Source organism: Trematomus bernacchii, unplaced genomic scaffold, assembly GCF_902827165.1.
Source record: "Trematomus bernacchii unplaced genomic scaffold, fTreBer1.1, whole genome shotgun sequence".
Taxonomy (NCBI): Eukaryota; Metazoa; Chordata; class Actinopteri; order Perciformes; family Nototheniidae; genus Trematomus; species Trematomus bernacchii.
In genome coordinates, this window is record NW_022988043.1 from 23,331,170 (window position 1) to 23,403,258 (window position 72,089).

General features: G+C 42.8%; 2 protein-coding genes across 3 annotated transcripts; both read right to left on the reverse strand.

The window, feature by feature from the left end:
* Positions 1-14,967: 14,967 nt before the first annotated feature.
* Positions 14,968-38,704, reverse strand: LOC117472809 (TNF receptor-associated factor 2-like). The gene is made up of 11 exons (XM_034118220.1): positions 38,517-38,704; positions 30,740-30,818; positions 23,210-23,308; positions 22,251-22,412; positions 21,460-21,534; positions 21,268-21,342; positions 20,551-20,637; positions 20,143-20,337; positions 17,543-17,720; positions 16,193-16,341; positions 14,968-15,287 (listed from the first exon to the last, which is right to left on the reverse strand). The coding sequence occupies exons 1-11, from the start codon at positions 38,702-38,704 to the stop codon at positions 15,069-15,071; spliced, it is 1,506 nt and encodes a 501-aa protein (XP_033974111.1). The 3' UTR covers positions 14,968-15,068.
* Positions 38,705-43,922: 5,218 nt separating this feature from the next.
* Positions 43,923-60,179, reverse strand: LOC117472815 (macrophage mannose receptor 1-like). 2 transcript variants are annotated; one of them, XM_034118234.1, is made up of 6 exons: positions 60,106-60,179; positions 49,750-49,919; positions 49,163-49,379; positions 47,802-48,137; positions 44,683-44,783; positions 43,923-44,236 (listed from the first exon to the last, which is right to left on the reverse strand). In XM_034118234.1, the coding sequence occupies exons 1-6, from the start codon at positions 60,140-60,142 to the stop codon at positions 44,141-44,143; spliced, it is 957 nt and encodes a 318-aa protein (XP_033974125.1). In that variant the 5' UTR covers positions 60,143-60,179; the 3' UTR covers positions 43,923-44,140. The 2 variants fall into 2 exon arrangements, with proteins under 2 accessions (XP_033974125.1, XP_033974124.1); XM_034118233.1 differs by lacking the exon at positions 60,106-60,179 and adding an exon at positions 50,063-50,209.
* Positions 60,180-72,089: the final 11,910 nt, after the last annotated feature.

The following is a 72,089-nucleotide window of genomic DNA, read 5'->3' on the forward strand; positions in this document are numbered from 1 at the left end:
CTAATGATTTAAATTATTCAATACATCCTTTGTACTGAAGTATTCAAAAGTAAAAATTACATGTTTAATATCAATTATTTGCTGTGGCCAATTGTTTTCATTGCATTTACAGACCCTTGTATCTCTCTGATACCACCCAATGAATGCACAGACTTGTTTGTAGAACCACGCTACACAAAGCAGATAGCAACACAAAAACTTAAGCATAGACATTTAAAAAAAGGGGCTACTGTATCGACATTTTAAAATTATATTTAAAGAAAGGGCCCTGACAAAACAGCAGGGCTCTATTTCAGTATTAACTATAGAAAAAAAGACAGCAACAGCTGACATCAAATCTTTGCTGAGCCCAAGGATAATCATAAATAAATAACATAGTGAAAATAAATATATTGCAATGCTCAGTACAGCAGCATCCAACCGTCTCTAATCATAAAAAAACATAATAAAAATAAATGTATTGCAATGCTCAAAACAGCAGCATCCAACAGTCTCTAATCCTTGGATATTACATGTCACTGCATGCATGCACGGAGCAGCTGTAGCGCGGAGATCATATCATTCTGTCTTGTATTACTTAAAAAAAAAAAAAAAAAAAACGGCTCGTTCGCGGGCGCGAGCCGGCTCCCGTCGTTCACTTAAAAGAGCCGGCTCTTTGAGCCGGCTCGTTCGCGACCGACACATCACTAACAAGATGGCTACTCACCTTCATTGATGAATTCCAAATAGGTGAAACCCAGATTTAACCTGATGTACTTTTTGGTACTCTGGTATTTTACCTTCAGCAACATCTTCAACGTCTTCTTAAAGAAACCACAATGGAGATAATGTTAGCAGTTAACTTTTTTTAGCTGCCACATCTAAAAATCTAAAAGATTCTGTCTGGAACAATATAGTTTCTTTCTTTTTTTTTTTTTAAATACGCAACCACTCAATTAAGTAGGCTTAGCCTCTTCATGCAGATTTTTGTAATCCATCTGTACATTCATTTACTGATATAAACGTGTTAAGCCACCTCCTGTCCTCACCACGTGTCTAACTACAGCTAGCTAACGTACGTTAGCTAAACAGCTATGGCTTGATTAGCCTCTCAAATCAGTCTTCTTCTCATTCAGAAGCAGTTTTGGCACTTAATAAAATGGGACATGTTGGTTAGCTAATTGCCATAGCCAGTGAGCAAGTTAACAAGCTAGTTAAACGGGGCGTTAGCATAGAGCTAGCGATAGCATCGAGCTAGCGTTAGCATAGAGCTAGCTAGCAGCTAGACCATGAGTGGTAAGAACAAGAGAAGACAACGTAAAACGAATATTATTGAAAATTGTAATAACCGTTCCAACATCAGTAGCTATCTATCTTTACCTTAGTCACTCGTGCTGACTGAACTCAATGGCGTTTTTGGAACGTTTTGGCTAACACAGCTGCAACTCATCTCCACCTGATTTCCCGCTTATGGTCATGGCTGCATGCAAATTACACATGACTTTGCGCAATGTAATACTAGTGAGAGTCATACCAGCAAAAGCCTCCACACCAGCCTTGACACATTTGAGTCACACCCTACGTGACGTTTATACATACTTTTAATACAAAAATGAGCAGCATAAATGATTGAATATACCTGGTCCTTACCTTTTTGAAATAATGTAGGCTCCCCTTCCAGACACAGGTTGTTCTCCGCCATGAGATGAAGAAAAAAGGCGCACTAAAACCGGAAGTGTAATTAACTCCAACTAGAGTGCATGCAATCAACTCCCTTAAAGAACACCGGCCTTAGAGCTTTTTCAGCACTGCAAGTGTTAAAAGAACACCCAAATCAACACTTATCAACTCGAAATAATTGACACTGAAAAATCTACACTATTTCACACCACAGAATTTGCTGTGTACAGTTATGTGTGTTCGCTACAATAATTGACATGTCTGTTAAACAGTACCACGTTGAAGTTAGACGGAAGCCGCCCTCCCGCCTGACGGAGTCTCAGGAAGAGCCTGCAGCGGAGCTGATTAAAGAGAACCAGGTAAATGTTCTGCTTGATTTGTGTTAAAATGTTTCTGCTGTTCTGTTTGCACATGAATATCTCTATTCTCTAAAGCAGGGGTTCCCAACCCCCGGTCCGCAGAGGTGTTACTGCCGGGCCGCGAAATAGCTGTGAGTTTATCGTAATATTTGCAGAATTATAAATATATAAAAATATTTTATCATAATATTTTTTTCAAAAAGTGTTTAATTTTCGCACCTATGCCACCAGTCATATTATTTCATCCAGTAGCTAGTTAATCTTTCACCAGAAAACGGTTGAAAATGGCTTTTATGATGTTCCGAGGGATTCGGCGGCTCAGCCTATGGTCTCAGCCTCTTGTGCGCACAAGCATGTTACCGGTGCGCCAAGTAGGAAGAGGAGCGCACAGGAGACAACCGTTTGATTGCAGACTGTTATGTTTATGTGGGGAAATGGTGGTGCATACATTATTTTAGATATATTTCAAACTCGGACTTCATTTTAAGGACATGTCGGCCAGGGGTGTAGAGCTATTTGATTGGCAAAACAGGAGAGTAATCCAGTCTGCCTTGATCTATGAATTAATGTCCGGGACCCTCACGGTATCTGCTGCCCGCAGCTGTTTTATAGAAGGAAACCCTCCTTCACTTCATGAAATGGCTGCAGCATCAGGAGGCAGCGGGACGTATACTCGGTAAAGAGCTGTGCCTTTTTACGCACCGCCTTCGCTGTGTTTAATTTAATCAGAACAGCTTAAGAGTGACTGCAGGCTGCTACGTGTTAACCACACACACATCTACACACATCGAACTGCCCGATTACTCCCCCTTTTATTCGTTTTATGAAGGAGATGTCCAGTCAGTCACCAAGGCGCATGGTGTGTGTGTGTATGTGCTCTGCTCAGCTCAGCTCTGTGTGTTTGTGTCTGTCCGACACCGGCATATATGCGGCTGTTCCCAAAATAAATTAGTTTAATCTTAATCTCGATGTAGTGCTAAATGCTGTCGGAGTGCACCGGAACGAACGACACTATCATAATATCTTCTGAAAACAAATGCCAGTGTCACACACACACACACACACACACACACACACACACACACACACACACACACACACACACACACACACACACACACACACACACACACCCTGGCGACCGGACATCTCCTTCATAATGCGCCTTCTCCTCATTTTCCCAGCATTCACTGGATTATCCGTAAATCATACAAACAAAACCAAAACGTTGATTTATCTGTTTTCCCGTTTTGGTTTAAAAACTGAATAACGTCGGTTTTTTGGTTTTCCGAAAAACCAAAAAACAACACCGGTTCTTTTTTAAACTTTGTTAATATGTTTTGGATGCATATTGTTCTAGTATTTGTTCAGGCTGTTACATACAATTAGCCTCTGTTGCTACCTGCTGGTGGTGAGTAAATATTAAAATCAGTTAAAATTGACAACCGGTCCTTGGCACAATAAAGGTTGGGAACCCCTGCTCTAAAGGTAAGTACATCTTGCCATTATGTGAAAAACCTCTTCAGTCTCCAGTTTTTAAGTTAAAGGTGGGGTATGTAATTTATTTCAGAAACAGTTTTTGTTATATTCCATGGAATGCTCTTAACATCCCGATAGCAATGAATATATTAAATGCTTTGACAATAAATACATAAAAAAATGTCATCTGTGGAAGTCGTAGCGCTGTAAAAAGCACGACCAATAATTTTAGCCGGCCCGGCTAAAATAACTGGATGGCCTACCTGCCTGCCTGTCAGCATTCCATCTGTGCACAAACTTATCTCGTGCCCTCATTGGTCATGTGCGCGTTCGTGTGTGTTGGAGGAGGGGCTCTGTAAGGAAGTCTGAAGGAAGAGGCAGATTTTTTCCTTTCAAATTCTAGCGCACTCGAGCTGGTTTCTCCAAAATTACATACCCCACCTTTAACATTTAGATAAAGTACTTGGGAATCTAATTTGACTGTATAATATTTATATATATTTTCAAACTTACTCAATTTCAATGTTTAATATTCTGATTCAAAATAGGTTTTTCAGGAGAATTGATAGTTTGAGCCTGTAGAACCCAATTATTTAATCAGGTTTACTTCCTGTTGGGAACAAAGCAAACATTTAATAAACTGAGCTTCCTTACTTGTAGTCATACTTTGACCGTAACAAATAAGAGTTAATATAAATTCCCATATCCACACTGTAGCTACTGTGCATATGATAATAAAGCCCTTTCAACCTTTTGAAGCTTACCCCATCCCCTCTGCTTAAAAAGAACATGTAAAATCAGTGGCTACTTAAATACTAAATTAAATAGCGAACTCAACCCAATCAGTCTTAGTAAATTCACAGAAAAGTTTACAGTACTGTATGTTAACACTGATTTACATGTTTTGACAGAATGGAGGCAAAGATATTGTGGGAAAAGGACTATGCTGAGTGTCATGAAGATCCATGTCCCCCATGAAGTTCAGCAAAAAAAGACGCCACACCTCCCAACGTGTCCATCTCCATCGAGGGATCGGCGGTGCTTGATGAGGGTGAGCGCTTGCCTTCTGCTCACAGACATCATCCATGCAATGAACTTAAGTAACACATCAAAGTTGAAATACGCTTCTGTCGTTTGCAAAAATCTTTCTTGAACTTAATTTCCTCAAGATTTCTCTTGAAAGTCCACATTTTTGCATAAGCAGTCGTGGAATGTTGAGGTACTTGAGAATTTTCTTTTCGTTGCACTTTATACTCCACTACAAATCAAAGGGAAATATTGTACTTTGTGCTTCACTATCTTACATAGAGTTTATAAAGTATAAGGTTCTGTTTTTTAATTTACAATTTTTTTTAAATATTGTTAGAAATCCTTGAGCTATTACGTTTTTGTTTGTTAATATTGGATTTTTTACTACAGGGTACTTTTTACGTGTAATACTCAAACAGCATTTAGCTAATTATACTTTTACTTAAAGGGCCCATGTCATGGCCATTTCCACTGATCATAATTACATTGTTGAGGTATACTAAAATAGATTTATACTGTGCAATTTTCCAAACTCACATTGGTTTCGCATACAGCATCTCTGTCAAGCATGTGTATTCAGCAGTATTCACTCTCTCCACTAAACGACTCGTTGGAGCTCTTGCCCCCCCCTCCCTGTGAGCCTAGTGTGCTCCGATTGGTCAGCTCGGCCACTCTGTTCTGATTAGTCAACCACCAGAGAGGCTCCGCCCGCTTTTTTCGGGGAACATCAGTGTAATAATGGCGTCGGTACAGCTGATATTTTATACGCTAACTAACCGAACTGAACCTACAACTGTTGTTATAGAAGAGTGTGAGGGCCCCAGGGCCTTTGTGCAGGTGTGTTGCAGGTCTTACGGTGCCTTTTAGCACGAGGCCTCAGTAGTAGTAGTAGAAGTCCCGTCCCCGTCATGGATTGTCCGCCAGGATCTGGCTGGACGAAATCAAATGCAAATCACAAAATATTAGAGAAACTTAGTTGTTTTAGATTCGTTAGTAGTAGTTGTGGTAGGAGTGTAATGAACAGCTTGCCTGCTAATATGCTAACCTAGCTTTGTTTACCTTGGTAGCTAACACGATATGAACGTTAGCTTGGAGGAACGGCAACTATAATGCAGTGTAATAAAACTACTATGAACAAAAGCTAGTGGTTCATATTAGGCTAGCAATAACGTGTTTATAATTGCAATCGTATACGGGTATTCTGCTACGTTCGGTCATACAATGTAACTTGCATGAATACATTGTTTTGCGCTAGCATACAGCTAGCCTCGTTAGCTATACATGCAGTATATGTACTGTCACAATGTACGGTAAATCACCCGGAGTATACTGTATGAGTATTCCGTGTGTGTGACTGCAGACATTCTCCTGCCATGACAAACATGTAAGGCCATCTGCTGACATTGTAGTTGATATATTTAAACGCTAGCAACGTAGCATAACAAAAATGTTTTTCCGACCTAGGTCTAGCTCCGTGGGTTAGATCGGTAGCATACACGCTACGCCAGCTATAATGTAATTACGTTTCGCGACTGACCGCACGGCAAATCACCCGGAGTATACTGTCAATAGGTATTTTGTGTGTGAATGCAGACATTCTCCTGCTATGAGATACATGTATGCAAGGCCATCTGCTGATATTAGAGTTGATATATGGAAACGCTAGCAACTTAGTTAGCACAGTTAGCACTGTGTCAATGGCTTAGCAGTCCAACACAGTTTACACATTTAAACAGTCTTGTTTGATAAATACACAAATAACAATGCAAACTTACAGGTTGTGTACCCGGATCTTCCCCTGCTCCAAACGGTCCAAACAAGCTGTGCATATCCGGCCTCAAACTGGGCAATGTTTTGGAAGCTTTCGTCTGTGAAATGCCGGTTCTTCGAACCTCTGAAGGAACAGTGTTAAAAAGAAATTTCAACCACTGACTTCGTCGAGGTTCTTCCGTCGGTAGGACAAACAGCTCAGATTTCTCCTCACATTTCAGGAAACAGGTCCTTGGCAGTGGCATGACTGGATGATTGTGAACTGAACCAGAGCTTCCAACAGTAAATGTTAGGCTGGCAGAGGGTGCGGCCAGCGCCGCTGGGTGTGACCATAGCTCTTCGGGATTGGTCCATTTCGTTCCGGGTACCGCATGACATCAGGCCGTACCCAGAACTAAATGGAAGACTCAAATGGGCAGTGACGTATCTCCAACGAGGCGTTTTGGGGAGGTATTTTCTGTGTTAGAGTTTTACTCGCTACAGGGTGTACTTTGAGGGTTTTGACTCTGCACACCGTTTACATGCATAAAAACCTTCATAACACACAAGGGGACGGGTAATAACCGGAAAAGCATGACATGGGAGCTTTAAGTAACATTTTCATTACCAGACTTTCACTTGTAATAGAGTATTCTTACAGTGTGGTATGAATATTTTTACTTAGGGTTAGGGTTAGAAAAGGGCCGAATACTCCTTCGACCTCTGAGTGACAGTATATCAATGTGTTTATGTTCATGCTTTGTTTAATTTAACGGATGTATTTGTTAAAATCATTGTAAACTGTAGATTAATCATGGCTTGTATCAGACAACAGAACAAAAATAAATGTGTTTGTGTTGCCCTGTTGTTTAGGTTAAAAGGACACCTAGTGGGTAAAAATGGTAATTACAGTGCTTTGAGTTATGTATTGTACTTTCAGTGTTGCCGTAGTTATGCAGAACTCGTACATAGACGCACGTTTCTACTCTGTATTGTTGTCTAAGAAAACATATGCCTGTAATGCGGCTTTCACACCAGCGCTTTTCCCTTTCTAGCTCCTAGCGAGAGCTTTTCTGGTTCAGCTCCGGTTTCCCTTTTCAGCTCCCGCTCTGTTCACACCGCCCAGAGCGACAACAACGGAGGGGGACTGCGTCGGGTCGACGATCGTGTTGCTTTTAATCATACGAAGCCAGATTAAATTAAATAACGACTTCTCCAACCTTATACTTTTCTCCAGAGTGCCGTGGTTCATTGTTTATTAATGTGTTTCAGCGGCATTTACCGACCGCTACAGTGCTGGCTGCTCTTCAACGGGAGTTTATTCTCCCGTTAGCTCCGGGTTAGCTCACACGGCTCTAAAGTATTCACTGTCTGACTGTCACACAAGCAGCTGATACATATCCCCAGTTCCCCTTAAGTGAATGTGTGTCAGTCTGAATTGACGCTGTTTGGCATCACAACGCTGTTATGAAAGTTTCTCTGGTATAACATGGGTGATGTTAGCATAGCAACCGAAGTTAAACTGACTACTTGCTAAGCCGTTTTCTCCAGGCACTTTTTACCGGCGTATTTTTCATTATGATTCTACTTGTGATAGTCGGACATGACAACCTGTGCAGCCCATGTATTAATTCCATCCGATAGCTGCTATAATAACAAATAAAACATCTGCCTGCTCTCCACAATGATCAATAACAGCGAACGGATGGTCAAAGTAAGGTTTCCTGCACGCCTCGACGTAAGCGACGCCGCGTCATAGCTCCAAAGCTCTTGCCTCTGGACCGACAACTTTTTGGAGCTGGAAGTGAACCGCATTCCGGAGCTATGACGCGCCGCCGCTGCGGTGCGAACAGGAAAAAACGGCGCTTTTCAGGCTCTAGCTCCCAGCAGGAGCTGGAAAAGCGCCGGTGTGAAAGGGGCATAAGTGTTTCTATGCTCTGTTGTTTCAACATTGTTTATGAAGAGTATCTGTGAGGGATACATTGTTAAATGGTGGAAATATTGCTGTGAATTCATAGTTGCAACGATGTATGCTAACCGCTAGCCTTTCAATGTAATTTCCCATAGGGGTGAGCATGAAGCTAACGCATCATTTATTATATGGTTGTTAACACACGCGGGAAATGTATGATATGTTAAAGGTGGGGTATGTAATTAAACCAGCTTGAGTGCGCTAGAATTTGAAAATACACAGCCAGAAAAAATCTGCCACTTCCTTACAGAGCCCCTCCTCCAACACACACGAACGCGCACATGACCAATGAGGGCACGAGATAAGTTTGTGCACAGGTGGAAGGCTGACAGGCAGGTAGGCCATCCAGTTATTTTAGCCGGCTCGGCTAAAATTATTGGTCGTGCTTTTTACAGTACTACGGCTTCCACAGATGACATTTTTGTATGGATTTGTTGTCAAAGCACTTAAGATATTCATTGCTATCGGGATGTTAAGAGCATTCCATGGAATATAACAAAAAGTGTATCTCGAGCCGGTTTCTCAAACTTACCTACCCCACCTTTAAATGATTGCTATACTTGAAATGAATGTACATTTTCTTGTGTGTCCAGTTTTACAGTGCTTTCTGAGTAAAACTTTAAAACGGAACTTCTGAAGCACTTTTTTTAAGTGTAGGAACATTATTTGAAATAATAAACATCCTCAAAAGGTTCTTTGAACATCAAATTAAAACGTTTCTTTAAAACATTATTAGAACCTGTAGGTAACGTTAGCCAAAGTTGGGAGAACGTTCCCTGCTAGCTGGGCTTCCAGCAGAGGGCCCTACATTTCCCTTTCCCTGGACACATCAACCAGCTCTGACTGGGGGATTCCAGGGGGCTCCCAGGCCAGCGTGGAGATCCACCTGGTCCTGGGTATGCCCCTCTGTCTCCTCCCAGCTGGACGTGCCTGGAACACCTCCCTAGGGAGGCGCCCAGGTGGCATCCTTTCTGCCCAACAACCTCAACTGGCTCCTTCCCAAGCAAAGGAGCAGCGGCTCTACTCCGAGTCCATCCACCTGACTGAAATTCTCAGCTTATCCCTGAGGGAGATGCCACCCTCCAGAGGAAACCCATTTTGGCCGCTTGTATCTGCGACCTCGATCTTTCAGTCTTGATTATTTGCTCGATTGATCTCTAAATGACAGCCATTTAGAATGTTAAACCTCCCAAGAATACATTTAAATTTAAACTGGATCACATTTTTAATTGAAGCTTAAAGTTTTAGTTCCACAGTATAACATTTGATCTATGTCAAAAACTAAACTGTTGTTCTAAGAGAGTTCAAAATTCAAGGTTTGGTGCAAAATGAATTTTTTTTGGTACAACCTTGCCTGAGGATAGTAGTAGTCTGAAGACTTGGATATGTTTGATGCACACTAGTTTATATGATATTACTTCTGAGGACCAAACAGTTTACACACATTTTGTATGGAAAAACTCACAGCCAGTCATTAAGCCTGCCATCACAGTCATGGGTCGTAGAATCCAATGAATGTTCACATGGCAATAACGGACATACTTTTATGCAATCTTTGTTTTTTTTGGTCTCTGGTGAAAGTGAATCTCTATTCCAGAAAGCCACTTTATCCTCTTTCAGCAACTCTACATATTTTATTTTATTGCAGGCCCTGAGACTTTCCATTCTCTTTCCAGCATGCATGGTTGAGGGCAACACATTAACCTGGATCAGAGGAGATCCAACACAGAGCCGCCTGTAGACAACCATAGGCTCATTCATAGAAATGGCAGGTAATGTTTCCTCTTGGTTTAGACGAACTCACGGTATTCCCAAGTGCCTGTCACTGGTCATTTCCTCTATCCTAGCAGTGATGGCTACTCCACATGATCTCTTTGAAGCTATACGCTATCCACCACTGTTTCCGGCCTGCACATGATACACATTGTGCTTTTGTACATTAAAGTACTACATTTTAAGACAATGTTTTTTTGAGCTAAGTCAGGTTAGTGGCTGTTTGTTACGATATAAGCATGCAGCAACAAATAATTACCATTTAACAGAGATAACAACCAAATATATAAATGTGTACATCATTCTACATGCTCACTGCCACAGGATGATTTACTGCCTGATGTTCCAGTAATCCCACAGGAGGAAGTCTGTCAGTGGGACAGATATGTGGGAAAGTCGGCCTGTCTAAGCGCAGGATGACGTGATGTAGAGTCAGGGAGGCTTCGAGATCACTAACTGACCCTTAATCAAGAATGGCTTCTTTGAACGTGAATATGTCGGTTCCTATCATTGATATTTTGTTGAGTAATCAGCAATAAAACTATTTTATAGTGCTAAGTGTAATGCATCCCATGTGTTTTCCATGACTTTAACAATTAGAAAAGCTTAAAAAGGTGAACTGAGTTTAGGTGAGTTGATTTGAGCTGGAAATCAACAAAACAAAGAAATATGATTTGAGGTCTGTGAAGAGGTCCATCAGTTTCAATTATTTTAAACGTGTGCAATGCTCTCAGGAGATAGAATGTAACTAAGTACAATTGAAGATCTGTACTCAGAACGGTATTCCCTTACAGTTATATTAAAAAACGGACGTCATCAGATTACCGTTACATGTCTAAAAATAGGCTACATTTATTTTATGTTTGAATCCTCAGATTAGGTTACTGATTATTTATTTTGTACAGGTATCAAGAAATTGTAACCAATTATATTTCCAAGTAACCCTCCCAACCCTGACTTTAAATCAAACACTGACATGCTGCAGCTTTGTGTGTATGTGTAGCATGTGCGCCCCCTTGTGGTAAAACTGTGTTAATCTACGCACCAATGAGCTGTAGTAGTTTGTCACTTTACACTTTACAAACTTGATTAACATCACACGTCTTTGCATAGAGGGCACCTTAAAACCTTTAATAAAAGAAAACTAAATACAAATATGGAACACATTTCTGGTAGTACAAAGAGTTCACTAACACACAAGTTACGATCCACACAACGTAGCAGAGAGAACAACAAGCAGATTGATGCCATTGCTACAGATGAAAGCATTTCATCTTAATCTCAACACAGGCCATAAACAGAGAAATAGATATGTAAAGAAAAGCTTTAAGTCAGACTGAAATACATACATCACATTGACATATTGTTAATTCTGTTGCAATAACAGTGAGGCAGTGTGGCATTTCCAATGAGTCAATATCGCTGATACAGCATAACAACCACTCAGATGGGACACGGTTCCCCGGCTGGAGTCTGAAGATTCAATAAATAAAAGAATACAATCTATATAATAATCAGATATGTTACATTTCACAGCAGCACAAATCTCAAAAATCAGCACAATCAATGTTAGTCCCAAAATGATATCACAATTCTAGTATGCTCTATATATTGATCATAAAAATAATTTAAATCTGTTCTTTTTTCTACTGAAACATCTCATGCACTGGGAGCTTCAGGTTTGAAGGCATGCTGAATGTGTTTGGATGAATATGCTATGAGAATCATCTGTGAAAATCACTACATTCTTAGTCACTTCATCACATCAATGGGTTCAGATAAAGGGGGAGGTTCACACATGACAATAATAAAAAAATACAAATGAAAAATACACTGAACAAAATTAAAGTGTCACATTTTGGTAAGTTTAAACTCACAGGACAGCACAGGGAACATAATAAAGGTACAGGCACTTGTTTTCTGTAATAGGTAGGTCAGTTTGAATCTGTCCAGAGAGCCAAAAATAGGAAAATATTACAATAATATCAACCGTTTCTTCTTTTTGATAGATCAGCTCTGCTTCCATCTTGAAGTCTCTACATGTTTGAGTTTAATGAATAGCCACAGGAAACACCCACATGGAAATATAAGTCAGTGTCTTCACAGAAGCTTCAACATCCTTTCTGCGGTTAGTAATAGTACACACAGCTTAACCAGAAGCAGCTAGGGCGGCAAGAGACCCACAAATGCTTCCAACTTAAAAAGCTACAGACCAGAATCAAATCTGCCATTTTAAAGTAAAGTTTTACATACATTTATTTTAAATTAGTTAAATGATTGTATTCATTCTAACAGTATTTTTGGAGAGTTCAAAATATCTGTGTATCAATATAGCACTGAAACAGCATTAGTTCAGATTTTAAATGATTGGCAAATCAAGCCCTCGGTTTAGCACTGCTCAACTTAAGCGCTGCTTTTGATACTGTACTATATATATATATATATTTAAGAAGATGACAATATTGTTTTTTTTTATTGGCCTAAGTCATAGATGGCCATCTTAGAGGCATAAAATGAAATGTGGTGTTGCCCAAGGCTCAATTGTAGGTCCTTCACTTTATTAATCTATACAAACTTCCACTTGGAAATGTCATCAGGAGACACGGCATACGTTTCTGTAGTTTTGCTGATGACACACAGCTCTACATTTCTGTTTCTCCAGATAACTCAGTACCAATAATGTCCTTTTGAACTGTACTTTAGATATTAAAGGTCCCCTATTATACTGTTTTTCATCAATATATTATAGGTCTCAGATATATACAAACATGTCTCTGAAGTGTTTGTCTGAAACACCAAACAGATCATTGCAGCATCCCATAATCCCCTCTGTTTCAGCCCTGTTTCCAAAGTGCTGATTCTCTGTCTGTTACTTTAGATGAACATAAGGAGCCCCTCCCCACGCCCCTCTGAGAGAGATTTGGTTAAAAAGAACACAATGGTGCTCTAGGAGGAGATTCAGGTGATAAGGTGTGTGGGGGGGGGGGGGGGGGGGGGGGGGGGGAGGTTACCTTGGTTGGTTATTGGCTAATGGTTACACAAGCCAAAAAATCGTTATGACATCATAAAGTGGCCAATATCTGATCAGCTCATTTTCAGACAGGTTTTTATATAAATGGATAATAATCTTTTTTCCTGAAAGTTTCAGAATCTCTTTACACTGATGGGACACATGTGTATGTATAAAAGTGAAAAGGTGGATTTTTCATAATAGGTGACCTTTAAGCTATGTATGGCTGACTATTTTCTTGAGCTCAATCAGGACAAAACTTGTTTGGTTTGTGAAGCATTTTGTGTTAACGTATCACCTCGCCACACAGCATTTGAGCAGCAGTGCTCAGTGTTTGAGCGCAGAACTGTTTGGGGAACTTCATTAGGCAACACAAATGAATCCTCTATGAAGACACATTTCTATACATCTCATGTAGGTACATACATTGCACACATCACTGCAAAGGTATCTCCAATACTTCATTTTGCCCATTTCAATATTTCAATATGTCCATGTTATTAAATATGCTAATCTGCTACAATTAAAATAAGAACATCCTTAAAATTGTCAAAGAAAGTGTCTTGTATATATTTTTTGAATTAATCAGCTAAACTAACATTGCTCAGCACACACACACACACACACACACACACACACACACACACACACACACACACACACTCTTGGCTCTTTATTCTACATACTGTCATTGATATAAGGCTCAATCTGAAAATATTGGTGTTGTGTCAAACTATAACAACAACACAAACTAACATATAACACTCCACATGAAAATTAGGTAACAAAAGCTGTTTGAACAATTTTTTTGTCTGATGAACCCACTGTACAAACGTACCTGCAGACAGATCAGATCAGAGACCTGCTGCAGAACATCTTACAAGCTCAAGAGCCATAAATGTCCCTCAGACGTGGCTGGCACTTAAAGCAGAGAATATTCAGGTGTTTAACCATCAGTTGCCAGAGACAGGAATTACTAATGCTACTCTGTATACAGTAGAGGGATGCAGAGATTTCCTATTTGTGAAGGCCGATCCGGAAGTTGGCATCGCAAGGGGTTCCTCGACTAACTGCAATGGGAGTTTTTGAATGGATTTTCAAATATTGCAGAAAATAAGATATTTGGCACACAAGTTTATGATACTAACAATTTAGTTCAGCAGGATCATCTCCACATAATAAAACCACTTTAATGATTTCTGAAGTGTATGCATTTGCCAGTAGTAAAATGGTAACGTTAGGCTATAAACGACCTACATGACTTGCGCATGGTTTTGCGTAATCACCGCTAAGCTAAAGGTGGCTAATGTTCGGCATGCTGACATTTAGTAGTGTCATTTAGACACTTGTTAGTAACTGCTGTTTTTATTACACATAGCTTCAGACACCAGTGTGGTATTTACTGACGTATGTATATCGTGGTACAAAACCTGAGAAAAACTTGTATTAACCCCAGGCGTTAGAAAAAAACAGAAGTGGTAAAATGCTTACTCATTCCTGCACCACACTACTGCATGTGAGAAGAGCATAGACTTTGCTAGCACATTAGCAAATTCAACTTCTAAAGGCCATATGTCGTGTCCTTTTAGCTTGTTGGGGCCAACAAAAACGTATTGGGATGGAATAGTTATTGAAGTGATGCTAGCTACTGGTTAAATCCTAACTATTTTGGAACAAAATTAGCAGCAATTATTGTTTGGACCTTATTTACTAGCAGCAGGAAACAACGTTTAAACGTGAATGGACAGCTTCTACAGTATCAGCTCATAAACATGAACACCTGTCCCCAGGCAGATATTGGCACACACTATACTGAGTTCACTTCTCCAGTCACTTTGGTAAGTAATCAATGTTTTAGATAAACAACAACGTATGAAGACCCACTGGTCAAAGTAAGGTCAGCTTCTTGTTGGGGTCTTGTATATTCCCTCCAACAATCCGTACTTTAACCAAAAAATAAGACGGTTCTCAAAGACAGATGGCAGTTACTGGGGAAATTAAAGTGGCGAGGAGCAACAGAATGGCCCCAGTCCTTTACCTAGAGCCCAGTGAGGTCGACGATGGCCTTGATGAAGATGGTGTCGTCACGTATGTAGGAGTTCTTGGAGTCCAGCTTGGAGAGTGGGCAGAAGAGCGGGCAGCCGCTGGCGATGTTCATACCGCTGACGGGCCTCTGGAAGGACGAGGAGGAGACGTCGGGCCGGAAGGCATCGATGATGTGCTCCCTGCTGTTCTGGTCCAGCAGCATGAGGGTGACCTGGACACATTGGGGATTTTCTGGATTTTAACATCATTTAAAAACAAAGGTAATCAAAAAAGTAGCTTAAATCTGTCGAGTTTGAAGCTGGAGTCAGGACGTGTTTAGCCTAGCTTAGCATAAAGACTGACAGATAGCTAACCACTAGCCAAAGTTAAACATAATGGAGCTCCCTCAATAACATATGCCTTGTTTTAAAAGAAAAAGCAATAAATACACATATATATATATATATATATATATATATATATATATATATATATATATATACATACAGTATCTATATAGTGTGATAGTATAAAGAGTTTGTGATACGTTTCTTCTTTTTTTCACATAGCTTATTCGGTTCCTATAGTTTTCAGTCTACTTTGTAAGACATCTAATAAGCATACCTAAATTAAGTTCTAGTGGACACTTAATTGAACAATAGTATTCTGTAAATGAACACAAACAGTATCCAATTTCATTATGAGTGAGCTTTAGAGCAATCGACGCAGCTTCCTGCTACAGAGCCATAGTAAGCGTTGGCAATGTGTCAGGAGCAAATTGGGGTTCAGCATCTTGCCAAAGGAAATGGTAAATAATGACTTTATATACTGTTGGGTATTTTTCATCTAAAGTAAGACATCAATTATTAGTTGATTATGTTTTCAATTATGAATCTCAATCTGTAAATGAACTAAAGTCATCCTGTGGTTGAAGCAGAAATTACTCTGGATATATGAACTTATATATTCATAAGTGCCTGGTGGTATTATGTTTATAAGGCTAATGACTGGGAGGGGGGTGTTGGTATTTTGTTTTTGTGATGCACTTTATGTTACCTTTAATTTATGAAAATTGCTATATTGATCAAGTTTGATGGATTGATTCATTATTTTTGTCAAGTAAAAAACAGTTTTCACCTTCTGGTTGAAAGGCCACTTGAGGAGTGGGTCACTGTTTCCTCTCATCACCACGAAGAAGAGTGAGAGGTGCGTCCCCCGACCCGTCCCGTCGCCGTTCAGGTAGATCCGCAGGCGCATCTTGTAGCCGTATTTACTGGTATAAAAAGCTGGAAAACATAATGATGGTCATTGATGATGGCCAGTGGTCTTCAGCCAGTGTAGCTTTTACAATTCTCTCCACTTTATTTGCCTTTTCACTGCCATGGAATTCATGGTAAACATATGCACTGGTATTACGGAGCAACTTTGGGTCAAACTTGGTCATGTGAATCATTTTTTTTTGTTAATAAAATGTTTCTTTAATGCGTTAAGGTTTCCAGATGAATTGAGAGTGTTAACGCGTTAATGTTGACATCAGGCTTGGGGAGTAATGGATTACATGTAACAGGATACAAAAAAAGGAACGATTTTCATTTCCCTGCTCCTTTCCATCATGGGCTACCAAAAAATGTGTATAGTGTTTTATAATAATTGCCATGAGTGGAATAAACTAATACATAAATAACTGTATTCCATTACAGTTACTTAAAAAATATGTAATCAGATTACTATTACATTCCTTAAATTGGGGATTAATAGCAGGATGACATTGTTAGTAAAACCTAAAAAGATCATAATGTTTGTTGTAAAGGATCAGAAGTGATCTCTTCTCTTAGAGCTGTACTGTTCTGTAGGCTAATACTTTAAGTGTGAATCTAATCTATACGCCTACTGCCTGAATCTGCTTTATGGTTTTCACTTTCTTTGCTTCATTTGTTCTGTTTTTAATTCAGTAGTTGAACCTATATGTGAATAAAATAGTGTGTGTGAGCTTAACTGTGTGTATTAAACTAAAACGGAGCATTTTCTGTCAGCTCAGATTTTATTTCTACTTTTTTAAACTGTAATATGTGCTCATGTGTTTCAGTGTTGGTGTGTAGGCTACTGCCTGAATATGCTCAGCTAGTAGAGGACACATTCTTGATAATAAATTCAGTAAATGTCTTGGTTCCTTCTTTTCTAAGGTAATGTTGTTCCGTTGTCTTACACAATACACTTAGGTAAAAAAAATCGTATTGATAACAATTTTTTGTTATATTTCTTTTCATTGTATTTTATATTGAGGTAATCCAAAAGTCACTGAAGTAGTCCGATTACATTTCTTATTTTGTCAATCAGATTACATGATTACATTTGTTTTTATTTAACGAGTAACTGTAATGGAATACATTTTTAAAGTGACCCTGGTTGAAAGTGGAAGCCCTGAAAGTGGAAGCCCTGAAAGAGACCGATGGCCCCTCACTGTGTGGGTCAGAGCTCAGCGGTTACCGGGGGAGAACATGGCGGGGGCGCGGCCGCCCACGGCGTCCTGCCTCTTCTTGGTGAAGTCGGAGATCTTCCACACAAAGATGCTGTCGTATGTGGCCGCAGACATCTCCCTCATCTTCCCCTCCATCTCCACGATGGACAGGTCCCACAGACTCACCGTCCTCTCCAGCTGACGGACCTGCAGCACAGGAACACATCTGTCTGTGAGTCTTTACTGAGATACGCTCCCACACTGAACCAACTGAGATGTTGACTTTAATTAAATGTATTATGTCAACAGATTAATATTAAGTTGAACCTAATAAAAAATGTTATATTATTGCTTTCAACTAACCTAATACAGTTATGTGAAATCTGTTGAAATAATACATTTAATTAAAGTCAACGTTTCAGTTTTTTCAGTGCTAGAGTATAATGTCTAAAAACAGCTGATTAAGCTTTTGGTTATTATTCTATGCTGAATGTATACAATATGTCTGTATAGAATTGTATTGCAATCACTCATTGTACTTAGTACCAAAATTGAGGTCCATTACTTGAGTATTTTATTTTCATGCCTCATACTTCATTACTAAATATTGTACCTTTTACTTTACTACAATTATTTTACAGCTTTAGTTTATAATTAACGTTTATTTAAAATGTAGGTTTTTGCATTAAAAAAAGTTTAAATATATATATATTTTTTATATTATATTTTTTTCTTGTTTTTCCTTCATATTTTATTATATTTGATATACTATGTTGATACAGCTGAAGGAAAAATGAAAAGACATTAGGTAAAATTGTTGATATGTTAAGTTGCTGAAACTGAAATAAAAACTAAGATAACACAATTTGTGACATTTAGTTTAAAGGGCCCATGTCATGGCCATTTCCACTGATCATAATTCCATTGTTGAGGTCTACTAGAATAGATTTATATTGTGCAATTTTCCAAACTCACATTGGTTTCTCATACAGCATCTCTGTAAACTACGTGTATTCACTGAATTTCACTCTCTGCCTTCAACGGCTCGTTGTAGCTCCAAAAGCTCCAGCCCCCACCCTCCCTGTGAGCACAGTGTGCTCTGATTGGTCGGGACGTTGTGAATCGCGCTGAGCTCCGTGGAGGTGTTGTTTCCTTGTTAGCGATACACAGCCAAACTCATCCTGAGCACACACAAAGTCACAGCCGAAGTAAAAACAATAAGTGTGGCTTGATATTGAGTAAGAAAAAGGTTGATAAACGCTGTGAGAATGGGTCTGCAGAGAGAATTTTGCCGCGATCCCAACTGTCTGTTATCAGCCTGCAGCCAGGGAGGAGAAATCAGCTGAGCTGCCTGCTCCCTGCACACAGATGTGTGTGTGAGGAAGTCCGTGGATTGGTCAATTTGGACCAATCAGCGGGGGCTTAACGTAACGGCTCCGCGGACGTAACGTAACGGCTCCACGGATTGGTCCATTTCGTTCCGGGTACGGCTTGACATCATGCCGTACCCGGAACTAAATGGAAGAATCAAATGGACAATGACGTATCTCCAACGACGCGTTTTGGGGAGGTATTTTCTGTGTTAGAGTTTTACTCGCTACAGGGTGTACTTTGAGGGTTTGTGACTCTGCACACCGTTTACATGCATAAAAACCTTCATAACACACAAGGGGACGGGTAATAACCGGAAAAGCATGACATGGGCCCTTTAATATAAATAGCCAACAGGTGGGTTTTTAGTTGGGATTTAAAGATCTCCTATCATTCTATTTTTAGGCATATATTATGGCTCTCAGATATATACAAATATATAAAAAACATGTCTATGATGTGTTATGCTCAAAATACCAAACAGATCATGCATTTTAAACATCCCTCTATTTCAGCCCTGTTAGAGAAGTGCTGATTCTCTGCTGGCCCCGCCCCCTTTTGAGCACCAGGCACACTGTGAGTTCTGTGACGAGCAGGCTGTCTGCTCTGCTCAGATGCAGCTAAATGCTGCCGGGATTAAACGCCATATCATGTTCCAAACCACTTCAAGGATTATTTATGAAACAGTATGGAGCTCAAATGCTTTTTCTCTTGCGGGTTTACCACAAGGTGAGTTTTTTATTTCCTGCTTTTTTACACATACTCTCTCCAGTACAGCGTTAGCGATGCTTGCTAATGTAAACAAAGACCATATTTCGTCAGAAACACGTCGTGCATTGTTTCTGATAGCGAAATTTCTGATAGGGCCGTGGGTGTAAAGCCAGCCCACATTTCCGATATTACGTCATATCGAACACAAATCTGGATCAGCTCCGTTGTACCCCCGTTTTTAGACATTTGGGTACGGAGGAAAAGAGAGAGGGTTTTGTTTTCTAACACTTTGTGAGTTCCCTTACACACCGGGGACACATACTTATGTACAAAAGACATCAAAAGTGCATTTTGCATGATAGGACACCTTGAAATGTGGGCCATTGCAGTTGGATGAGGATGGGGGTGATGTTATCAGTGGATTTGAAGAAAAAGCATGATGATTAGAACAAGCCGACCTTTCAAATGGATTTCAGTTCTGCTGCCATGACAACCTTATATCCCTCCTGGATCATTAGCTTGATGCTAGCTGCAGTGCAGAGGTCACCTTGTTGTTGAGGATCTCGATCTTGTCCTGGTCCAGTCTGTGCTGGCGGTTGTAGGCCTCCACGATGGTGCAGGAGCGCTCCATCTCTCGGTTGAGGACGCTCACGATGTTCTCGAACGTGCTGACTTTGAGCACCAGCTCCTGGCAGCGGCGGGTCAGCTCCACCACCTTGGCCTTCTTGCTCTGCAGCTGCAGCTGCAGCTCCAGAGCAGCCTCCACGCCGCTGGGCAGTGGGGTAAAGGAGGGGGCCAGGGTGGGGGCGCAGGCACCCTGCACGGAGACCGCCAACCCCCCTCCCCCCACCAGCTGGCTCATCTGGAGCTCCAGCTCCCAGAGGGACTGGTGCAGCTCCTGCAGCTTGTGGTTGGCGGCCTCCAGGCTCTGGGGCTGCAGGCTCTCCAGGCTCACCTTGATGCCCATGATGAAATGCAGGAGCATGTTGAGGTGTTCGTACGAGCACTGCCTCTCGTGGTCATGGATCTTCTCTTTCTCCACCTCCATTCAAAGAAAGACACAAGCAGAACAACCTTCAGAGCACAGAATACAGGCCTAATCTATTACACATAAACAAATGGCATTTTAATTATGCTGTGTTAAATTGTACCATAGAAGAAGAAAATACATGTTGATGAAAATACAAAATAGTTTTGTCAATTAAGATTTTTGTTCATTTTAGTGAAAGCTCAATGGACTGTATTTGCACAACTCTTTCTAGTCTCTACGATCAAGGACTTTTAGAGCAAAAGTAAGCATTCACACACACACATTCACACACCATTTGCCACCTGCTCAGGAGAGATTTACACTATCACACTTTTTTGGATTGCCATCAAATGCAATTCGTGGTTCAGTATTTTCATTAAAGATTGAAGAAAAGAAAGCGGCGCTTACTACATTTACATTTTAGTTTTCAGATGATTTTGCTGAAATATCTACAAACTAAATGTTTTCACTTTTACTGTTCCACAGTTTAAAAAAGGCTTAAACAGTCATATTGTGTGCTATTCGAAAAAAGTAACATGCAAAGGGAAAGATTGTTGAATTTTGGAGTTATTACATGATCCAGTAGTTGTTATATAAGCCATTTAACACACATAGCAAATTATGATGAAAATGTCTACTTACAGACGTATCGCAGCCAACAACATGGAATCGGCATGGTGCTTTAAATTTACTGCAGAATTTAATATGGTCCACATACTGCAAAACAAAAATGAAGGAAGCTTATGATCTATAGAAAGGGTTGCAGAATAAATGGTAAATGAGACCAATCCAACAAAATCAAAATAAATGACTTGAACAGAATACGTGGGGTACCTTTCCTCTGGGGATCTTTTTCTTTGCACAGCCTTCACAGATCAGCGGGTACTTTGGACAGATCTCATCATGAGCCTAAAACAGTATGCATTGTGAGTTCACAATCAGAGAGATAGCTCATCCAGGTGCAGTAAGACCTCATTACAAGAATTGACTAAATATATGTTTATGTATACATTTTTACATATTATTTCAGTAACAACGATTTTAAATCAGCATCTCTCTGACACTTTTTTATTTATAATTATGATACAAATATTTTTGTAAATCTCTTTTATCTGATGTTTATGAGCTGTTTGGTACCTGTAAATGAACACATCTACACTTTTTATCAACTAGACAAGAGTTTATGAACCCAGAATTGTCCAGTGAGTGTTTGCACGGACACTGTTTTATACAGCGTGTTTGATGAGGGACACAAACAGCATTGCACCGGGTCAGGTAGGGCAACAGGTTAAGGGCTGAGGCAGACTTCACGTTGGAGGGTTTATTAACTTGCACTCCCTTGCAAACTAGTTGGTTTAGAGCGGCGCTTAATGTGACGGACCCTCCATGCGAATGCTCAAACGAAGTGGAAGTGGTTAGGGTGTAGGAGTCAGTTGGGAATTTGGCTCTAACCAGCTGCCCTACCTGACCATGTTCAACGATTAATCACATTATATAATTTATTATATAATTATAAGATCATTGACGGTTGGTGTTCTTTTTCCTTAATGATCGCCTCACTGAACATTATTCCTCACATATATCTCTCCTTTAATGAAACACTCACAGTGTGATGACAGTCTGACCTTGATGTTCTTTAACAGGAAGGGCTCTTTGCAGTATTTGCAGTTGAGCGTCTTCTCGGGACATTCTCTCTCGTTGTGCCGCTCCTGCTCGTTGGCTCTCATCAGCTCTTTGCAGGAGGGACACAGGATGATCATGAAGTCACAGTTTCCCTCATGGCAGGCCTGGGGGTGAGCACAAAAGAAAACGTACACATGTTGTAGCCACTGCAGGAAACAAACAAAGTCGCTGAGAGGCTGAGGTCGGGCCTGGTTGCACAAGGGATTCAGCAGCTGAGAAGGAGAGTGATGGGCGGAAACAAACTATGTTTTTAGAGAGGAGATATTATGCTCATTTTCAGGTTGTTATTTGTATTTAGTGCCTCTACTGAGACATATGAAATGCTTTAAGGTTCAAAAAGCTCTTAATTTTCCTCATACTGCCTGTGCTGCAGCACCTCTTTTCACCCTCTGTCTGAAACCAGAGCCCAGTCTGCTCTGATTGGTTAGCTGGCCGGCTCTGTTGTGATTGGTCAACCGCTTAGAGATGAGTCGGAAAAGCACAGCCCCTTAGCTTATCACGTATAATGCGTTGGAGCGGTAACCAAAATAAGGGTGAGTGTTACATAGTGTTGTCATTATGTTCTGGAAGTAAACAAAGGAGTCCAATGGAGGTGTTCCAGGCAGGGGGGCATTTTGTGGGAGTGAAACTCCCTCTGGAGGGAAGTTTTTATAAATAGTAATCTGATTACATATGTTTATGTAACTGTAAGGGAATACATTTACCTTTCTTTTTTATCCTGATAACGTTATCCAGCTACATTAAATCATTATTCCCCAAGCCTGTGTATGTAAAGCTTCTTTCAACCAGTTATCAGTGGCAGAAACGTTCTTCATTATGGTGTTTAGAAAGGCCAGAGAAAGTGCGTACAGCAGCCACTCTCAGAATGAGTGTATGGGTGTAATGTCCTCGCCTGCTTTACCTCAAACTCTTTGATAGTTCCCGTCCACGTGCATCCTTCGTTGGGACAGACAGCTGCCAAGGCCTCAACCTCTCTCCGCGCTGCGTTGTCAGGAAAGGCCTGCGTGGAGAAGCAGAGGTTGTTGTTGTTGGTTTGTGTCTTCGGTTACAGTCTGAGCACTCACGTTACAAACACTGTGCATCACTTTCCTGACGAGCTCTCTTTTCTCTCCTGGCTCTACTTCAATTAGCACTCGTTCCGTTTCAGGATACACAACAGTCATTCTTGATTTACTGTCTGAGCTGACAAGAGATGTAAATCAATCACAGATTATGTTAAGGTGGCTCTACACTCCAGCACATGTGTTGTTGCAGTGCTGACTGCAAGGTTCTCACATCCACGAAAATGTTAGCTCTCATCATCAAACCAAAGATACCAATCAAACCAAGACAGCACCTCCAACGACAGACCTGTCATTATGTTAACACTAGAGAACTTAAAGGGCTCATATTATGCTCATTTTCAGATGTAGTGTTAGTGTCTCTACTGGGACTACCGGCTCTGTTGTGATTGGTCAACCGCTTAGAGATGTCCCACCCCTCAACCTATCACGTACAATGTGTTGGAGCACTAGCCAATATAAGCGCAAGTGTTACATAATGATACCTTTATGTTACTGAAGTAATGAAAGGAGTCCAATGGAGGAGTTTATCGGTACAAGATACTTTCAGGTGAATAGAATGGTCCTGAGAATTTCAAAATGGACGTAGCAAAATCACAGGTTCATTTTTATGCAACTCTTTAGATCTTGATCCCGCAAAGTGCATCACTTGCAGAGGTCAATTGAGTGGACCAAATGATGGAAAGGCCACCTGACAAAACACTGCTTTTCCTGTGTATTGGATATCCATGGTATCCATCTTGAGTTACCTTATATTATATTATTTTTACCTTATTTTGTTTCACTTATAGTGACATTTCACATTTCTATATCCCCCCCTTAAAAACACAAGCACACACTCACCTACTACAGATAAATACACACATACACTTTCGTGATCACATTTCCTTACTTTTTATAACATTGAATTGTTGTATTGCTGTTTTTATTATGTGTTCTTCCAACAGTTTGCAATCACTATTGAAAAATGTGGGTGTTCTAGTCAGACGGACGTCACGGAGGCAGTTACTTTGTCACAAACGAGCTGAGGACCAAAATGCAAAACACGGGGAAACCAGGGATAGTCTGTAACCAGCTTTATTGAAGGCAATAACTGGTAGGAGACGAAAAGGCAGGTAGTAGGCAAAGGGCTGGTCGGGGACAGGCGAGGGTTCCAGGAGAAGGCAAGACGGGAGTCGCAGGTACAGACCGGGTCAGGGAGCAGGCATGGCAGAATAGTCCGGGTACAGGCAGGGTCAGGAATCAGGCGAGGCAGGCAGGTCAGGGACAGGCAGGGTCGGAACCGGGAGAGCAATCTGGGAAGTAATGCTGGAAAGACTGGCATGCTGCAAAGTACGATCTGGCACTGAGGTGAAAGTGAAGTGGGCCTATATACTACTGGAGCTGATGGGTGTAACAGAGTGAAAGAGAGACAGGGTGTGGCTACCAGGTGACTAAGGAATGTTAATGCAGAAAATAGGTGAGTGAGAAAGCAGACTGTGACAGAACCCCCCCCTTAATGGACGGCTCCCGACGTCCAAGACAAACCTACGGGGAAAAAAACAAATAAATAAAAAATCAACAAAAAACCTACAGACACCGGGTGGAAGGTGGGGGTATGGGAAAGGTTAATACTCATCTGAGAATGCTCTCTCGGCCTCCCCCTCCTGGAAATCCTCGTCCTCCTCGACTGAAGACGCCTCCCCCTCCTCCTCGATGAAGCCCCCGGTCCGTAACCGACGAGTACCCCCCGGCTTAACGCCTGGCTGAGCGTGGGTCCTAGAAGGCTGCTCCGGGTAGCGCAGGTGGAAGTCCCGGATGAGTTGAGGGTTGAGGATGTGACGAGCAGGAATCCACTGCCTCTCCTCAGGACCATAGCCCTCCCAGTCCACCAAATACTGAACCCCTCTTCCTCTGCGTCGGGAACGAAGTATACGACGAAGGGTATAGGTCGGACCCCCATCGATCATCCTAGGGGGTGGTGGTGGGGGAGCGGCGGGAATCATAGGACTCTCCCGGACAGGTTTAATCCTAGACACGTGGAAGGTGGGATGGATCTTCATGTTCCGGGGCAAACTCAGTCGAACTGCTGCAGGGTTAATGACCTTGACGATCTCAAAGGGTCCAATAAATCTGGGCGCTAACCTTTTAGACTCCACCCGAAGGGGAATGTTTTGAGTGGAAAGCCACACCCTCTGGCCTAGCTGGTACACAGGTGCCTTGGTGCGTCGGCGGTTCGCTGATGTGGCGTACCGGTTAGCAGACTGAAGCAGAGTAGTTCGAGCCCGCCTCCAAGTCCTCCGACAACGTCTGATGAAGGCCTGGACAGACGGACAGGTAACCTCTTTCTCCAATGCAGAGAACAAAGGGGGTTGAAACCCGTATGCACACTGAAAAGGGGAAAGACCAGTAGCGGAACTGATGAGTGTGTTGTGGGCATACTCCACCCACAGGAGTTGTTTAGACCAGGTCGTAGGATGATCGGAAGCCATGCAGCGGAGAGTGGTCTCCATCTCCTGATTCTTCCTTTCAGTCTGACCATTGGCCTGTGGATGGAAACCGGAGGTGAGACTGACCGTCGCCCCGATCAGTTCACAAAACTCCCTCCAAAACACAGAGGTGAACTGGGGCCCCCGGTCGGAAACCACATCAGTCGCCAGTCCGTGAAGGCGAAAAACGTGGAGAAGCATAAGTTCAGCCGTCTCCTTAGCTGACGGGATCTTAGGCAGGGGTACGAAGTGAGCCATTTTACTGAACCGATCCACCACCGTCAAGATGGCAGTATGTCCGTGGGACGGTGGAAGACCAGTCACAAAGTCCAACGAAATATGTGACCATGGGCGACGTGGAACCGGTAATGGATGAAGGAGGCCAGCTGGCGCTTGGTGAGAGGGTTTGTGCCGATTGCACACAGGACAGGCGTTCACAAACTCCCGGGTGTCAGCCTCCAGCGTAGCCCACCAGAACCGCTGCAAGACCATCCCTCTGGTACGTTGAATCCCAGGGTGGCAGGAAAGTCTGGAGCTGTGAGCCCACTGAAGCACCTCAGCCCTCAAAACCTGAGGCACAAACAAACGGTTAAGAGGACAAGAACTAGGACCGGGTTGGTCCACCAACGCAGTCTTAACCCTCTCCTCAATCTCCCAAGCGAGAACACCGATCACTCGAGGAGCAGGAAGAATAGTGTCCGGGATACCGCAGGTGTCTCCCTCCCTCCCGAACTGCCGGGACAAAGCGTCGGCCTTCACGTTGCGGGAGCCCGGGCGGTAGGAGAGGAAAAAATTAAACCGGGTGAAAAATAACGACCACCTGGCTTGCCGGGAATTCAGTCTTTGTGCCGACCTGATGTATTCCAGGTTCTTATGGTCGGTCCAAACCTGAAATGGCAGTTCTGTCCCCTCAAGCCAGTGTCGCCACTCCTCCAACGCCAACTTGACTGCTAGAAGCTCCCGGTTCCCCACGTCGTAGTTTCTCTCCGCCGGACTCAATCTCCTCGAAAAGAAAGCACAGGGGTGGAGCTTCTGATTCTCACCAGAGCGTTGTGACAGGATGGCCCCCACCCCTACGTCAGAAGCATCCACCTCCACCACCAACTGACCAGCAGGGTCTGGTACCTGTAGGATAGGAGCCGACGTAAACCGGCGCTTGAGGTCCTGAAAAGCCTCCTCTGCTGCATGGGACCATCTAAACGTTACCTTAGACGAGGTCAGGGCGGTGAGCGGGGCGGCCACGGTACTGTAGCCACGGATGAACCGTCTGTAAAAGTTAGCGAATCCTAGGAAACGCTGCAGCTCCTTCCGGGAATCAGGAACCCGCCACGAGGTAACCGCTGAAACTTTGGAGGGATCCATCTCCACACTTCCTTGACCCACGATGTAGCCAAGAAAGGCGACCGAAGAAGTGTGAAACTCGCACTTCTCCGTCTTGACAAACAGCGAGTTCTCCAGAAGTCTCTGGAGGACTGTCTGGACGTGATGGATGTGTTCCTTGAGGGTCTTTGAAAAAATCAAAATGTCGTCCAAATAAACAAAAACATAACGATCCAACATGTCCCGGAGTACGTCGTTCACCAACGCTTGGAAAACTGCAGGGGCGTTGGTAAGTCCAAATGGCATCACCAGGTACTCGTAGTGTCCTGAAGAGGTGTTGAAGGCGGTCTTCCATTCATCCCCCTCACGGATTCGTACCAGGTGATATGCGTTTCGTAAATCCAGCTTGGTAAAGATTGTTGCTCCCTGTAGTAACTCGAATGCTGACGAGATGAGTGGCAGGGGATAACGATTCTTTACCGTGACGTCATTCAGACCCCGATAGTCAATGCAGGGTCTCAGGGTCTTATCCTTCTTCGCCACAAAAAAAAAACCCTGCTCCTGCGGGTGACGTGGAAGGACGAATAATTCCCGCAGCCAGAGAGTCATTGACGTACGTCTCCATGGACTTCCTCTCCGGTGCCGAAAGTGAGTACAACCGCCCCTTGGGTGGGACTGCGCCCGGATGTAGCTCAATAGCACAGTCATAGGGCCGATGAGGTGGGAGAGATGTTGCCTTAGTCTTGCTAAAAACCTCCTTAAAGTCCAAATACTCCGCCGGAACCCCTGTGACATCCGGAACCAGGTTAATATCCACAGATAGTTGAGGTGCAGCGGCCTGCTTGAGGCAAACCTGATGACAGGAAGAACTCCACCCTAGGATGGACCCAGTTGACCAGTCAATGTTCGGGTTGTGGCGGAGGAGCCATGGATAACCCAAAATCAGAGGAATCTTGGGGGACCGTAGCACATGAAACTGGATTGTCTCATGGTGGTTCCCCGACATGAGCATATGGACCGGTGTCGTCTGGTGAGTCACCGTTCCCAGCAGGTGACCGTCCAAAGCATTAGCCGGTACCGGCTGGGGCAACTGAATCTGTTGAATGCCCAGCTGTAGTGCGAGCTCCTCATCAATGATGCTGATATCTGATCCGGAGTCGATAAACACAGCCAGAGCCTGAGATGTGCCTCTCAGGAGAAGTCGAGCATGGCACAAAGGTCTTCCATTGGGGATCAGCTCAGAGGTTCGGCCCACCAGTATACTCCCCATTACTGATGGGCTCTGCCTTTTCCCGGACAACGGGAAACAAAATGTCCAGCCTGACCACAGTAAAGGCATAAATTCCCTCTTCGACGTAACTCCCTCTCCTCAGAGCTAAGACTGGTACGACCCACTTGCATGGGCTCGACCTCCCCGTACCGTGAGTCAGAGTAGGGATGGGAATTCTCCGCCGAAACCGGAAGTTGAAAATCTCCCGGAAACCGGAAGTTGTTGTCGCGAGCGGCGGCCCGCCGCTCGTGTCTGTTGCTCTTCTCTTCGTGTCTGAATTCGTCTGTCGATCCGAGAGGTGAGCTCGATCAACCCATCCAAGGAAGCAGGGAGATCATAGGAAACCAGCTCATCTCTCATATAATCCGCTAAGCCTCTCAGATATGCGTCACATTGCGCCGGCTCGTTCCAGCTACTACGGCGGCTGCTGGTGCGGAAGTCAATAGCGTAATTCACCACCGTGCCGGAACCCTGGCTCAAGCTCAGCAGACCTCCGGCAGCATCGGGACCCAGACGAACGGAACCGAACACCTTCCGCATCTCCGCGGAAAAAGCAGCAAAAGAGGCGCAGGCTGGAGTCTGCTGCTCCCACTCTGCAGTACCCCATAAGCGGGCTTTCCCCGTCAAATGATTAACGGTGAAAGCTACGCGAGCCGCCTCGGAGGCAAAGGTGTGTGGCTGCAGTGAAAACAATATGGAACAGTTTGTGAGAAAAGGACTGCATCCCTCAGGCTCACCAGCGTAGCGTTCCGGAGTTCCCACACGAGGCTCCGGAGCGTATCCAGTCGATCCAGAGGCTGGAGTGAACATCGGAGCTGCAGGCGGAGGGACGGTAGCAGCCATGCTAGCGGCTAGCTGTTGTACGGTGGCGGCCATCTGTTGCATCTGGGAGGCCAGGTAAGCCAGCGCTTGTTCCTGGGTTGAGGTTGCCTGGTGGGTCTCGGTAGCTAAGGTAGCTATCGTGACCTCCTGTCTTTGGATGGCTTCCTCAACCCTCTCAAAGCGGTCTCTAGGAGACCCGGTGTTTGCTTGGTCCATTTCTGGCCAGATCGTTCTGTCACAAACGAGCTGAGGACCAAAATGCAAAACACGGGGAAACCAGGGATAGTCTGTAACCAGCTTTATTGAAGGCAATAACTGGTAGGAGACGAAAAGGCAGGTAGTAGGCAAAGGGCTGGTCGGGGACAGGCGAGGGTTCCAGGAGAAGGCAAGACGGGAGTCGCAGGTACAGACCGGGTCAGGGAGCAGGCGTGGCAGAATAGTCCGGGTACAGGCAGGGTCAGGAATCAGGCGAGGCAGGCAGGTCAGGGACAGGCAGGGTCGGAACCGGGAGAGCAATCTGGGAAGTAATGCTGGAAAGACTGGCATGCTGCAAAGTACGATCTGGCACTGAGGTGAGAGTGAAGTGGGCCTATATACTACTGGAGCTGATGGGTGTAACAGAGTGAAAGAGAGACAGGGTGTGGCTACCAGGTGACTAAGGAATGTTAATGCAGAAAATAGGTGAGTGAGAAAGCAGACTGTGACATACTTTGTGTTGGACGGCCTTTTTTTATAATGTCCATCTTTTCACTGAATGATCATCTTGAAAAGGGTACTAACAACAATTCCGCAACAAAATCATCTTCACCTGTTGCCATTTCGACGTAAAAAAACAATCAAACTTACGCTGGATCCTCTGTCTCGAGCCAGTGAACTAACGGGCCTTCTAGAGTACCCTGGAAGCCTAGGAAACTCTGAAAGAATACGCCCATTGGCTACAAATCAATATATGATTGGTTGATCAAACTGTCAATCCAAACGTACGCTCTCATTCAGTGTAAGGGCCAGGGCATTCTATCAAGGATATAGAATACGTTGGTTGAAGGATATTCTACCCAGAGACCCAGAACAAGATCTGATTGGTTGCATTTTTTTTTCGAACACAAAACCACTCGTATGCGTAGTGCATGGACCAAGAAAGACAAACCTATCAACGTAACACTGTAATATTACAGATCAACAACACAGATACGACTCTCATTTATTCATTTTATTTACATTTTGTACAATTTTATTTATATAATTAATTTTTTTTTTTTGTTTTATCTGAGTGTACCAGTGTATTCTCTGAATACCTTGAAGGCCCTGATGGTTCACCACTGAATCTAGTGTTCTCTATAATGTCAAAAAATGTCAGTTGGAGGTTTTAAATAAGCCCAGTGGGTTTCTGCCTCTTCTGTATTACATTTTTTTTCTGTTATGTGTATTTTTTTTTTATTGTGTGAAAAAAATTGAAATAAGATGCTATGAGGTGTAAAAACTGTACGTACACCGCCTTCCTTGAGAATGGAGGTGGGCTCTTCAAACAATTCTTCTTTGATGCAAGCGCTGCATTTCTGAGGTCCAGAACTTAAAAGAGAGAAAAGCAAACATGACATCAGTGAAGATACATTGCAAATACTTATGACTTACCATGTGTCACACAGTATAGATGCTCATGATGACCATCACCACTATAAGTTTTCACTACTTTGGCTATGATGAGATTATAAGAGACCCTTCACTGGAGATCATTTTGTCGCACGTATAGAGCTTAAACCATTAGTTGATAAAGGGATAAGTCCAAACAGAAAAAGGAAATCAAAAACTATTTTTGATTAAGTATTTCTTCTAATTGAAACATTTTTAGTGGTTTTTGTATAATGTTTGTAAACAAAGTTCAAGCATACATTAAGCACAAAACAATAAATAAGGGCACTTTGATATTTATTTGATCCTATCTTATCTTCTACTTTACACCTGCATTTTGTACACTGTCCCTGTCTGCACCATGTCCAATGTTGTCTCTGTTGACAACCTACTAGGCGATTAAACTGATCTTGTATCTTGCTTATTTCTCCTTAGGAAAGCGGGCACGGGATGACAGCTTCCTTGACACCATCATGGCGATGGACCGCCGTGCCATGGTCAGCAAGGAGAATGAGGACCTGCGTGCCAAGGAGATGCACGACGAACGGCTGCTGCATTCACACAAGGCCCAGGAATCGGACGACCAGCTGCTCATGGTGCCAGGTGGAGCAACAAAATACCTTTCAGGCTGGGCTTCTGGCAGTGCTAAGCGAGCTGATGAAATCCAACAGGCCTTCAATAAAAAAAAAAAAAAATACTTTGACTTGTTGGGAGGCGTGTGGTGCAGTGGTCTGGTGCGTTGGTGTTCGGATCAGGGGAGCACAGGTTCAAACCCCACTGCAGTCAGCATGTCGTTGTGTCCCTGGGCAAGACACTTCACCCCAAATTGCCTACACCTGGGATAGTTAATTTTGTATTATTGTGATTATATATATATATGCCACTGTTATTAATACTGACACTTCACTTTGCACTAAGGTGTGTCTGCTGAGCCTACCTATTGTTATTATATATATATATGTTTTGATACTACTGACACTTTATTTGATATTGAAAATGTTAACTTCTATTTACATGCATACGACACACCTGGGACAGCGTGATGCTGTTATTGATATTGTCTTGAGTGTGCAATAAAAGAGAACCTACATGGCGATTAAACAGAGCCTGTATCTTACATTTCATGTAACTAAGCTTGCTTATTTCTCCTCTGACACTTTATCTTTACAGTGACCTGTGTAGCATCCTATACATCACATGTAAGTGATTATTCTGATACGATCATGTTTCATCGGTTATAAACTGGCGAAGCTTTATTTATTGTGGCTTTCAAAAAGATAATTTCATTGTATTTCAAAATGGCGTCCAACACAAGCACTATTTATTTATAGAAAGATAAATGGTTACGTTTGTTATTACCAGTGTTGTGAGTTCAATATTTTTAATTCATTATAGTAAGGGAACATCTTAGGAGTTAGTGTAGTGAGTTTCAGAGCAGTGTAATAATTATTTGACCTAAAACTAAATGTTTTTATGAACATGACATGGGGATTTGCTAACTTTTGATTTCCCCCATTTTACACGACACAAATGGAGGCCACTATGGGCCAAAACTAACACGTAGGTTTCTGTAGGGTTCATGGCAGACGGATGCAGTTGCTCTCAGGAGGATATATAATAAAGGTGTGTTAGCTGCTGAGCCTATTTAGTGTGCATACGACACACCTGGCACAGTTTATTCATTTCACACGTAGCGTAGCGCGTTCATGTCGTCGTCCAATCCTTTTGTCAATCCTTCTTAACCGCCTTCGCTTCCGAATCAGCATTGCTATTGCATTTGACTGGTCGACGATCTGTATTTGTGTTTGCTTAAATAACTCAGACGAAGCTCATGTCTGATGTCGGAAGGTAAACAGACGCCTCATTTACAGCAAGTGGGCGCGGGAGGTTTTTCTTCTTCTTTTTCTCTAGTTTTTTTGGCGGATTGCAACTTTTAGGTGCATACCGCCACCTACTGTACTCGCCGTGAAGTTGTTTGCGGCCTGCCAGTAAACCCAAAGCAGAAGAAGAAGAAGTGACGTCAGCGGTTCATTTGCCTAATCCACCCCCAGGAACTCATTTTGGTGTGAACGCGATCTGCTTTAGTTCATCAGAACTAAAAGAGCTCTCATGAACTAAAGTTCTCATGAACTATTGTGGGAAAAGTACTTGGTGTGAACGCGCCTATTAGCCGCGTTCACACCAAGTACTTTCCTGTACTTAGTTCCGGCACTAAGAGCCCCGGCGCTTTTAACCCCAGGGCACTTAGTACAGATCGCGTTCACACCGGAGTACTTTTCCCTGAGGGAAGATTACGCAAATGAGCCGCTGACGTCACTTCTTCTTCTTCTGCGTTGGCTTTACTGGCAGGCCACAAACCACTTCACGGCGAGTACAGTAGGTGGCGGTAAGCACCTTAAAGTTGTTTGCAATCCGCTACAAAACAAGAGAAGAAGAAGAAGAAAAACTTCCCGCGTATACTGTCTGTTGTTTACCTTCCGACCTCAGACATGATGGAGATGGAGTCGACTGAAGTTGTGCTGTTTGTGCTCATGTTATACAGCTTTGTAACTTCGTTAATGCGGCCAGAGCCTGAGCCTATTAGGCGTCCGACAAAAATCCGGAGCCGCCACACGTCGAATGCTATAATCGCAAAGTTTCTTCAGCATCAAAGGCAGTTCAAAAGCTGTAGGAAAAGGATTGGCCGACGGAAAGCACACATGATTGCCATGTTTCACCGTAGGATGGCTGATACAGGATCTGTTTAATCGCCATGTCTTTATTGCACTCTCAAGACATAACATTAAATAGAAATATTTTAAATGTAACTAAAGTGTCAGTGGTACATGTCAGTAAACATTGTCAATATAAAATAAAGTGTCAGTTGTACTATATAATAACAGTAATAACAATATAAAAAAACTGTCTCAGATGTAGGGAGTCTCAGCAGCAAACCCACCTTAATGATATATATATATCTTCCTGAGACCCACTGCATCCGTCTGCCATAAACACTATGCAAACATACATGTTAGTTTTGGCCCATAGTGGACTCCATGTTGTGTTGTGTGAAATGGGGGGGAATTAAAAGTTTAGGTCAAATAATATTTAAAATTATATAAATTATCATATTTGTGTATGTGCCGCTGCCATTCCCCCACAAGGTTGCAACATTGATGATAAATAAATGACAAATAAAGCTTTGCCAGTTTATAACCGATGAAACATGGTATCAGAATAATCACTTACATGTGATGTATAGGATGCTACACAGGTCACAAAAGATAAAGTGTCAGGAGAAATAAGCTTAATCGCCATGTCGGTTTTCTTTATTGCACTCTCAAGACATAACATTAAATAGAACAATTTTAAATGTAAATAAAGTGTCAGTTGTACATGTCAGTAAACATTATATATAAAATAAAGTCATAACAGTAATAACAATATAAAATAAACTGTCCCACTGGTGTCCCAGTGTCAGGCACAATGCAACTATCTAGGCACATAAAGATCTTTAAAAGATACTTGCAGTTCATATTTTGTAATGTTGCATTTATGCAGTGGATTTAACAGCTGACATTTTTGAGCACTCAAAAACTGGTCCATCAATCTCATGAACACATTGTGTTTTCTTTTCCACAATTTAAAAATAAGTGTTGTTTCCCTAAATGTTACTTTTCAAAGAGGTGCTCTAAGCATCCACTTTGTCTGCATGCTCATAAGTGCTAACACTACAAACCAGCCCTGTGCACTAGGCCTGTTAAGTGTGTTTATTCACATTTTACTGAGAATTTGCTGCATTTAGACATTTGATGTCTGAATATGTGTATGAGATGGGCCATTTCAGCTCCCAGTACTCCTAACAAACCCTTGATGATTTTATCCAGAGGCAATGTTAGAACAAAACACGACTGACCTAAACCTGACCCCATTTTCAACTCTGCTTCCAGGCATGTGCTTTATTTGCCTCGGTAATAATGATGAATAATACTTAATAGACACATTAAGTGTAAGTGTAATATTCTTTATTGTATTTACAAAAACTATACCAAATAAACTGTTATTAAATGCAGTTTGTCGCTCATCCTGCCGCTGCGCCGACGCTTCCTCATGGCGCAGCGCCCACACTTCATCCTGGTGCTGCTGGCGCTCCATCTGCTGCTTGAACACTTCTGCCTGGCGCTCCATCGAGGTGAGCATCTTGTCCTCCGTTTCCTGGGCCTTGGTGAACAGCACCATCTGATCTCCACGCAGCGACTCATTCACCACGGCACGCCGGTCCTCCAACGCCTGGGCGGTGTCAAAGAAATTCGCATCCTGTGTCCGCTTTCCTAAGAGGGGAAAATAAGCAAGATACAAGATCTGTTTAGTCGCCATGTAGTTTTACAACATACTAGGAATGTATTTTCACAAATAGAATTAAGGTTTCACAAATCTGAAACTGTGTTCGAAAGAATCTTTTGACTCTCTGGGATAATCCAGTCCAGATTTGATGAGTCTAGGTATAGTGGTTTTAGATCAGGACCTGGTCTAAAGTGGTCTACATGTAAAAAAAGCACTGAAATCTCCCTTTTTTGTATTTTCACAAATAGAATTAAGGTTTCACAAATCTGAAACTGTGTTATAAAGAATGTTTGGCCTCTCTGGGATAATCCAGTCCAAATAAATCGGCTATGCAGCGATTTAAGAGGTTCAAACACGGAGGATTGTTCCTTTTTGAAGAGTGCTTCATGTATGCTTGAACTTTGTTTAATGTTGTTGAGGCAAGTTTTTCTTACCGGAAGTCATGTGACCTCTAGCTCTAGTTTTCACGCTGTTTCATAATTGTACCAAGAAGGAAATAAACATGATTGTGAACATCAGTTCGATGCGTAACGTTCTTTCAAGACAAAGTTACAGTGTGTGTACCTTTGCGAAGCAAATTACAGAAACACTGCACAGTTATTCACAAGTCAAAACGTTTTCATAGCGGCCGAGAATATCTAGCTGCTCGGGGCCGGTGTTAGCCTATTCAGCCTAGCATGGCTAGCTTGATCTACTGAGCAAATAAAAGTACATCTGAGACCATTATTGTGCAGATTAAAACCCCAGTGCATGTAGCTGATTTTACCTTCGTCGTGGTAGTCATCGTTGGCCACTGAATCCGCCGTTTGTAGTCCTGCCTGAGTTTCTTTATTTTTTGCCGGTGTGTGCCGTGGGGCTGTGCACATTCCCAGGTCGAGTGAAAGCTACGGAACTGGCTTCAGTAGCATTCCCTGGGTCGCGTCCTCGGCGTAGATCTCCAGAAGCGCCGACACCTCCTCATCATTTCTTGATGCTTGCCATAACTGCTTTCAAAAATAAACCCAACGCTCCGTTTTGTAGCGAGGAAAAACAATGGCGTCTCCACACAACATTTTCACAGTTGTACGGGCGTGGTTTGCAATTCGCCCAGCCAATCAGCACTGGGGCACTTTTGGGGCACTTTTCACCGACAGAAAAGTACGCTCTCCCAGCGGGCTCTAAAAATGGGGGTAAAAGTACCCGAGATTAAGTACGATTTTTGGTGTGAACGCGACATAAGGGGTACTCACGGAACTAAAACGCGAAAAGTACGGTGAAAGTACTCCGGTGTGAACGCGGCTATAGAGAAAAACATTGGCAATAAATCAATAATCATAAACTAAAGCCCTTCACACATACTATTCTTTCTTTGTCATTGTATTGAAGATATTGCAGAAGAAGCTAGAGGCTAGCTTTACTACCTAAACGTTATCTGAAAAATCGTACACAGGTAGAGGAAGCAGCTGGCACTAATTACAACCTGGTGCCAAGTTTTCTGTGGTTCATTTAGTTGTGGAAATATTACCAAATAATAAGAATATGGATTATGTATACCTAATATTGAACTTACATCATAAATGTCTACATTTAAACATAGGGATTCTTACAAGATCAAAAAGCAGGATATGCACGTATTATTATATTTAATACATACACTGAAAAATCTGAAACGTTTACTTTAAAGGGGACCTATCATGCAAAATGCACTTTTGTACGTCTTTTATACATGAATATGTGTCCCCGGTGTTCCAGGGAACTCACCAAGTGTCAGATAACACAACCCTCTCTATTTTCCTCCATACCCAAATCTCTAAAAAAGGGGCTGCAACAGATCTGATACAGACTGATCCAGATTTGAACACTTCTATTACGTCACAGAAGTGGCGCTACGGCTATTGGGCCAACTCTCCACCTATCAGGGGAATGTGGGGTTGGGCCACGGCCGGCCATTGCCGCTCGAAAGCGCTGGAGACGCTGTAGTACATATGCCAGGCCTGTAAGTGGCGCTGTAGTCTGCCACAAAAGCAGCGAAGAAGACTTCCCGCCCATAGTTACCATGGTTACCCTTCTGTTTATTCTCCGCTGTGGCTTTTTTTCTCCCTCCCCGAGGCAAGCGTTTGCTCCCGCTGCTTTAATTCAATGCAATCCCTCCCCGTCGAGGCAAGCACTGTAATTCTCTCCGGTTAGTCCACCAGCAGATGACAAACACCCACCTCTCCGCCTCTTCCAAGGAACGAGGGGACCGTGCTGCAGAGTTTCAGTTTCAGTTTCTTTCGCCGGTCAAGATGTCCGTTAAAGTTTAAATCTTCCGGACAAAATTAGAAAAGTGCCGGTCAAAGGTCTTCTTTATTTATTGAGCTTTAAAACAAATGAATAACGACTCTATATAATAAAACACGGAGGACGGAGATCTTTTTTTCTCCCCCTCTTGACTTCATCAGAGCACAGCTCCCCTGTCCTGCAGGGGGGCGTGGTCAGCTGCAGCTCACAGAGATCAGCCCCGTAGACAGCAAACAGCACATAGAGCGAAATGAGGCATGGCTAAAATGCATGATCTGTTTGGTATTTTGAAAACAGAAACGTATAAATATACCTTATATAGGTATGGCCCTACAATATATCATTTAAATATAGCATGATAGGTCCACTTTAATTAAATGTATTATGTCAACAGATTTCACACAACTGTATTAGGTTAGTTAAAAGCAATACTATTACATTTAAATAAAAATATTAGGATCAACTTAATATTATTGTTTTCAACCACATTAATGTGAAATGTGTTGACATTATACATTTAAGGAAAGTCAATGTTTCAGTTTTTTCTGTGTAGGCACAACATTATGAAAGCAAAACATAAGCATTAGATAATGTGTATTCGACACAGGTTTGGATTATTATTTTAATTTTTTTGCTATATGTTTATAGACAATTTCATTGGTTATGAAAAAAAAAATTAAAACTCGAGAAAATAGCAAAAGGTGCTCAAGCGCCCTTTGAGGTCTATCTGTGCACGTGCCTGGAGGTTGAACTCTGAGACATTTCCACTGCTCGCTCCGGGCAGAGGTTATCGTGGCCAGACTACGAGGGCAGCGGTCGTCCCGTCACATAATACGGTCACACAGGCTGAGATATACAGGGGTGGAGGGTGACAGGTGGATTGCCTGTACGCTGAATTTTGCGGTGGGTCTTTACAAGGTATTTATTTATCGTTATTTGTCTTTGTAGTCGTATAAAGTGTTACATATATAACTATACGCTTTTGTATTTAGCAGGGTTGGTGCCAGCTCTGGTGCTTAAACCCATAGCTAGATCCCCAGTCCTGACACTACTCACCTCACGATTTTGTTGAAGCAGAACGAACAAAAGCGGTGACCACATTGAGCTTGCAGGGGCCTCCTCAGGATTTTCTGGCACGAATTGCACAAATGCTCGTCGTCCAGGTTGTTAGCTAGGATTTTCTTTGGAAAGCCCGGTTTGTTGCCTTCCAGGGTGGATGGTGGAGACGGCTCCTGTGCAGCCATTATCCCCCTTAACAATGTCGAGATACTCAGCGGGGTGTGTTCAAGACAGCAAACACAGCTGAACGTAATTTGATCAATAATCGCCAACAACGACCCATTGCTCTTTGAACATGTTCATGGGCTTCGTGTGTTTGTGACAGATGCTGAGGATGCTGTGTTCAGTTATAAGTTACATCGTCGACCGCTAGGCGCCACAAGCCCGACAGAAGAGCATCATCCAGGCGAGTCAGGAAGCAGGCTGGATCATTGGTCCAGCAGGGCAGAGAGGAGCTGCGGCAAGGCGGACACATTTAGCCGGGGAAACCAGCGAAAATGTTGTCATTTCGTCTTCAAAATAAAATCTAAGTATCTGTATTTGTGTTTTTTTATTAAATTATGGGCATGATCATTATGTATAAAATGGGATTTTTAAGGTCTAAATATGTCTGAAACTCATGGCTATACATTCAGAGATGAATAGATTTAAAGGCTTTACTGTCAAATGTAGTGCAATAAACTAATTCAACTGACACACAATGGAGCATGTAAAAAGGAGGAATAAATCAATTATGTAGATCATCTACATAATTGACTTATTATCCACAGTAGATGTAAAATAGAGATAGATAAAAAAGAATGTAAATTATATTATGTACAGTTTAAGAAAATACTGCATAGTGTAATAATATTCAAATATGTGGACTGTAACCAGATAAAGGTTCTCTAAAGGCCCGGACACACCAGCCCGATTTTGGGAGTCAGATGCCGTCAGAGGCAGTCGGGCATTCGCGGCGCCCTACTCAGGTTTGTGTGTCCCGCACCGTCTCTTTACGGCACCTTTTCACACCTCCCGCGGCCGATTCAACATGTTGAATCGGCCGCGGGCATACATCCATGGTGCCTACGGCTCATACTTTCTACCTACTTGCATACCTACAAAATACCACAAACTTCCAGCTTTATACTTTGGGTATTCTAGTAAAACATTTGTACATGCTTTAATGTTACACAAACTTTATTTTTCTTTGTGTCTGGATACCTGTTTCAAACGCTTTGTACTAGCTGCTCAAAAGGATTTTACTGTCAAGGCAAAGTCTTGAGTCCATGTTCACCCTCTGATGGCGTTTACTGCAAACCAAAATGAACTGAGACACATTCAGAATGTTTAGAGCTGCTTTACAATTAAAAAAGCTTTATATTTCGAAACATCACTTTTCAAAAATCACTTTATAGTCTAAAAGGCATTACCTATATTTTCAAAAAACTTCAGCTCCCTCCACAGATTATCTATGGGATTAAGATCAGGAGACTGGCTAGGCCACTCCATCACCTAAGTGTGCTTCTTCTTTAGCCACTCCTGTGTTGCCTTGGCCGTATGTTCAGGGTCATTGTCCTGCTGGAAGACCCATCCATGACACATTTCCAGTGTCCTGGCTGAGGGAAGGAGGCTATTGGCCAAGATTTCACGGTACATGGCCCCGTGCATCCTCTCCTCGATGCAGGGAAATCGTCCTGTCCCCTTAGCAGAGAAACACCCCCAGAGCATAATGTTTCCACCTCCATGCTTGACGGTGGGGATGGTGTTCTGGGGTTATAGTCAGCATCTCTCTTCCTCCAAACACGGCGTGTCGAGTTGATGCCAAAGATCTTGATTTTGGTCTCATCTGCCCACGTCATCTTCTCCCAAGCCTCCTCTGAATCATTCAGATGTTCATTGGCAAACTTCAGACATGCCTTTCATGAGCCTTCTTGAGCGGGAGGGGGGACCTGCGGGCGCTGCAGGATTTGATCCATTGTGGTGTAGTGTGTTACCAATAGTTTTCTTGGTGACTGTGGTCCCAGCTGCCTTGGAATCATTAGCAAGTTCCTCCTGTGTAGTTCTTGGCTGATACCTCACCTTTCTCATGATCATCAATACCCCAAGGGGCGAGATCTTGTGTGGAGCCCCAGACCGAGGGCCATTGATTGTTGATTGATGCCCATTGTTTTTATAATTTAGTCTTAATCAAAAGTCAGCAAAAAGCTAAACATTGTATTATCTCCCACCAGCCAAGCAAATACATTCAATAGTAAAAACTCTAAACATATTAATTTCATAACCATACAAGGAAAAGCATAACATTCTCTGTCTTCTATCAAAATGATCGTAACTAATAGATTATTCAACTCATTGTTGCAGCTGAATTCTGTCGCATGAGGTCATTTAGGAAAGAAATACACTTTTCTCTGATAAAAATCAGACACAGCAATTCAGCTTTAGAGCTCATCCCTCTTCTTCTTCTCCTCATAGTGTTTGACATACTTGTCTTACAGTTCCTCCTTGTCATCTGTCATGCAAAAAGGTCAGACGCAACAATTGTATGCATTGGCAAATAATAAGCATGTAGCTGAATTACATATTTGAGACTTCAACTTTGTAATGTAGTAATGTATTTTTATATATTTGGTTGATAATGAATAAGACTAAAAGGTCAGTCTACATTAAGACAGATAACGAAAGTGATAGTTATAAATATGTTTTTTTTTAAATATTTCACCTCAAGTGGATGGAGTGGTCCATACCTCAAATAAACTGACAGAGACAGTGGTGACCGACATCGTTAGGATCACTTTCAGAGTGATGTTAAACGAGAAAACCGCTTTGCAACATCCGGCAATAAAAGGCATCAAGTCAGGGTGTCTTGAGCCACTGTTTAGAAATTACTTTATCGTTCATTAGAGGGGAGGCTCACATTGTTACGATTTTAGTTATAGAAATACTTCTTGGTGTGGACAGTCATTATGAGTCTACAGTTATACTAGCAGCTGAGTGAGGATATACTTGGGCTAACAGGCTGATAATAAGGATTATTATTACTGACATTACAATTCATCCTCTTGGGACTATGAGAGTCTGTGCCAAGTTTCACATCCAAAAGTTTGTCAAGATATTTCACTAAAGAACTAAACAATTAATCTCATGGTGGCGCTAGAGGAAAAGTCAAACGATCATTTCACTTCTTGAATGCATCCTCTTGGGACCCTGGATATCTGTTGTGAATGTTGAGGCAATTTAAATACTGTTCGAGATATCAGTCACCAATTCAAACCCAATGGTGGCACTACAGTAAAGGTTAGATGTTCACCAAAGTCAGTAGGATTCATCCTTTGGGGATCATGAATGTCTGTACCAAATTTCAATCCAGTCCACTCAATATTTGGTGAGATATTTCAGTCTTGATCAAAGTAATGGACCAAACCAACTTTTCCATCACTAGAGCCACATAACTGGCATAACTAAATATTAAAGATAATGAAATAGAAGTAAAAATTAATAGTCACTCTATTGTCCCTCTACTGCTTTTGCTTCAGTCTGAACCTCAAATTCAAACCCAATGGTGGCACTACAGTAAAAATCAGGGGTTCCCCAAAGTCAGTAGTCATTACTGGCATGGGTTAATATTAAAGATTGAAATATAGAAATTATAAGAAAAAATTATAGTTACTTTATTGTTATTTTCTGTTTTGAGAACAGCTCTAGTTAGTGTGTGAATGAGCAGACTGCTGTCACGCATGTTTGGTGCTAACAGTTATCAGATATATCATTCAAATTATGTGTTTGCATATAGTTAGGAAGGCCGGAGCAGCACAACAATAGAACAACCCTGAGGCTAAACCTGACAATACATCTGTTCTCTTTGGATGAGATAAAACACTGTCAAAATACCACATTAAATAAGTAAAAGCCCTGCATTGAAAGGATTACATAAATAAAATGTTGTTATTAGAATCATAAAAATGTACTCAAAGTATACAAATGAAAAGGGTACTCAATGCACAAAAGTGGCTTCTTGAATCTTTTTGTTTCTATATAATTTGAATCACCCTGTTAGACTTTCCATTTTATATTCCAATGTCGTCCAATCCCTGATCCCTTGGGTTCTTTTTCCTCTGAGACAAAAAACTCATCGTCATTATATTATTATCAATCAAACAGAGAGATGGATATAAATAGATATGTACATGTTTTCTCCCCTAGGATGACGCTGACCTGTTGTAGTTTTTGACCTTCCCATGTTTCTTCCATAGTTTATTATGGCATTTACTATATTTAACAGATCACAAAACCGTTGTAAGAATTATTGCACTAACGTCCAGCTTCATACTTTGGGTATTCTAGTAAAACATTTGTACATGCTTTATTTGTGTCTGGATACCTGTTTCAAACGCTTTGTTTTAGCTGCTCAAAAGGATTTTACTTTCAAGGCAAAGGCTTGAGTCCATGTTCACCCTCTGATGGTGTTTACTGCAAACCAAAATGAACTGAGACACATTCAGAATGTTTAGAGCTGCTTTACAATTAAAAAAGCTTTATATTTCAAAACCTCACTTTTCAAAAATTACTTTATAGTCTAAAAGACATTACCTATATTATCTAAAGAAAAAGCGTCTTGTCATCCAGGATCTTGCATATATTCCGGCCAAACATCTCTCACCAAAGATCTTCTAAATTTCCCCCAACAAGAGGACATACCCTCCATTACATGATGGATGTGGCTGAGGTGGAATTGTTCTCAGGAAGGTTCATGTATAAAGAGAACTGAGCAGTGTCAGAAGCAGGACTCTGTTCATTCCTATATTCCACAATGTGTTTTGACAGAAATACGACTGAACTGACTCGACTTCCAGCATCAGCCTCCATGGCGTTAGAACAGGACTTATTATTGGAACTGAAACACTGAGGTAATCTGAACAACACAGTAACTGAACTCTTCAGAAAGAAAGAAAAGAGGATGGTTTTTGGGAACAAATAATGAAACGTATTGGTGAGTAATGGCTATAATGACTTTTATTTAACATTGTTGATATTTTCTTGTCATTTTATTAAGTAAATATTGTTGCTTCTGCTAGAGATGATGTGCGGCGCAGCAGTGAAACGAAGCTTGTTGAATTGTGTTGTTTGGTGTTCTTGCTTTAGTAATGGCATTCATTCTCTTTCTAGAGCCGTGACGTCATAATAATGCTATTAGGAGGTGGATTCATTCAGGTAGACACTACTGAAGGCCTAGGTGTGAAATGCACGGCCTGTTTCTGTTTTCAACATAACTCATTTGAAGATATTGTGAGAAAAAAAACAATAATTAAGATGCAAATAAAGAAACACATTTTTGTATGAAATTTCATTAAAGGTCATTTTTTTTATTGATAATTTAATCTTGACCAAAATTCAACAAAAGCCAAACATTTTATTATTATCTCCCACCGTCCAAGCAAATACATTCAACAGTAAAAACCCTAAACATATTAAATTCATAACCACATATAACAAGGAAAAGCATTACATTCTCTATCTTCTGTCAAAATGATCGTAACTAATTGATTATTCAGATCATTGTTGCAGCTGAATTCTGTCGCATGAGGACTTTGAGGAAAGAAATACACTTTTCTCTGATAAAAATCACACACAGCAATTCAGCTTTAGAGCTCCTCGTGGAAGACTTCTCCATCCGGCTGCTTCCTCCAGGCCAGTTGGACGTTGTCGTCCAATCCCTGGGCCTTTAGGTTATTTTTCAGCTGAGACACAAAAACTCATTATCATTATCGTTCCAATAAAAACAGATGATTTATCTTTAGTTCACTCATCTGAAATGGTAGTTTTTCCCCTTATTTCTTCCAGTGTAAAGGCTTACCTCAGGTTATGGAACAGTATTTGGTGGCATGTGGCTTAGTTTCTGCTATTTACTTCTGCACATATTTACACGTCTTCTTACAAAATGCTTGGGTCCTGTTATTTGTGGCCAAAGTATTGAATGTATGATAGATATAGAATTTCATTCATGTTCATCTTGGTCCATTTCATTCTTATTGAAATTCTTTTACTACATTTTCTTTCGTTGAATTCATTATTCTTTAATAGGTATTTATTTGTTTCCTTCCTCTTTTGTCTCTTGTTCTCATGTCATGTGAATTTCCTTTCTGGTGATTGATGTTTTTGCATAAAAGTAGAAAACATGATTTACCTCCACCAACATCGCATCCAGAAAATCTTTGCTCTTCAGATCCACACCGTTTGGGTTCTCCACCCTCACCTTTATCACTTTCATTGAAACAGGCACAACAGCTAAAAACACAAACAAACAAAGAAGTCTGTCAGTAGTTTTTTCCGGGAGGTCAGTGAAAAGTGCACTTTAGCAATGTTTCTAAGGTGAAAGAACAATGTTTTTGTATTACATGTGTTCTGTTTTATGTGTTAGCACTTTGTAACTCTGTTTGAAAGTCTGTTGTTATTGTTATTATTCTCGATGTACCCACCTTCAATGAGCTCTAAGACGGCCTGTGTTGTGGCTTCCTGTGTTGTTGTGGCTTCCTGTGATGTTGCTTCCTGTGTTGTTGTGGCTTCCTGTGTTGTTGTGGCTTCCTGTGTTGTTGTGGCTTCCTGTGTTGTGGCTTCCTGTGTTGTTGTGGCTTCCTGTGTTGATGTGGCTTCCTGTGTTGTTGTGGCTTCCTGTGTTGTGGCTTCCTGTGTTGTTGTGGCTTCCTGTGTTGTTGTGGCTTCCTGTGTTGTGGCTTCCTGTGTTGTTGTGGCTTCCTGTGTTGTTGTGGCTTCCTGTGTTGTGGCGGCTTCCTGTGATGTTGTGGCTTCCTGTGTTGTGGCTTCCTGTGTTGTTGTGGCTTCCTGTGTTGATGTGGCTTCCTGTGTTGTTGTGGCTTCCTGTGTTGTGGCTTCCTGTGTTGTTGTGGCTTCCTGTGTTGTTGTGGCTTCCTGTGTTGTGGCTTCCTGTGTTGTTGTGGCTTCCTGTGTTGTTGTGGCTTCCTGTGTTGTGGCGGCTTCCTGTGATGTTGTGGCTTCCTGTGTTGTGGCTTCCTGTGTTGTTGTGGCTGCCTGTGTTGTGGCGGCTTCCTGTGATGTTGTGGCTTCCTGTGTTGTGGCTTCCTGTGTTGTGGCTTCCTGTGATGTTGTGGCTTCCTGTGTTGTGGCTTCCTGTGTTGTTGTGGCTTCCTGTGTTGTTGTGGCTTCCTGTGTTGTTGTGGCTTCCTGTGTTGTTGTGGCTTCCTGTGTTGTGGCTTCCTGTGTTGTTGTGGCTTCCTGTGTTGTGGCTTCCTGTGTTGTGGCTTTAGTTGTGGTGTTCAGCTCGCTGGGCACCGCTCGGTCCACCCGGTGGTGCCAGCGGTTCTTCTGGATCAGAGGGATGATCAGCTCTTTGGGGTTCTCTGAGGGCTTGGTACTGCAGGGCACAGTCAGGGAAAGACAATATTTAGTTAGTTGCTGTGGAAAAATAATGTTTAAACTATTTTCAAATAAGATCATAACCAGAGGCCTGTACTACGAAGCCGGTTCAACATAACCTGGATATGTTTGAGTTAGCCGGTTGGCCTAATCCAAAACATACGCGCTCTCGCTAAACGGTCCTACGACGCTGGTTATCAAGTGGATCGTTCAAGCCAGCCGTGCCCTATCTAGTTAGGTGCGCGTTCACATGAAAGGGGTGGTATTTGGAGCATTCGACCAATCACAAACATGGACAAGCGTACTGACAGCGCCGCGCGTCATACTTCCTGAATGAAAAGTGAACTTTAATATTAGTCAAATATGAAGAAGTTAAACTTTAAACATCCATGACTTAAACACTTTATCCAGGATAAAAGCCACATAGCTGCACCTGCAAGGTGAATACAGCTGGTAAAAGAAAAAGCGTTTGAATGCGTACATTAACAGGTTTATGATATCACTGCCCCGTCTAAGACACGATCTGACTTTAATTACATTTGACTCGAGTGTTTCGTCAACTTAATGTGTTGCTTAAAATAATACTTCTGCATACAGTATGTGACACTGTGAGTGTTGCACGGCCAGATACGGCTCAAGAAGCTGACTCAGATAAGGAAATATATGATACATTATGATGTGATATGATATGAATGATAATGGGACACATCGACGTCTGCACTCACAGTGCCGCGGACTGTACTTAATGTTACTTTGATCCGGTTACTTATGTTGTGGCAGATATTTAAGTAAGCTTTCTTAACGCTAATGTTATAATAGTCAGATTGCTCTGAAGATGGGAGGTGATATTCTTCATTTTCACGTTCACACAGTCAGTTGATTTTTGCCGGCCGTCTTTCTGTATTTCCTTTCTCCTGTAATATGAATTTATCGCTTTAAACTCCGCACACGGAGTTCTGATTGGTCAGCAGGCGGTGCTTTCACCCCGAGTTTTCCCTGAAGTTAGCCCGCTAAGCGAAAATCCGGCTTCGTAGTACAGGCCTCAGGCTTGGGAAGTAAAAGATTACATGTAACGGGATTACGTAATCAGGATACCAAAAAAAGTAACTGTATTTCCTTACAGTTACATAAAAACGGATGTCTTCAGATTACTGGTTAAATGGTGATTTCTAGCAGTATTACAATATATAGGTGAACACACTGTGTTTGCTTATCATCTAGGTTACTTTCACTTTATTTTATTTTCAAATGCAGTAGGGGGACACCTGATTTATCAACAAAAACACTGTGTATGATTTTAATTAATGTGTGTAACAGCATTTGTAAACGATACTATTCTGTAGGCCTAGCCCAAAAGGAGACATTTTTTATGCTAAATATTTGGTTTCTTCCTGACATCTTATTGATATTTATTTTCTCTTGTGTTAATTAGCATTGCATTGATACTGAGGTAATCCAAAACTAACGGAAAGTAATCAGATTACTTTACTTTTTACGTGATTACGTTATTGATTACTTTTTTTTAACAGGTAGGCCTAAGTACTCACTAGTAATTTTATAACATAATACATATTAAAAGTAACCCTCCCAACCCTGCTAATAACGTCTACAATTTAAAAACTAGCTAGCTAAACTAAATCCAACTGACACGTAAAACAGAATAAACGTTTATAGAACGTAACCGCTACGTTGATGCTAGTACATTCTATGTAAATAAGCGGTATGTTAGCATTAGCATCCGCTCCTTACCTCTGCAACTCGTTCCCGTCAATTCCCGTCAAGTAATCTTTCTCCTCTATGTCCACAGAAGAAGGTTTGGAACCATAAATCAGTCACAGCATTTATGGTTGCTTATTTTTCAACAGATTCAATATCATCACTTGCTTTGACGTAACTGTGAATTTTACTCACGTCCGTAGCAAATGAATGGTTTCTTCACTCCACAGTCCAAGTCCTCCCATTTTCCAGAGTTGTCGAAAGCTGCAGCCACACAAACCTTTGAAGCTCTGTAGTTAGGTTTATTTTCTGCCCAGTACTTGATGGAGGAGATACTTCCATCGGACCACTTCCAGGAGTCTCTGTAAAGGCCGATCCAAAACCAACCCACTCCAGGGAACAGCTCAGCAATCTGCTGGTTCTCTGCTGGGTTTCTCACACTGGCCAGGTCTGTGTGGTGTTCTCTGCAGTAGCTCTGGGCCTCAGTCCATGTCATGTAGCTGTCAGTGAGAACAAATGTTGCATTCGGCCCTGAAAATGGACAAGAGAGAAGTGCTGAGTAGAGGCACCACAACATACAGGGTGTTTCTCAATCGCGAGTACGCTTGCTTGGTAGCACATGTCTGCCGAGCATCTTGCTTCAGAAGCGAGTCAAGAATACTTCCTGGCATTCGGAAAACGAAGTGTGGAACACGCTAGCAAGTGTGCAGGTGTGCGTCATATGAGAGGCCCCGCCTTACATCTTCCGCCACAGATTTGGGGAAATTGGTCCGTGCGCAAAGCATTGTGGGGATTTTAAGACCGCGGAGTCTACTCATGTGCAGCCTCGATATTTCTCCAAACGGAGTACGCCGGGCTCGGTAGATTTCCAAGTATGCTGGAGATTGGAACAGTACTTCGGCGGCACTCAATGACGTAGTATGCTTGAAATAGTGGCTCTGAAGCAGCTTTACTCGCGATTGAGAAACACCCACAGCCTGACATCAATGCCACATCTCTGGTGGTATTGATGCCTTTATAATATAAAATATTACATTTAAATCCCACAAATGTGTACTTTGTAATTTGTAGTTCTGGGGTTTTTCAACACATGAATGTTGGCAAGAAACTTTAGTAGTATCAGTGGTGGAAGAAGTATTCAGATATTTAGTAAAAGCAGGAGTACAACGATGTCAAGATACTGTGTTACAGGTTAAAGCTTCATTCAAATTATATTGATTCTATATTGTTCTTATTCTGTTTAGCACAGAAGTATAAGATGTAAAACGTACCTCCAATTCTAAAACAAATTAGAGCAAAAAATGGTGTATTATATAATTTCCTGTTACATTATATTTTAAATGAATCCATGTGAGAATTTCAGTGAAAAGGGAAATGTCTTTAGTAGAAATGCTAACAAATCCTAGACATCTGAATCATGACAAGGAAACACAGGTTTTTGTAAAAGTCACAAAGAAAAAAGGTTGGGAACCGCTAGTTAGATAAAAACCAATGCATTGTATTTCAGAAGCTTAAAATATGATTTTTAATGTGTAATTTTAAAAGTATATTCTTACCTTTGACATCAAAGCAGACCGACCTGAGGCGGGTATTACAATCATAATCACCCCATTTTCCACTAGAACGAAAATATGTGCATTGTTCCTCGTGCCTGTTGTGTGGTTGATTATCCCTCCATGGTCTGAACTCCGTCTCCCCCGGTTCGTAGAAGCTTGGGTCTGACATCGACCACCTCCAGATGTCCCGGTCATCGTGCAGCCCTATCCAGGCTGACTGAAAGCAAGACATTGTTATAATTATGACATCCTGTTGAAGCTTTTAAAGCTGCTGCTTAAGAAAATGTGTATGTTTAATAAAGAGAAGGTTTGCCTTTATGAGACCAGCCTTGGTACATGGTGATCTGATGGGAATCCCCTCAAGTCAACATTCATTTACAGCCTTGTTACTCTGAACCTCTTCAACTTTACTGCAGGGTTTTATGCTATAGCTTTGGCTTAAAACATTTTCAACTCTGTTTTAATACTCAGGTTCCCATAGGACTTTAAAACAGGTTTAGCTTTCTGTAATAATCTCTCCTTTTTAAATTTGACTCTAAAAGAAATGTAATTCATTTGAATTGAAAGACAGAGAAAAGTGACCTCACTTGGTTGTATTGGCCTGCCATGTTGTTCAGGAGCTCCACAACCTCCATGCTGTCTACAGTGGCCAGGTCTGTGTGTTTCTCTCTGCAGTATCTCTGTGCTTCAGACATGGTCTTTGCTTCATAAACAAAATGGTACTGACGTTCAGCATGTGAGGAGACAGCGCTCAGCCCTGTAGAGACACAGACATTTTGATTAGATGAAATATCAATTACTGAACCAAGTTCTCCAAAGTAATTGTCAGTGGGAAACCAAAATACAAAGTACTAAAAATTGCTAATGGGATAACATATTTTAAATAAAAACAATAATTACCTGAAAGAGCGATGATGATCAGAAGAACTTTTTCCATCATTGTCTCTTCCCTGTTCCTCTCTTTTGGAATGAGACTGTAGATGTGCAGCTGTTTACATTATACATTGGGGAAAATGCAAAGTGGATATGGAACTGACAGCTTATTTACATCAGGCTTATTTACTTACATTTGCACATGCATTTACAAGGAAAGACAAATGAAGCTCAGCGTAAGTTCAACCAGGAAGACCGTCTATTCACTATTCCTACGTAACTACTCTCTCTCCTCTCAAAAAGTGATCGGGGGCGTCACTCCCCAGCTTAACCAATCACTTCGCTCTATTCCCAAGAGCCTATCATAGCGCTCTGCCAAACCTTTTAAATCTGCTCTCCCCTCTGACAGCTGTCATTTCAGGTGACTCTACGCAACCCTCCTCCACCCCTTTTCACCTCCTGTCCCTCTGAATCCAGGGTCAAGCTAAGCCACTCCTCTTCAGACTGAACCCAACCATCTATTCATCACCACCAGTGTCTAGACCCAGGGGGGTTTCATCGGATCGGTTCTGCCCTCCCGAATGATACTTCCTGCACAACGGGGCCTAATCGCCAAAATCACCATTACATTCATTTGTGTATCTTTGCAATACATATGTATTCTTACATCAAAACTGTCTCTCCTGATTTAACTATAGTAATATGGGCGTATGACTGGTGATACACAGCAGGAAAACCAATTTCATGCCCATAAACAAAAACAATACAAAAAGTCTGAAACAACACTGATCATTTCATATAATTAGAACCGTTTACAGTTTACAAGCTAAAACATTTAAAAGATCACAAAACCATTGAAAGAATTATTGCACTAACTTCCAGCTTCATACTTTGGGTATTCCAGTAAAACATTTGTTCATGCTTTAATGTTACACAAACTTTATTTTCTTTGTGTCTGGATACCTGTTTCAAACGCTTTGTTTTAGCTGCTCAAAAGGATTTTACTGTCAAGGCAAAGTCTTGAGTCCATGTTCACCCTCTGATGGTGTTTACTGCAAACCAAAATGAACTGAGACACATTCAGAATGTTAAGAGCTGCTTTACAATTAAAAAAGCTATATATTTCAAAACCTCACTTTTCAACTGTGATAGTCTAAAAAACATTACATACATTGTTAAAAAAAAAGTGTCTTGTCATCCAGGACCTAACATCTCTAACCAAAGATCTTCTAAATTTCACCCAACAGGAGGACATACAGTGGAGGAAATAAGTCTTTGATCCGGTACAGATTTAGTAAGTTTACCCACTAAAAAATAAATTAACAGTCTATATTTTTAATGGTATCTTTATTTTAAAAGTGAGAGTAAGAATATCAAAAAGAAAATCAGAAATTGACATTATATAAAAGATACAAATTTGATTTGCATTTAACTTTGGGAAATAAGTATTTCATCCCCTTGCAACACTTGTCTTAGTACTTGGTGGAGAAGCCCTTGTTGGACAGACGCTTCTTGTAGTTGGTCTCCAGGTTTGTGAACATCTCAGGAAGGATTTTGGTCCACTCCTCTCTGAAGATCCTCTCCAAATCTTTAAGGTTTTGAGGCTGATGCTTGGAGCTTCAGCTCCCTCCACAGATTTTCTATGGGATTAAGATCCGGAGACTGGCTCGGCCCCTCCATCACCTAAGTGTGCTTCTTCTTTAGCCACTCCTGTGTTGCCTTGGCCATATGTTAAGGTTTATTGTCCTGCTGGAAGACCCCTCCATGACACATTTCCAGTGTCCTGGCTGAGGGAAGGAGGCTATCGGCCAAGATTTCACAGTACATGGCCCGGTCCATCCTCTCCTCGATGCAGGGAAGTCCTCCTGTCCCCTTAGCAGAGAAACACCCCCAGAGCATAGCGTTTCCACCTCCATGCTTGACGGTGGGGATGGTGTTCTGGGGTTATAGTCAGCATCTCTCTTCCTCCAAACACAGCGTGTGGAGTTGATGCCAAATATCTCAATTTAGGTCTCATCTGCCCACATCATCTTCTCCCAAGCCTTCTCTGAATCATTCAGATGTTCATTGGCAAACTTCAAACGTGCCTTGAAATCATTAACAAGTTCCTCCTGTGTAGTTCTTGGCTGATGCCTCACCTTACTCATGATCATCAATACCCCAAGGGGCGAGATATTGTGTGGAGCCCCAGACTCCACACAAGATGCAAGATTGATGCCCATTTTTTTTATAATTTAATCTTAATCGAAAGTCAGCAAAAGCCAAACATTTTATTATTTCCCAGGAGCCAAGCAAATACATTCAATAGTATTAAATTGAAACATATTAATTTCATAACCATATATAACAAGGAAAAGCCTTACATTCTCTATCTTCTATCAAAATGATCGTAACTAATAGATTATTCAACTCATTGTTGCAGCTGAATTCTGTCGCATGAGGTCATTTAGGAAAGAAATACACTTTTCTCTGATAAAAATCAGACACAGCAATTCAGCTTTAGAGCTCATCCCTCTTCTTCTTCTCCTTATAGTGTTCGTAATACATGTCTTACAGTTCCTCCTTGTCATCTGTCATGCAAAAAGGTCAGACGCAACAATTGTTTGCATAGGCAAATAATAAGCATGTAGCTGAATTACATATTTGAGACTTCAACTTTGTTAAAACAATGTTAGTACCATTTAGTTGAACTATAGCAACAAATAAATAGTCGCCACAATGATGTGTCTTTTACATGAATAGAACTTCATGTTGTTAGGTTTCCAATGCTTTAAAGGGTTTGACAGTTGTTGTTTTTTATCCCATTACAAACACATTATCCCATTATCTTAGTACAGACTAACACTTACTTTTATTATACAAGTAATGTATTTTTATATATTTGGTTGATAATGAATAAGACTAAAAGGTCAGTCTAAGTCAGTAGTCATTACTGGCATGGCTTAATATTAAAGATTACAATTCAGAAATGATAGGAAAAAAGAATAGTTGCTTTATTGTTCTTTATGTTTTTTGAGTACAGCTCTTAAATAATGGCATGTGAATGAGCAGACTGCTGTCACGCATGTTTGGTGCTAACAGTTATCAGATATAATATTCAAATGATGTGTTTGCATATAGTTAGGAAGGCCGGAGCAGCGCAACAATAGAACAACCCTGAGGCTAAACCTGACAATACATCTGTTCTCTTTGGATGAGATAAAACACTGTCAAAATACCACATTAAATAAGTAAAAGCCCTGCATTGAAAGGATTACATAAATAACATTTTGTTATTAGAATCATGAAAATGTACTCAAAGTATACAAATTAAAAGGGTACTCAATGCACACAATTAGCTTCTTGAATCTTTTTGTTTTGATGTAATTTGAAGAACCAGCACGTTATCGTGGTGGAGAGGTTTGTGTGCCCCGATAAACCTGGGGGCTGTCTTGTCTGGAACCTTGTGTTCCTGGTATGGTCTCCCATGGCAAATTGGTCTCAGGCAAGGGGCCAGATTAAGATTGGTTCAAAGACCTCATGAAAGACAACACAAGAAGTGAGGATACCCGGCCCGGAGGAATCCTGGGGTCCCCTTCTGGAGCCAGGCACAGAGGGTGGTCTCGTCGGCGATTGTCTGGTGGCCGGGCTTGCCAAGGAGCCTGGCCGGGCACAGCCCGAAAAGGCAACGTGGACAACACCTCCGCTTCTCCATTCCGCGGGCCCACCACCTACGGGAAACAGCGATGGGGTCGGGTGCGCTGTCAGAAGGATGGCAGGGAAAGCAGAGGGTCTCGACGGACCAGACCCGGGCGGCAGAAGCTGGTTTTGGGGACGTGGAACGTCACCTCTCTAGGGGGGACTTGTGTGTGCTTATGCACCAAACAGCAGTTCAGAGTATTCGACCTTCTTGGAGGGCCTGAAAAGAGTCCTGTATGGGGCTCCTGAAGGGGACTCCTAAGTCTTGCTGGGAGACTTCAATGCACATGTTGGCAATGATGGAGACACTTGGAGGGGCGTGATTGGGAGGAACGGCCCCCCTGATCTGAACCGGAGTGATGGTTTGTTACTGGACTTCTGTGCTAGTCATGGATTGGCCATAACAAACACCATGTTCGAACATAAGGATGCTCATAAGTGTACGTGGTACCAGAGCACCCTAGGCAGAAGGTCCATGATCGATTTTGTGATCGTATCATCGGACCTGAGGCCGTATGTTTTGGACACTCGGGTAAAGAGAGGGGCGGAGTTGTCAACTGATCACCATCTGGCGGTGAGTTGGGTCGAGTGGCAGGGGAAGCCTCTGGAAAGACCTGGTAAGCCCAAACGTGTAGTGCGGGTGAACTGGGAACGTCTGGAGGAGTCTCAAGTCCAGGAGGCCTTCAACTCACACCTCCGGAGGAGGAGGAGGAGATTTTCAGGCATCTCTGTGGAGGCTGGGGACATTGAACCGGAAACAGTACCGAAGGAGTGGCAGACCGGGGTGGTGGTTCCCCTTTTCAAAAAGGGGGATCAGAGGGTGTGTGCCAATTATAGAGGCATCACACTACTCAGCCTTCCCGGGAAAGTTTACTCTAAGGCAGGGGTTTTCAAAGTGTGGGAAGGTGAGCCTCCACTCAGAGAACATAAGAACAGCCGCGCCCCCCCTCCCAATTATTATTGCTATTATTATTATTATTGTTGTTGTTGCTATAATGCAGGGGTATTCAATTGCATTTCAAAGAGGTCCAGTAAGAGAACATATAATTAAATGCTCTGTTTTCTACCTTTCTCTTTTTTGAGCACACCATTTGAAATGACTCCGACTGTTTCTCTCCTCTTGTCTCGTATCTGTGTGTGTGTTTGAATCTATCGTGCTGACTCACGGACTGCACCGATTTGATTGGCTGAGTAGCGTCACCTCCTTAAAACATTAAACAATAACTTTTTTAAACCTTTTTATCTTTATGTTTTAAAATAAAAAAATAAAAATGTTTACATTTTCAACATGGTGGATAAATCCTTATATGCTCCCGGCAACACACTGAAAGTCAACTTTGCCTCCTTATTACACTCACCCCTACTTTAGTGGGAACAATGAGTCTGCGTCTGTGATGCGCACAGGCGGATGATGCGGGGATGCAATGTAGACAGGACTAAACGCAGATCATCCTCTGGCTGCAGCCTTGACCGGTATTTGCTTTTGATCAAAGTCTATGCGGAAAACCCGCACTCACACAGGTAGGTGGAGGCAGGGGCGGACTGGGACTAAAAATCAGCCCTGGAATCTCACCCAGCCCAGCACACACAAATTGGTAGAGCACGCTAGTGAACTGTCAACGGGGGGGGGGGCTCGTGAACTGTCAACGGGGGGGGAGGGAGCCTGACTGTGTGGAAACGGCCCGCTGAACGGCCCTCTGTCCCCTGTCAGCGCAACTTAAATGATGCCGTTTAAAAACATTTTTTTAAAAGGGCGGTGATCGTTCTGTGATTCTCCAGAACACACAGATGTCCAGTCCGCCCCTGGGTGGAGGTGAAGGGAATGAGCATTTTTACAGCCTTTTTTGGCGAGGTGGGGGAACTCGGTCTCCACAGACAGCCAAAGGTGTGCAAGTGACACTTTATTCGTCTTTTTCTCGTTATTTTTTTATCTCACGCTGCGCCTCCCCTGAAGCTCTCTGGCGCCCCCCCAGGGAGGCGCACCTCACACTTTGAAAACCGCTGCTCTAAGGTACTTGGAAGGAGGGTCCGGCCGATACTCAAACCTCAGATTGAGCAGGAACAATGCGGATTCCGTCCTGGCCGTGGAACGACGGATCAGCTTTTTACTCTCGCAAGGATCCTGGAGGGGGCCTGGGAGTACGCTTATCCGGTCCAAATGTGTTTTGTAGATTTGGAGAATCAGAAAAATATATTTTATATGTATCTTATATTAGTTTACATTTTCTTTTAATCATATTTTATCTCATATGTCAGAATATAGCAGAAAAGACCAGTTGTTATTTTTTCCACAGGCCAAACAGATAAATTCAACAGTGAAAAGCCCAAAGATTTTAACGTCAAGACCATATATAACAAGGAAAAGCATGAAATATGTTTATCTTATCTTAAAAGCCGACACAGCAATTCAGCTTTAAAGTTCATCCCTCTTCTTCTTCTTCTTCTCCTTCTGGAGGACTTGTCCATCCGGCTGCTTCCTCCAGACCAGTTTGACGTTGTCGTCCTGGGCCCTGAGGTTATTTTTCATCTGAGACAAAAAACTCATCGTCATTGTATTATTATCACTCAAACAGAGAGATGGATATACAATTTAGATATATGTAAATGTTTTCTCCCCTAGGATGATGCTGACCTATTTTAGTTTTTGACATTTAACTTGTTTCTTCCAAAGTTTATTATGGCATTTACCATATAACATTTCTCAGATGTGTAAATTGTATTTGTACATCTTCCTGGTTCATTTTATGGCAGGCAGCTAAGTCTCTGTTGAGTTTTCTGTTTTTGCATAAAAGTGGAAAACATGATTTACCTCAACCAATAACTCATCCAGAAAAGCGGGGTCGTTCAGATCCACACCGGAGTTTGGTTTCTGCACCCTCACCTTTATCACTTGCATTGAAACAGGCACATATTCTAAAAACACAAACAAACTTCATCAGTCATTACATTTATGGTGGCTTATTTTTCAGCAGACTCAATATCATCACTTACTTTGATATAGGTGTACATTTTACTCACGTCCGTAGCAAATGAATGGTTTCTTCACTCCACAGTCCTCCCATTTTGGAGTCATGGAAAGCTGCAGCCACAAACCTTAAAAGCTCTGTGTTTAGGTTCATTTTCTTTCCAGTACTTAAAGGGGGAGTTACTTCCATCGGACCACTTCCAGGAGTCTCTGTAATGGCCGATCCATTAATAATACCCTCCAGGTAACAGCTCAACAATCTGCTGGTTCTCCGCCGGGTTTCTCACACTGGCCAGGTCTGTGTAGTGTTCTCTGCAGTAGCTCTGGGCCTCAGTCCATGTCATTTGGCTGTCAATGCGGACAAATGTTGCATTCGGCCCTGAAAATGGACCCCAGAGAAGCTGAGTAGAGGCAACACGACATACTGCCTGACATCAATGCCACATCTCTGGTGGTATGTATGCCTTTATAATATAAAACATTACATTTAAATCCCACATATTTGTACTTTGTCATTTGTAGTGCTGGGGTTTTTCAACACATGAATGTTGGCAAGAAACTTTAGTAGTACCAGTGGTGGAATATTCAGATATTTTAGTAAAAGCAGGAGTACAACAATGTGAATATACTGTGTTACAGGTTAAAGCTTCATTCAAATTATATTGATTCTATATTATTCTTATTCTGTTTAGCACAGATGTATAAGATGTAAAACGTACCTACAATCCTAAAACAAGTTTGCAAAAAATGGTGTATGCATATTATTTCCTTTTACGTTATCATTTAAATGAAACCATGTGAGAATCTTAGTGAAAAGGGAAATGTCTTTAGTGGAACTGCTAACAAATCCTAGACAATCATGACAAGGAAACACGGGTTTTTGTAAAAGTCACAAATAAATAAGGTTGGGAACCGCTAGTTAGATAAAGACCAATGCATTGTATTTCAGAAGCTTAAAATGTCATTTTAAATGTGTAATATTAAAGTGGACCTATCATGCTATATTTAAATTATATATTGTAGGGTCATACCTATATAAGGTATATTTATACGTTTCTGTTTTCAAAATACCAAACAGATCATGATTTTAAGCCATGCCTCATTTCGCTCTATGTGTTGTTCTCCAGCACTGTTTTTGCAGGGGGCTGATTCTGTGAGCTGCAGCTGACCACGCCCCCCTGCAGGAGAGGGGAGCGCGCTCTGAACAGCTGCTGGGCTGTCAGAAGAGGGGGAGAAAAATAGATCTCCGTCTTCCGTGTTTTATTATAGCCTATTATTATATAGAGTCGTTATTCATTTGTTTTAAAGCTCAATAAATAACAAAGAAGACCTTTGACCGGCACTTTTCTAATTTTGTCCGGAAGATTTAAACTTTAATGGACATCTTGACCGGCGAAAGAAACTGAAACTGAAACTCTGCCGCACGGTCCCCTCGTTCCTTGGAAGAGGCGGAGAGGTGGGTGTTTGTCATCTGCTGGTGGACTAACCGGAGAGAATTACAGTGCTTGCCTCGACGGGGAGGGATTGCATTGAATTAAAGCAGCGGGAGCAAACGCTTGCCTCGGGGAGGGAGAAAAAAAGCCACAGCGGAGAATAAACAGAAGGGTAACCATGGTTACCATATGCGCGGGAAGTCTTCTTCGCTGCTTTTGTGGCAGACGACAGCGCCACTTACAGGCCTGGCATATGTACTACAGCGTCTCCAGCGCTTTCGAGCGGCAATGGCCGGCTGTGGCCCAACCCCACATTCCCCTGATAGGTGGAGAGTTGGCCCAATAGCCGTAGCGCCACCGTCCTGACGTCAGGACAGTGTTCAAATCTGGATCAGTTTTTATCAGATCCGTTGCAGCCCCTTTTTTAGAGATTTGGGTATGGAGGAAAATAGAGAGGGTTGTGTTTTCTGACACTTGGTGAGTTCCCTGGAACACCGGGGACACATATTCATGTATAAAAGACGTACAAAAGTGCATTTTGCATGATAGGTTCCCTTTAACTTGAAGTTTATATTCTTACCTCTGACATCAAAGCAGACCACCCTGAGGGGGTGATTAAAATCCTGATCACCCCATGTTCCACCAGAATTAACAAATGTGCATTGTTCATGGTGCCAGGCGCCTGGTTCTCCAGACCCCCATTGTCTGAACCCGATCTTCCCTGGTTCGTAGAAGCTTGGGTCTGACATCGACCACTTCCAGCTGTCCCGGTCATCATACAGCCCTATCCAGGCTGACTGAAAGCAACATTCATTGTGTTAATAAAGAATTAATCCTGATGTATTAAGGTCTTTCTAACGGGCCGTCTCCACAGCAGCGTTAAAAAAAAATTGGAGGTGGGCGTATCTGAAGCTTGAGGATTTTTTGCGAGCAACCAATCACATGAATCTCCCGCCCGGGACATACGAAGCAAAAAAGCCTGAAGTAAACTGGATATAAACTCCCCAAAACAGGCGAAAACCTACCACTGTCTCTGCCACCTCCCTCCATGCCTGGCTCCTCCGGTTTATATCCCGGTAGGTCTGGTCATAAAGCACCGGGTGATTGATTCGCTACCGCTAATTTCTCCTCCATTTTTTGGAATATGAGGAAATGATCTGCGGTATGTCTCTCCCAGCATACACGCCGTTTGATTGGCTAGAGCTTGAACTGCCAGATTTGCGTACACGGGATTTGATTGGCTGCCGCTTCCACCTCAGCTTCAAAAGTTGAACATTGTTCAACTTTGAATCTTGAAAATCCTGAGAATCTCCCACAATGCATTCCGGCGAAAAGTGAGGGAAAGTGACGTCACCCCATTCAAAGTGAATGGGCAGAAGCGTTTCAAGATTTTTTAACGCTGCTGTGGAGACGGCCCGTAATACAAAATGTCCTCCTTTTGTTACCCTCACTCCTCAGAGTAAAACTCTGTCTGGTGAAATACAACAGGGGAGGTTTATACTAAAAACACTTCATACTTCTACTCTACTACATTTAAGAGGGACATTTTGCACTACAGTTAAGTTATAAGTGTTTTATGTAGGCAAAGCTTTAAAAAAGTTTGAACCTATATACTATTATAACTACCTAATATTCATTATAGCTTTGAAAGGAAAGACAGAGAAAAGTGACCTCACTTGGTTGTATTGGCCTGCCATGTCGTTCAGGAGCTTCACAACCTCCATGCTGTCTACAGTGGCCAGGTCTGTGTGTTTCTCTCTGCAGTATCTCTGTGCTTCAGACATGGAGGAGACAGCGCTCAGCCCTGTAGAGACACAGACATTTTGATTAGATTCAATATCAATTACTGAACCAACTTCTCCAAATTACATTAAAGTTAAACTGTAAATTAAAAAACTTAAGTAATTGTCAGAGGGAAACCACAATACAAAGTACTAAAAATTGGTAATGGAACAACATGCAGTATTTTCAATAAAAATATATAAAACTCTTGCCTGAAAGAGCGATGATGATCAGAAGAACTTTTTCCATCCTTGTCTCTTCCCTGTTTTTCTCTTTTGGACGGAGACTGTAGATGTGCAGCTGTTTACATTATACATTAGGTTAAACATTAACTAACATTATGCGTTAGTTAGCTGCACTTTTGACTTAATGCAAAGTGGATATGGAACGGACAGCTTTTTTATATCAGGCTTATTTACTTACATTTGAATGGAGGTGCCAACTAACAGCGAATCACTGGCTGGGTGGGCGTTACCATGAGTGACTACCGGTGTTTACCTTTCCGGTTGTTACAACCAAGCCCCCAGGAAGTGCGCCGGACTCAGATGAAAATATTCGTAGTGGCCAAACGGCGGTACTACACTTCCTTTTGGTTGCCAGGCCCGCAAACACTTTTTCCCATTGACTTACATTGGGAAAGAGTGGTCTGTAAATCGTTGGATAATTTTTTTTAAACTAAATAAACTACCCAGTATGAAAACTTGTATAACCCTTATTAAAAACATTCGTTCCTCAAGTTGCAAAAATGTGCTAATAACGTTATTCTGTGAGTTATTTCCCTCTGCATTATGAACGCGCATCTAACCCACGGGACCGCGCCGCCCGGCACGTTCATGTTACGTGTTCAGCACTACGTGCGTTTATCTTTACCCATGGATGCACAATAAGAACGGACCCATATCGCCTTAATGCCAGCCCACGGAGCTGTAATAATGGATATATTGCACATGTTTGCTGTAATTCATCATTTGTAAAATATTATACTACATGGGCTGTATGCAGTGGCGGCCGGCCCATAGGGGCGCTCGGGGCGCCGCCCCCCCGCTTCCCACATTAAAAATAAAAATATATATATATATATTTAAAAAATATATTTTTTATTTTTATTTTTATTTTTAATAAACAAGGTAAATATTATATAATTGGTATCAGTAAAATGTATAATCTACAATAAAATCTCGTTTAAAATTGTGTTACGATGTCTAAAGTTACTGATAAGTCACATGTTTCCTGCCTGGCCTTGCCCGTGTATCATTACTCCCTCTCGAGAGTGCAGCAAGTGCAGCAGAAGCCAACTGTTGCTATCTTTAAACTATGCCGCCGAAACATAATTTCAGCCAATCAGCGTCGTCAAATCTGATGGTCACAGGGCTCCTACGTGAGCGCCCGGTGCAGTCTGTGAGTTGTTTGGACTCGTATCCAAGGAGACAAAACAGGAAGCTGTCATACACTCTGGAAGCTACCATTAGCAGCTAATGAAAACTCAGTTTTTTACATAAAAATTGAATTATGGATCATCAATCATTTTTTCAAAGTGACAGACACATTGGATTAACCTTCAGCTGCGTTTTTCTCGTTTTTGATCAGAATTGTTATTCTGCAAAAGGTGAGCATATCTCCGTGTTTTGCTACCTAAAGCTACGTCGTGTGATGTCTGTATTTGCTTCCCCTGTCGCGAGTTCTGATCGCTCAGTGATGATACTTATATTTCTAGAATCTGTGGAATCTCAGTTTGTTAGCACAGTTTATGCTGTAGAAACTATATGTCCAGGACAAGGTGTTTGGAAGTTTTGGAAGATTCATAGCTAACCACACTGAAGTTATGGAGGTATTGATCAGCCTTCTCATATTTTTAAGCCTCAAATTGTCCCGTCCCCCCCCCCCCCCTCTAACATCACCAGAAGTCATAATTTAGGGGGTCTTTTAAAAAAAAATGCCCCCTAGTATTGTTTGATCACCATTTCCACAGCCCCACCTAAAATATTTTCCACCAGCCGCCACTGGCTGTATGATTAAATCTTGTACCGTAAATGTTGTATTAAATAAAGTTAATATTATCGATGTAGATTAACGTCCCTGTAGCTTCTTACATATATATATATTAGGGCTGTCAAGTTAACGCGTTAATAACGCGTTAACGCAAAAAAAAATTAACGCCACTAATTATTTTAACGCGATTAACGCATGTGTATTTTTTGTCCTCGGCCGCCGTAGTTTCAGAGCGCATCGAGTGTAAAATACCATCGACAAGCTGATGCTGACAGCCCCGCTCCTGCCGCCCGCTTGTGGCAGACCACACTTCCACGCTCACTGGCAGGCCCGGACTGGCCATCGGGAGGACCGGGAGGGAGTGTGTATGTGTGGCGCGACTCGCGCGAGCGAGGCACACCTTACGTGTTGTTGTTGTTAGCATCTGGTGCTAGCTAGCTGCGCTAACGGATATAAGGAGCTGTTTCAATGACATTTCGCCGACAACTGCGCCGAGCACTTGACTTTATGCAGGTAGCCAGACAGTGGGACATTGTACGAAAAGTCAGCACACTCAGCACGGATAGTACGCGCAACATTATTGCAGCGTCCAGGCAGCTCCCATTCGAGCATATATGCCTTGAGCTGCACATAGCTCAACGATCCATCACAGTGTCTCCACACACACACACACACACACACACACACACACACACACACACACACACACACACACACACACACACTCGCACACACACACACACACACACAGTATTATTGTATGAGAGAGGTTCCAGGTTGAATTGAGGCGAATATTTGCAATGTTCAGAGGTTGTTGTGTTTAATATTCATGAGAATATTTGTCATTGTTCAAATGATAATAAACAAACATATAAAGCATATTTGTCCACTCATATGTTGATAAGAGTATTAAAAACTTGAAAGATATCCCTCTAAGGTACATTTAGAACAGATAAAAAATGTGCGATTAATTTGCGATTAATCGCGATTAACTATGGACAATCATGCGATTAATCGCGATTAAATATTTTAATCGACTGACAGCCCTAATATATATACATCTATATATATGTATATAGATGTATATATATGTATATGTATATATATGTATATGTATATATATGTATATATATATATATGTATATATATATATATATACAGTGCAATAATTCTTTCATACTAAATGAAGCTCTGTTGCTTGGATATCACTAGATCCTGTTACAGCGTAATATAAATGTACATAACGATTGATGTGTAAATTAGCATAATTACTAGCTAACCGCTAGCTGCTAACTGCCGCCTCGTTAATATCAAATCTATCATAATAACAATCCATTACTATGCTGTCATGAACGTGCGGTGCTGTTACATGTACGCAAATTGACGTGCTTGATGTGAACAAGCATTTTGGGGGGCATGGTTAAAGTTGCGCATGCGCTATGAGCGCACATACGGGTACTTCTCAGGCATGCCGGGTAATCTGTGACGTTTCGCTCTCTCAAAAGTTGGGCCATTTTATCATCATGCGCGAATGAGCAACTCTCATAGGCAGTGGCGATCCGTCAGGGCCCTCTAGGCCCTCTGTGAGGGCCTAAGATATTCTAAAAAAATAATATTTAAAAACATTTAAAAAAAAAAAAAAAAATGTAAATATATATTTTTTTTATATTATTTTTGTTATATTTTTCATTAGTTTTACCGAAAAAAAACTTGATTTAATTGTATTTAAAATAACATTTCCAAATAAACTCTGTTGAATGTGAAGGGTTACATGAAAGAAGCTCGTCTGGCCCTCTCTGCGATTCACAGAGGGCCCTGAACGAGAGAGTAATGTCAAATGACAGTACAATTGACCAATCATATCTTCCCTCTAAATGGGTGGGTTTTATTATCGCGGACTTCATGACAAGTTCCGCCCGCTGTGAAACTTTTCTTGTTTCCATAGCAACAACAACTTCCTGTCAACAGCGTGAACTCGCCTTCAAAATAAAAGCATGCCAAATATGGAGCTAATTTCCTGCCATAACTCCACAAACAAACTAAACAGGTTTTACAAATGCCACATGATTCACTAACAAACACAATGTGGTTTGCAAATACAAAACACCATCTACAAACTAATGCATTTAGTTTTGCAAAGAAAAAACGTATCTATCAAATAAACACATACCATTTTTCTAATAAATCATGTTTCAGAGACAAATTCAGCATAGGTTTTACAAGTACACACATTTTTTTTTACAACTACAACACTTATTTTTACAAGTACAAAACTTGTTTTTACAACTACAACACTTTTTTTTACAAGTACAAAACTTTTTCTTCTCACGGCGGAATATTACTGCCAAAAGTCACGTGACTCACTCACGTGACTTTTGGCAGTAATATAGAGTGGCGAAGTCACGCCCATCTACTTCCGCCCCATGGGACCTTATTTCGGAAAAATAATGTATTGAAGTCAATGGAGAGAGAAAACTTATCTTTCGATCCCGTTTGAATTGTGCCATGAATTACACATATGATGTTTGTCAATCTTAAAAAATCATTTCCATGTCAAAAAAGTCACAGTTTGTCGTAAAACTGTTGAAATATAAGACTATGAAAAATACGCAACTAGAAAGACTACAAATCCCAGAGTCGCGTAAGTGATGTCACAATTGTTTTCCTCCACCCCATTCACACCAACGGTGTAAGAGATAGCTAAGATCAGCGCCATATAGATGGAATCTATCTATATGGCGCTGGCTAAGATAAGATAACTTTAACAAGATGCCTGTGTGCTTAGTACCAGGTTGTTCATACCAGCAATGGGTCTTGCTCGTTCTTTCGCTTCCCGTCTGATGAAAGGACCAGGAGTGTCTGGATCAAGCTAGCTAGTAGCTAGCACGTTAGTTAGCATTACAGCCTTGTCATTTGTATTAGCCTTAACATGAAGTAACATTAAGTAACCCAAAATGTTAAACAGTAAGGGTAGTAGTCATATTTCGTGAACCCTTTGAAGAGTACTGTCACACCGGTGTGATCATTCTATAATACACAATGTAAGCCCGGGGGAGAAATGCTAACGCTAACGCTAGTGATCTTCTCTACTTCATGCTATCTGCACAAATGGTTGACATTAAACATTAAAAAGACCAGGCAGTTCAGAGAGAATCAAAGGAAGGCAGGCAGGCAGCTTTGCATGACTTTCTTCAGGACGTGTTTCATTGTGGTGATAGTGAGGGTAGTCAATCGTTTTGTTGACAAGACAGTAGTGACGGCCATCTTGGTGACGTGTGTTGTTCTGTGAGACCAGCGATGTAGTTCATTGAGCGTTTCACACAAACAAATGTGTTACTTCACAGTTTTACGACACTTTTTTTTTTTTTTGACTTGCAAAATTATCTTTTAAATTGACAAACATCATATGTGTAATTCGTGGCACAATTCAAACGGGATCGAAAGATAATCTTTCTCTCTCCATTGACTTCAATACATAATTTTTCCGAAATAAGGTCCCATGGAGGTCCACCGGAAGGGGAGGGACTTCGCCACTCTATTCCGCCGTGGTTGTGCTCATACACACTCACACATGCTCACTCACACATGCTCCACGGCAGCAGGGGGCACTACTGAGTCCATTGGGAAGGCGGGAGGTTGAGCAGAGCATGGAACAGCCCTTGCCAGCCTGATGACAGCGGTGTTTCTAGCGATCCAGCGATCTGAATTTAGCGATCACAACGAAAACAGCCAAGACACATATTGAGCCCAGAAAATGAATGTTCTTAGGGCTGTAAATATAATAAGCCTTTGTCTAAAATGGACAACATTGTAACTAAGGAGATTTAAACTATACAGCGATTCTGCACTCGGTCAATCAGCTGCTCTTCATTTTCTTTCCTGCTATAGAGTGGCGAAGTCACGCCCATCTACTTCCGCCCCATGGGACCTTATTTCGGAAAAATAATGTTTTGAAGTCAATGGAGAGAGAAAACTTATCTTTCGATCCCGTTTGAATTGTGCCATGAATTACACATATGATGTTTGTCAATCTTAAAAAATAATTTCCATGTCAAAAAAGTCACAGTTTGTGGTAAAACTGTTGAAATATAAGACTATGAAAAATACGCAACTAGAAAGACTACAAATCCCAGAGTCGCGTAAGTGATGTCACAATTGTTTTCCTCCACTAGCTAAGATCAGCGCCATATAGATATAATCTATCTATATGGCGCGGCTAAGATAAGATAACTTTAGGTTTAGGTTGTTATCATACCAGCAATGGGTCTTGCTCATTCTTTCGCTTCCCGTCTGATGAAAGGACTAGGAGTGTCTGGATCAAGCTAGCTAGTAGCTAGCACGTTAGTTAGCATTACAGCCGTGTCATTTTTATTAGCCTTAACATGAAGTAACATGAAGTAACCCAACATGTTAAACAGTAAGAGTAGTAGTCATATTTCGTGAACCCTTTGAATAGTACTGTCACCGGTGTGATCATTCTATAATACACAATTTAAGCCCGGGGGAGAAATGCTAACGCTAACGCTAGCGATCTTCTCTACTTCATGCTATCTGCACAAATGGTTGACATTAAACATTAAAACGACCAGGCAGTTGAAGTAAAAAGATATGATTCTACACTGTATTGAAGTAAACATGTATTATTTTGAATTGTATTTTAGTGAACATGTATTGTTTGAACTGTTTTAAGTAATCACAACTGTTTTAGGTAATCACAACGGTTTTGGGTAATCACATATATAGAAATGATATTCTCACTTTCAACTCACTGACCCAGAGATCCTGTTATATCTCTCACAGGCTCCGCCCTCTACTGGACTCTATGGGTACTACTCTCTATCATGCTGTGCGTGCTTTCACCTACTGAATTTACGTAAACGTAGCCGGCCAATCGGGGCGAGCCTACCTGAATGCGCGTGCAGGCCCACAGTATATAAGGCGGCTCCAGCCGCCGCCCCACTATCATTTTTCTCTTCAGACGAGCTGACAACCGAAGAGTTAAATAAACGTACGAAGATTAGAAGAAACGAAAAATGGACTCACCATTACTGGAATCTCGGCCATGCCCCACCTGCCTTGGTTTGATCGCGGGCACCGATCTCCACCACCTCTGTAGAGTGTTTGGGGGACCAGGATATGGCCGAGGCGGTGCCATTCACGTTCGCCATTCCAGCGGGGCGGATGGCTCCGTTTGCCGTTGTCAGGCACTTCCGGGTTCGGTCCATGGAGGTCCACCGCCCTAGGTGATGACCATGGCGGCGGAGCGCAGCTGCTCCCAGCGGGCAGCAGGCTGGGCAGGGAGCTGAAAAGAGCTCTGCTACGCTACCGCGTGACAGGGCGACTGCAGATAAACACGGGTGTGTTGGGCATCTCGCTCATTGCTGGAGATGCCCCCACCTCGCCAGATCAGCGCGATTATTTGTAGCTTGATCGTGGCCGCCGTGTGGTATCCCGGTGAGGGATCACGCCGCATGACACTTTTCAAAAAGGACCGTGTTGATCTCCTGGGAGCCCCCGTGTTTACGGAAGGGCTCTTTGGATCGGAAAGAACACTGTCCCACACTCCCCGCCCCCACTGTAAACTCCAGTATAGGAGCCAGCAGGTGGGCGCGTGCACATGAGTGGAATAAACCGTAGTGCTGTCAAAGCACTGTGCGGGTTCAAGAGAGTGATGTGTGTGTGTGAGAAATGCATTCAGTGAAAACGATTGCATTTATCCCAGAGTAAGAGTCATCTCTCTCCACATTTCCATTTTTCACCATAATGTCCGTTTCAAAGAGATGGCAGTTGACAGAGCCGCGGCCCCACGGGAGCTGCCGCGGTGCGTTCAAGAACCTCATTAGAAAATCGGCCCCTTTTTCTGTGTCAGGCCCCATGCCAAAACTCCCTTTTATGGAAGGTTTTGGCAGCGGAGTAGGCCACCAGAGAATACTACAGCTTCTTAGCTGTGGCTCCAAAGTCGAGTGATTTGTGTGTGAAAAATGCATTTAGTAAAACCAATTGCATTTATCCCAGAGTAAGAGTCATATCTCTCCACAATTCCACATTTTCCCATAATGTCTCGTTGAGATCGGCAAGGCCGCTTTCATACGATGTTAATTGGACACCCATTATGAGGCGCGGCCCCCGTGAGAGTGGCCGCGGTGCGTTCAGGGACCTCCGCAGAAGAACAGTGCGTTACGTAGTGTAAACTCTAGTTCTAAAGTGATATGTGTGTGTAAAATGCATTCGGTAAAAACGATTGCATTTATCCCAGAGTAAGAGTCATCTCTCTCCACATTCCACATTTCCCCATAATGTCCGTTTCAAGGAGACGGCATTATGACGACGCGCGCCCCCCCCCCGTGAGAGTGGCCGCGGTGCGTTTAGGGACCTCCGCAGAAGAACAGTGCGTTACGTAGTGTAACTCTAGTTCTAAAGTGATATGTGTGTGTAAAATGCATTCAGTAAAAACGATTGCATTTATCCCAGAGTAAGAGTCATCTCTCTCCACATTCCACATTTCCCCATAATGTCCGTTTCAAGGAGACGGCATTATGACGACGCGCGCCCCCCCCCCCCCCGTGAGAGTGGCCGCGGTGCGTTCAGGGACCTCCGCAGAAGAACAGTGGGTTACGTAGTGTAACTCTAGTTCTTGAGTGATATGTGTGTGTAAAATGCATTCGGTAAAAACGATTGCATTTATCCCAGAGTAAGAGTCATCTCTCTCCACATTCCACATTTTCCACATTTCCCCATAATGTCCGTTTCAAGAGACGGCATTATGACGACGCGCGGCCACCCCCCCCCGAGAGCGGGCCGCGGCGCGTTCATGGACAGAAGAAGCTCCGATTAATGCTTATTTCTCTCTAAGAGAAAACAGCATTATGGTGGAGCGCGCGCTCTCACGGGAGCATGCCGTGGTGCGTTCAGGGACCTCAGTTAAAAATCGGCTGTTTTTTTCTCTGAGTGGAAACTACATTATAGAAAAACGGCCCTTTCTGTGTCAGCCCCCCATGGGTCAAACTTCCTTTTATGGAGGGTTTGACGGCGGAGTGGGCCACCAGAGAGTACCACAGCTTCATAGCTGCGGCGCCGCAGCTGATTGCACATCCCCTAACACAATGTTATGGGGAATGGAAAATCAGTGGTGTATTAACAGAGCGCATGGACAGGACACTGAGACTGGGTTATTCACTCCAGTTTTGCAGCATCCCTCCTCCGTTCAGAGGCAGGAGAGAAGCACATCTGTCATCCCAGGAGGAGGTTTCCTCTCAGCATGTGCACTCTCAAGTCAGAGAGAAGGGGCATTATTCCCTGTACTTCCTGGTTCCCAAGAAGACAGGAGAATTCAGGCCCATTCTGGATCTTCAATGCCTGAACCAGCACATTGCATGCAAGAAGTTCCATATGTTAACTATGAAACAGTTACTGAGACTGGTGCAGCCAGGCGATTGGTTCACAACCATCGACCTGAAGAACGCTTACTTTCATGGCGAAATTGCTCCAAGAGCACAGAAAGTATTCGCGTTTTGCCTTCCAGGGGGTAGCCTACGAGTACAACAGACTGCCGTTCGGCTACTCCCTATCCCCATGCACGTTCAGCCATGACGCTGCAACCACTGCGGGACCATGGCATGAGGGACGACCTCATAGTTATGGCCAGGTCCAGGGAATGGGCAATACTGCACACAGCCCAATTGATCCTACACCTAACCAAGTTGGGTTGAAAAAGAAGTTGCGGTCAATTGGAAGAAGAGCTCCCCCATACCTCACCAGCAGGTAGAATATCTGGGGGTGATGCTCGATGCAGGCAGACTACGTGTCACCCTGACAGAAAGCAGACAGGCATCCCTGCTGCGGGCAGTCTGCAGGCTGCGTCAGGGGGCGACGCTGACAGCTTTGATTATCATGCAGACTTTGGGTCTCATGACGGCTGCTCACTCCGTAGTGCCACTCGGACTGCTGCATGCACGTCGCATGCAGATGTGGTTTACCGGCCTTCGTTTAGATCTTAAGACACAAACGACGTCTGGTGGCCATCCCCCCCCTCAGTAGAGAGCAACCTCCGATTCTGGGGGTCCCCAGAGAATCTGCAGAGGGGAGCTGCACTGGGGCAGGTAACCTCCTATATCACAGTCTTCACAGACGCTTCAAAGAAAAAGAAAGTGACAGGATGGGGGGGGACGTGTCTAGAAAGGGCTGTGGGTGGTTGCTGGCCTCTGGCGGCACAGCAACCTCCTGGAGCTGCAAGCAGTGATGTTGGTCCTACAGCACTGCAAACCCTTAATACAGGGCAAACAGGTGCTAGTAAGGAGCGACAACCGCACCACAGTGGCGTACATCAACAGGCAGGGCGGAGTCCGCTCAATAGCCTGGTTGACCGCAGCAGAGAACCTGTGGCTGTGGGTTTCACAGATTGTGTTGTCTCTAAGGGCTCTTCACATCCCGGGACGGGAGAACAGGGGGGCCGACCTCATGTCAAGAGGCGGACCCCTGCCAGACGAGTGGAGGCTTCACCCGGAGGTGGTGAAGCAGGTCTGGACTCAGTTCGGTAGAGCAGAGGTGGACCTGTTCGCCAATCGGCGCAACAGCCACTGTGCCCTGTGGTTCTCCCTGGCTCGGTGGGACAACCCGCCCTTGGGGGTCGACACGTTTGCACACGAGCCATGGCCAGGAAAGCTGCTTTACGCCTTTCCACCGCTGCACCTTATCCCCCACCTCCTGGAGAGGGTGAGGCGGGAACAGCTGTCAATCATCCTGGTGGCCCCAGATCGCCGCCTGGCGCCGTGGTAACGCGGGGGTAACACAGATGATGGTGGGCCAGCCCTGAGCGATTCCTCAGGTCTGGGGAGCGCTGTCTCAGGAAGCAGGTGCAATAGGGGCGTTACCCACTCTGGGCCAACCTCTCCAGGCTTGGCTCCTGAGAGGGACAGGCTGAGACAGGTGGGGCTGTCTGATAACGTTATTCAGACTATCCAAGCAGCAAGAGCAGAATCCACCACAGCTTGTTACAGGCCAAAGTGGGCGGGATTCCGGCGATGGTGTGAAGGAAGGAGTCTAGAGCCTCTGTCGTGCACGCTGGGCTCTATTCTTACCTACTTACAGATACTGGTGGACAGGGGGCTGGCTCATTCCACAATTAAGGTGTATGCAGCAGCCATTTCGTCCTGCCATGAGGGATTTGGAGGCAGGTCAGCCTTCAGTCAGCCGCTTATGACGCGGTTTTTGCAGGGGGTCAGGAGGCAGCGCCCGGTAGTGCACGCCTCCGCCCCGCAGTGGGACCTGCCGTTGGTGCTCGAGGCTCTGGTCACAGAACCATTTGAGCCTCTGGAGCTTTCCTCCCTAGTAGCACTGTCATGGAAGACAGCATTGCTACTTGCCTTGACTTCGGCTAAAAGAGTGTCCGAGCTGACCGCTCTGTCGGTACACCCAAGTTGTCTTTTGATCCAGGGTGACCGTAGCGGGGCGACACTCAGGCCGAACCACTCCTTTACTCCTAAGAGTATCAGAAGTTCATTCAGAGCAAGGGCTATTCAGTTAGGTGGCTTTAATCTTCCACCCCATATTGGGGCCAGGGAGGCTAAATTGCACCTCCTCTGCCCAGTGCGTGCGCTAGCATGCTATGTAGAGCGCACGGCTGCCATTAGGCGCACTGAACAACTGTTTGTGTGCTTTGGGGATGGTGTGGCTGGAAAAGCCCTCTCAAAGAAGCGCCTAACAGGATGGCTATGCAGGTGCATTACACATGCCTATGGACGGGCGGGGAGAGCCCTCCCCACTGGGGTCCGTGCACATTCTACACGGGCTGTGGCTGTGTCAACAGCCTTATTCAGCGGCGTGAGTGTAGAAGATTATATGCACGGCGGCGTCTTGGTCTACGCCAGGCCCCTTCATAAAATGTTATCCCCTGGACATGTCTGGCTCCTTCTCGTCGTCGGTGCTTGCCGAGGCAACGCATGACTGGTGAGAGGGGGGTGGCTGTGGGTCAGCAGGTATCTGACCCCCCCCCTGGACATAAAACACTTGTGTTTTCCCATGCTCCTGAGGGACTCGGGAGACATGGTGTACAATCAGCCCCATACAGGGCTGGAGGACTCTCCCCGCCTGCCCATGGGCAGGCTGGGAGAGCCTTCCTCACTATTGTCCATGCCCACTCTACACGGAGCGTGTGTGAGTGTGGGGGATGTGGTGCACTTATGTTTTTCCCATGCTCCTGAGGACCTGG

Excerpts from the sequence above, each read along its gene's own strand:
- LOC117472809 (XM_034118220.1), bottom strand. The coding sequence starts at position 38,704 with ATGGCTGCACAGGAGCCGTCTCCACCATCCACCCTGGAAGGCAACAAA. Across the intron at positions 23,309-30,739 it reads CCATTCTCAAGGAAGGCGGT|GCCTTTCCTGACAACGCAGC; the intron begins GTACGTACAGTT and ends TTCTCCACGCAG. Across the intron at positions 15,288-16,192 it reads AGTGGCCTTTCAACCAGAAG|GTCACCCTCATGCTGCTGGA; the intron begins GTGAAAACTGTT and ends CAATGTGTCCAG.
- LOC117472815 (XM_034118233.1), bottom strand. The coding sequence starts at position 50,102 with ATGATGGAAAAAGTTCTTCTGATCATCATCGCTCTTTCAG. Across the intron at positions 49,920-50,062 it reads GATCATCATCGCTCTTTCAG|GGCTGAGCGCTGTCTCCTCA; the intron begins GTAATTATTGTT and ends GTGTCTCTACAG. Across the intron at positions 49,380-49,749 it reads TGGCAGGCCAATACAACCAA|TCAGCCTGGATAGGGCTGCA; the intron begins GTGAGGTCACTT and ends TCTTGCTTTCAG.